This window comes from Hordeum vulgare, chromosome 4H (genome assembly GCF_904849725.1).
Source record: "Hordeum vulgare subsp. vulgare chromosome 4H, MorexV3_pseudomolecules_assembly, whole genome shotgun sequence".
NCBI classification, from domain to species: domain Eukaryota; kingdom Viridiplantae; phylum Streptophyta; class Magnoliopsida; order Poales; family Poaceae; genus Hordeum; species Hordeum vulgare.
In genome coordinates, this window is record NC_058521.1 from 12,928,166 (window position 1) to 13,000,254 (window position 72,089).

The 72,089-nt window shown below is 45.5% G+C and overlaps 2 protein-coding genes and 1 long non-coding RNA gene across 3 annotated transcripts; all 3 read left to right on the forward strand.

Annotated features, from left to right (window-relative positions):
• The first annotated feature begins 14,790 nt into the window (after nt 1-14,790).
• Nucleotides 14,791-19,214, forward strand: LOC123447308 (linoleate 9S-lipoxygenase 1). The gene is made up of 7 exons (XM_045123899.1): nt 14,791-15,099; nt 15,642-15,937; nt 16,572-17,216; nt 17,323-17,430; nt 17,563-17,873; nt 17,953-18,216; nt 18,300-19,214. The coding sequence occupies exons 1-7, from the start codon at nt 14,907-14,909 to the stop codon at nt 19,069-19,071; spliced, it is 2,589 nt and encodes an 862-aa protein (XP_044979834.1). The 5' UTR covers nt 14,791-14,906; the 3' UTR covers nt 19,072-19,214.
• A 2,555-nt stretch (nt 19,215-21,769) lies between these two features.
• Nucleotides 21,770-22,316, forward strand: LOC123446228. The gene is made up of 2 exons (XR_006631274.1): nt 21,770-21,874; nt 21,975-22,316. It is a non-coding gene; the product is annotated as an uncharacterized LOC123446228 (long non-coding RNA).
• An 8,728-nt stretch (nt 22,317-31,044) lies between these two features.
• LOC123447311 (probable linoleate 9S-lipoxygenase 4) lies at nt 31,045-37,125 on the forward strand. Its single transcript, XM_045123902.1, has 9 exons — nt 31,045-31,552; nt 32,280-32,557; nt 34,122-34,359; nt 34,454-34,807; nt 34,898-34,980; nt 35,083-35,193; nt 35,308-35,621; nt 35,747-36,010; nt 36,112-37,125. Exons 1-9 carry the CDS (start codon nt 31,342-31,344, stop codon nt 36,893-36,895), a joined length of 2,637 nt encoding a protein of 878 aa, XP_044979837.1. The 5' UTR covers nt 31,045-31,341; the 3' UTR covers nt 36,896-37,125.
• Nucleotides 37,126-72,089: the final 34,964 nt, after the last annotated feature.

Genomic DNA, 72,089 nt, shown 5'->3' on the forward strand with positions numbered 1-72,089 from the left:
GATGCAAGAAACAAATAACGTGGTGAGTCTATGTGGAGCTTTCACTAGCTACCACAAACTTACGGGTTGTTTTTACAGGAACTTACACACAAACTCTTGTCCCCTCACTAATCTCTCCCTGATTCTCATGATGGGGCCGGCCTCATCCTCTAATCACCAATTAAAACAATCCATCTCAGCCTCATCCGCAGCAATTATGTAAAACATCCGTAGTTGTAGCAAAGCTCTTTTGTTCCTTCTTCTTTTGTCGGTATGTCTGTCTGTCTGTGTGGTGTCAAATTTGCACATCCGAAATTTTGACATTTTGGCTATTGGTTGGTTGGCTGTCCAAATTTTGGTTGCATATATGGAATCTTGCAGGCTCTCCTCACATACTTTTTATGTTCATTTGACAAGATTTTGGCACTTAGATCAACTATTCCCCGTGGGGAACTAGCTGATTAACACTACAGCTGTCTAAAGTTCTTTTTGTTGATATAATGATATGTGCGGAATAACACCAAGGGCTAGATTTTTGGGCGTTTTGTGGGGGCTTCTAGAATAGAATAAAGTGTCCTCTATCAAGCTTATTCTAAAAATCCAACAAAAAATTTATATTTTAAAAAGCTAAAGGTCAACTTATTCCAGAAGCCAGCAGAAGGACTGACGCTAACCATTCATGAAAGCCAAAAGATAATAAGCATTTGGTGCACGAGTATAACGAGTAATACAAATCACTGAGGAAAGTAGATGACGAGGATAACGAGTAAAAAATAATTGCAGCACAAACAAGTGATCAAGCAAAGCAAACGAGATGAGACGGTCCTTGGAGAATGAACGCAGTTAAGCTGGTTCGTTTGCTTGTTTAACTCACATGCATCCACATATTCACATTTTCCCTAGAAAAACACAGAAAGTTCTCGTGACTTTCCTCCGTCGTCTGCAAGGCGCAAGTCCTGCAATATCTGATTACGCGCACACCTTGCTGCTTAGTTGGAAGATTCAAGGTGGACTGGATGAGAATGTTCATTAAATGAGATCAATTTGAGGCTCGGGGTCCTATAGAAATCTTAAGACCATGAAGATATGAAAATGCCAATGATATAGAGATGTGAGTCCTCTATGAATGAAGAACCGGCAAAAACTCCAACATCGAAAACATCATAGTAGATGCATATGGACTCCGTTTTCGATGAACTCGAGCTTGTCACGAAGATGACCATAAGCTCTAAAACTCACAAAGAGAAACACCAAACAAGAACCAAGAAGTATGATGCAAGGATGCAAATGGTTTGAGCTCTCAACGAACGATACGATCAAGCTACTCACTTGAAAGCCCCCCTTGATAGTACAACAATCTATCCTAAACAGAAAACCTATCAAGGGCAAACCTATACCTTGCACCTCGTCCTCTTGAGCTAGATGATGATGATCTTGGCTTCCTCAAGATGGACCACCTTTCTTGATTGCGTTGGCTTGATGAAGACTAGTTGATTGCTCTCCCCCATACTCACTATGGGTGATCCACTCTTCAGCATATCTTCACAAGTCCATTGCCACCACAATGGACGGCAAGCTTCAAGCATGATATCTTCGTGTTGATCCACTTGAACTTGCACATCGCAATCTTGATGACGATCACAACTTGACGTCATACTTCATGGGTTGTATGAGATCTTCCCTTTGATGCAAGCCCATGGAAACACACCTAACCCCCACATAGAACTCTCACGAAGACCATGGGTTAGTACACAAACACGTAATGGACAATGCTTACCATACCATGGGATCACTTGATCCCTCTCGGTACGTCTTGTACGCTTTGTGTGTTGATCATCTTGATTTACTCTTTGTCTGGGATCTTGATTAACCATGTGCCTCTGTGACCATTCTTTCGATAATACCTTGAATACTATCTTGGTCATGATATAAACTCCTTGAGCCCAACAGATGGACTTCAAGAAGTGCCTATGGACAACTCCTATAAATGTAACTTAAGGCAACCATTAGTCCATAGGAATTGTCATCAATCTCCAAAACCACATGTGGAGATATATGCTCTAACACCGTGGATACCTAGCAGCCCGAACAAAAAACTTATGACTCCACGGAGCAACATTGTGCTAACCAAAGTTTCTGAACTTATAGATGTGGATAGCAGATCACGGGATGAGGAGCTCATCACGGATATCTTCTGGCCAATTGATGCACAACGCATTCTAAATATCCCTCTTGCGGTGGGGATGATGGACGACTTCGTTTCCTCGCACCCAGACAAGCAGGGTATGTTCTCTGTGAAATCGGCATATCACCAAGAATGGGATAACCAACATGGGCGAAAGTTGAGGAGGACGAACACAAATCATTCCTCAGGTAATAACCCTATTTGGAGAACCATTTGGAAGCTAAGGCTACCCGCAAAGATCAAAATTCATCTATGGAAATCATTACTGGGAGCTATACCATGCTATGGGGTTTTGGCAAATAGACACATCATGACCAACTCTCAATGCCCGCTCTGCTCAATGGATTGTGAAAGTATAAAGCACGATTTTTTCCAGTGCCCTAGAGTACAGGAAATCTGGAGGGTTTTAGGTCTTTCGAACCTGGTTAATCAAGTCTGTGATCTGGAGCAAGACGGGAATGGGGTCTTATCTGAATTGATACTTTCTACGAGCACCATCAAATCAAATATCTCGGATGTTGACCGTGCTGAACTCATCACTACGACGGTCTGGTATGTCTGGTGGGAAAGGAGGAGTTACACTCATGGTGAGCATATCGCCGAAGCACCCAGATCGGCGCATGCAATATCGACACTTGAGAAAAACTTTGTCAGGGCAAGGAAGAGGCGCCCAGGTGCTGTTCAACATGGATGACAACGGCCACGGCCGGCTGATGGTCTTTACAAGCTTAACGTGGATGTCGGCTTCTCTGAAGACTCGGGGACGGGTAGCACTGGGGCGGTGTTGCAATCAGACAAAGGAGTGTTCATTGCTGGTTCATGTAGTGCTATATCATTCGCCGAAGATGTCAGTTCAGCGGAAGCGAGAACTCTGCGAGATGGACTTATCCTGGCTAGCGAGGTGGGTGTGCAAAAGATCATTGTGGAGTCTGACTGTCAGGACGTGATTGACACCATGTTACTCGACGGCAATTCACTCGGTCCAGCGGTGGCAGTATACGAAGAGTGCTCCTTCCTCGCAAAGAACTTTAGTTCGATCCAATTTGCCTTCTGCCCAAGGGAAGCAAATATGGTAGCTCATACCCTAGCTAGGTTTGCTGAACCCACTAGAACTATAAAGTGGATGGAGGAGCCTCCGGGCTTCCTCATAGATACATTAGCTAATGATCTAACTGTTTTTTCACATGAAATATAAAGCCGTCCAAGCTTTCCCCGTTCAAAAAAAAAGTTGGTCAAAGTTTACAAATTTTGACTCCATAAAATGGTAATATGCAAAGTAAAGAAAAACAGAGAGAATAATATCTTGGCCTAATTTTTATTTTTATTTTTTGCAACAACTCGAAATAGATCATCGCACCATCTTCGCGTGGTGGTGTAGGTGAGACACTTCAGTTGCTCTCCCCCGCTCATTGTATGCTCTGTCTGCCCATCCATGGTCACCGAGCCGTGTTAGCAGTTTGGCATCGTGATGATTTAGTCCTTTTAGCAAGGCATGGGTGGTGTAGGTGTTGTGCAATGTGTATTCCTTATATGGTCAGGATGTCTCTTGTTGAAGATAGCTATCGATTTTAATTCAGTTTGGTCGCTATTATGATTGCCTAAGCATGTGTGAGTGGCACCACATGTAGTGTTCTGGAGTAGCTTGTATTACCAAGTGAATGTGTGATTACTAGTTTGTATGAGTAAGCCTATTGAGGTTTTGCTCCTGTTTAGAGTCATGTTTGTCTTATTCCTACATGTCCTTTGGTTTGGAGCCATGTGTTAGTGATTTATAAACTGGGGATATTTTGTCCCATCAACAGTGGATATTTTGTTTAGAGTTTCCATGATTCTTTAAATGTACTGCTAGGTTAAATTCCCTGAAGTATTGAACTGCTTGAGTTAATTCAACATGTATGTATGTATGCTTCTTGGCAAGGGTAGGATTGATTTTTCTTGGTCTTTTTTGAACTACTATGGGAGAAGAAGAGATAGCCCTGCTTAATCTTTTACCGAGTGTGAGCTATTTGTTTGTGCTGAATAAGACAGCTTGTGGCATGCTTGACCTATTCCAGTGTGTTATTGGTTTTAGCAGAGTCGTCTTTTTATTTCTACCTTGGCAATGGTTTATTAGGTCTTGTCTACTTGAGAGCAAATTGGAAGTGCTTCAACTGCAGTAGCAACTTATTGATCCAGTCTGATCCTTGTTAGACTGATGTTGTACAATCTTAAGAGCCATGAACCTGCTGTCATTTGTTTTCGTTAAGTATCTTTGCCTTGTCTTGTTAGAGAAACCTGACTTGGTTCTTTGGATACTATTATTACAGCAGAGGAGAGCATACCTAAAGAAAAGCTAAGCGAAAGGGAAGTTTGATATGCTCAAGCGCCACCTGGAGCTGAAGATGGTGCGATGATCTATCTTATCTTACCTAGGTTGTCGAGGAAAATCCCTATTTAATTGGTCACCCCAACTGAGTGAAGAGTGGATCTTCTTTGTTGCAAGCTTATTTGAAACACAGCCTACATAGTGTGGTGTAATGATTGTCGCCTCCTTGAAGATTTGTTGTTCCTTCCTTCCTAGGATCTTTAAGTGCGACATATGTTTCTGGAGAGTTGTTGCTTTCCACTTATATCTTGTTGTGGACATGACGATATATGTAATCATCAGCCGATGAATGTATCGACCGTACGTATACGTTATTGAAAATTAATTATTGTCTGCCATGTTACTGAAAGATGTAACTAAACTGAATATGTCTACTTCTTTAACCATCTATATAAAGGATTTGTTTGAGGATACATGCCTATGTTACCATGTCCATCCACATGCTTTGCTTGTAAATGCTACCAGATCCATTTGCTTTGCTTGTAATTTCCAGGTAGCACAAACTCGTTATTCTTGTGAATAAGAGAAAAGAGACTCCCCATGCGAACGAACGTCAACCAAGGACGGCTTGAACATAAGAAAAATAAACTACAAACTCTGGAACAATTGATTTTTGACATCCTCAAAAAAGCAGAATAGAATTTCTTGAATGACTTGGAAAAGTTAATCTGCTAAATAAATAAATAGAGAGACCATCGTAAAGGCAAGGAATTTTCTTTAGAAAAGGTCTCTTTCAAGGAAAAAAAAGCAAGGAAACGCTTGCCATCAGCATCATCACCCGGTCTGATTTCTGCCACCTCAGGCGCGATCTTCATTCATCATGCGGTCTAGCTCTCGCCACCTTATTGATCTGTGGGACAACATTTCCTCTGGCCATGGACCAAACCATCTTCATCTCTATATATACTAGAGATAGAGGTACATCCGCGTGCGACTTAGGACTTGGGACGTCGGGCGAGGGGGAGGGCTGAGGCGAGAGGAGGATGCTCTGCTACCTGAGGCAACACCAACCCGTGTGTTGTAGTCTATTGCTAGCTTGCCAAATAACAGGGCAAAAGGATTACTTACTTGAAGACTGTTGAGAACATAAGTATACTTGCCCCAAACTTCTGGCCTACTTTCTTTTGGTACATCCCAACGGCGAGGTGACCAAGAAATTAATTAAAGAAGAAGAATGATGTTACGGACGAACCCATTTCTTTTGGTACATCCCGATGGCGAGGTGCACCGGCGTGGTGCGGCCGTGTTCGACGGAGTAGCCGTGTATCTTGGGCATCTGTGGGAGCCTGTCGACGTACATTTCCCGCGAGTCGGCGATCTTCTCGAGCATGTCCTCCGACACCGGCGGCGGCGGCTGCGGCCTGGTCCTGGCCGCAAGGCCGGCGAACAGCAAAAGAACGGCGAGCGCCGCCTTGCTGTTGTCGAGCATTGCGTCCTCTGCAAGTAGCCGATTTTCTCAAGGCAGAAACATTCACTATGCTAGTGCACACGTGCAATATATTCCGCATGTGAACTGCCAAGTGATGTCCGTGTCAAGAGAGCAATGCTACATCTACGTAAATGTTTACGTAAGTTTATGGGATAGTTTGAATTGACAATCATTGATTGGATTAAGAGGAGGATGAGGCCCACCCATCCCTGAAAATCAGGGGGGCATATTTAGATTACTTGAAAGGTTTAATAAACGTAAGTAGGAATTAGTAGGTCTAGCATTTTCGATGTCAAGATGCAAGAAACAAATAACGTGGTGAGTCTATGTGGAGCTTTAACTAGCTACCACAAACTTACGGGTTGTTTTTACAGGAACTTACACACAAACTCTTGTCCCCTCACTAATCTCTCCCTGATTCTCATGATGGGGCCGGCCTCATCCTCTAATCACCAATTAAAACAATCCATCTCAGCCTCATCCGCAGCAATTATGTAAAACATCCGTAGTTGTAGCAAAGCTCTTTTGTTCCTTCTTCTTTTGTCGGTATGTCTGTCTGTCTGTGTGGTGTCAAATTTGCACATCCGAAATTTTGACATTTTGGCTATTGGTTGGTTGGCTGTCCAAATTTTGGTTGCATATATGGAATCTTGCAGGCTCTCCTCACATACTTTTTATGTTCATTTGACAAGATTTTGGCACTTAGATCAACTATTCCCCGTGGGGAACTAGCTGATTAACACTACAGCTGTCTAAAGTTCTTTTTGTTGATATAATGATATGTGCGGAATAACACCAAGGGCTAGATTTTTGGGCGTTTTGTGGGGGCTTCTAGAATAGAATAAAGTGTCCTCTATCAAGCTTATTCTAAAAATCCAACAAAAAATTTATATTTTAAAAAGCTAAAGGTCAACTTATTCCAGAAGCCAGCAGAAGGACTGACGCTAACCATTCATGAAAGCCAAAAGATAATAAGCATTTGGTGCACGAGTATAACGAGTAATACAAATCACTGAGGAAAGTAGATGACGAGGATAACGAGTAAAAAATAATTGCAGCACAAACAAGTGATCAAGCAAAGCAAACGAGATGAGACGGTCCTTGGAGAATGAACGCAGTTAAGCTGGTTCGTTTGCTTGTTTAACTCACATGCATCCACATATTCACATTTTCCCTAGAAAAACACAGAAAGTTCTCGTGACTTTCCTCCGTCATCTGCAAGGCGCAAGTCCCGCAATATCTGATTACGCGCACACCTTGCTGCTTAGTTGGAAGATTCAAGGTGGACTGGATGAGAATGTTCATTACATGAGATCAAATTGAGGCTCGGGGTCCTATAGAAATCTTAAGACCATGAAGATATGAAAATGCCAATGATATAGAGATGTGAGTCCTCTATGAATGAAGAACCGGCAAAAACTCCAACATCGAAAACATCATAGTAGATGCATATGGACTCCGTTTTCGATGAACTCGAGCTTGTCACGAAGATGACCATAAGCTCTAAAACTCACAAAGAGAAACACCAAACAAGAACCAAGAAGTATGATGCAAGGATGCAAATGGTTTGAGCTCTCAACGAATGATACGATCAAGCTACTCACTTGAAAGCCCCCCTTGATAGTACAACAATCTATCCTAAACAGAAAACCTATCAAGGGCAAACCTATACCTTGCACCTCGTCCTCTTGAGCTAGATGATGATGATCTTGGCTTCCTCAAGATGGACCACCTTTCTTGATTGCGTTGGCTTGATGAAGACTAGTTGATTGCTCTCCCCCATACTCACTATGGGTGAGCCACTCTTCAGCATATCTTCACAAGTCCATTGCCACCACAATGGACGGCAAGCTTCAAGCATGATATCTTCGTGTTGATCCACTTGAACTTGCACATCGCAATCTTGATGACGATCACAACTTGACGTCATACTTCATGGGTTGTATGAGATCTTCCCTTTGATGCAAGCCCATGGAAACACACCGAACCCCCACATAGAACTCTCATGAAGACCATGGGTTAGTACACAAACACGTAATGGACAATGCTTACCATACCATGGGATCACTTGATCCCTCTCGGTACGTCTTGTACGCTTTGTGTGTTGATCATCTTGATTTACTCTTTGTCTGGGATCTTGATTAACCATGTGCCTCTGTGACCATTCTTTCGATAATACCTTGAATACTATCTTGGTCATGATATAAACTCCTTGAGCCCAACAGATGGACTTCAAGAAGTGCCTATGGACAACTCCTATAAATGTAACTTAAGGCAACCATTAGTCCATAGGAATTGTCATCAATCTCCAAAACCACATGTGGAGATATATGCTCTAACACCGTGGATACCTAGCAGCCCGAACAAAAAACTTATGACTCCACGGAGCAACATTGTGCTAACCAAAGTTTCTGAACTTATAGATGTGGATAGCAGATCACGGGATGAGGAGCTCATCACGGATATCTTCTGGCCAATTGATGCACAACGCATTCTAAATATCCCTCTTGCGGTGGGGATGATGGACGACTTCGTTTCCTCGCACCCAGACAAGCAGGGTATGTTCTCTGTGAAATCGGCATATCACCAAGAATGGGATAACCAACATGGGCGAAAGTTGAGGAGGACGAACACAAATCATTCCTCAGGTAATAACCCTATTTGGAGAACCATTTGGAAGCTAAGGCTACCCGCAAAGATCAAAATTCATCTATGGAAATCATTACTGGGAGCTATACCATGCTATGGGGTTTTGGCAAATAGACACATCATGACCAACTCTCAATGCCCGCTCTGCTCAATGGATTGTGAAAGTATAAAGCACGATTTTTTCCAGTGCCCTAGAGTACAGGAAATCTGGAGGGTTTTAGGTCTTTCGAACCTGGTTAATCAAGTCTGTGATCTGGAGCAAGACGGGAATGGGGTCTTATCTGAATTGATACTTTCTACGAGCACCATCAAATCAAATATCTCGGATGTTGACCGTGCTGAACTCATCACTACGACGGTCTGGTATGTCTGGTGGGAAAGGAGGAGTTACACTCATGGTGAGCATATCGCCGAAGCACCCAGATCGGCGCATGCAATATCGGCACTTGAGAAAAACTTTGTCAGGGCAAGGAAGAGGCGCCCAGGTGCTGTTCAACATGGATGACAACGGCCACGGCCGGCTGATGGTCTTTACAAGCTTAACGTGGATGTCGGCTTCTCTGAAGACTCGGGGACGGGTAGCACTGGGGCGGTGTTGCAATCAGACAAAGGAGTGTTCATTGCTGGTTCATGTAGTGCTATATCATTCGCCGAAGATGTCAGTTCAGCGGAAGCGAGAACTCTGCGAGATGGACTTATCCTGGCTAGCGAGGTGGGTGTGCAAAAGATCATTGTGGAGTCTGACTGTCAGGACGTGATTGACACCATGTTACTCGACGGCAATTCACTCGGTCCAGCGGCGGCAGTATACGAAGAGTGCTCCTTCCTCGCAAAGAACTTTAGTTCGATCCAATTTGCCTTCTGCCCAAGGGAAGCAAATATGGTAGCTCATACCCTAGCTAGGTTTGCTGAACCCACTAGAACTATAAAGTGGATGGAGGAGCCTCCGGGCTTCCTCATAGATACATTAGCTAATGATCTAACTGTTTTTTCACATGAAATATAAAGCCGTCCAAGCTTTCCCCGTTCAAAAAAAAAGTTGGTCAAAGTTTACAAATTTTGACTCCATAAAATGGTAATATGCAAAGTAAAGAAAAACAGAGAGAATAATATCTTGGCCTAATTTTTATTTTTATTTTTTGCAACAACTCGAAATAGATCATCGCACCATCTTCGCGTGGTGGTGTAGGTGAGACACTTCAGTTGCTCTCCCCCGCTTCATTGTATGCTTTGTCTGCCCATCCATGGTCACCGAGCCATGTAAGCAGTTTGGCATCGTGATGATTTAGTCCTTTTAGCAAGGCATGGGTGGTGTAGGTGTTGTGCAATGTGTATTCCTTATATGGTCAGGATGTCTCTTGTTGAAGATAGCTATCGATTTTAATTCAGTTTGGTCGCTATTATGATTGCCTAAGCATGTGTGAGTGGCACCACATGTAGTGTTCTGGAGTAGCTTGTATTACCAAGTGAATGTGTGATTACTAGTTTGTATGAGTAAGCCTATTGAGGTTTTGCTCCTGTTTAGAGTCATGTTTGTCTTATTCCTACATGTCCTTTGGTTTGGAGCCATGTGTTAGTGATTTATAAACTGGGGATATTTTGTCCCATCAACAGTGGATATTTTGTTTAGAGTTTCCATGATTCTTTAAATGTACTGCTAGGTTAAATTCCCTGAAGTATTGAACTGCTTGAGTTAATTCAACATGTATGTATGTATGCTTCTTGGCAAGGGTAGGATTGATTTTTCTTGGTCTTTTTTGAACTACTATGGGAGAAGAAGAGATAGCCCGTGCTTAATCTTTTACCGAGTGTGAGCTATTTGTTTGTGCTGAATAAGACAGCTTGTGGCATGCTTGACCTATTCCAGTGTGTTATTGGTTTTAGCAGAGTCGTCTTTTTATTTCTACCTTGGCAATGGTTTATTAGGTCTTGTCTACTTGAGAGCAAATTGGAAGTGCTTCAACTGCAGTAGCAACTTATTGATCCAGTCTGATCCTTGTTAGACTGATGTTGTACAATCTTAAGAGCCATGAACCTGTTGTCATTTGTTTTCGTTAAGTATCTTTGCCTTGTCTTGTTAGAGAAACCTGACTTGGTTCTTTGGATACTATTATTACAGCAGAGGAGAGCATACCTAAAGAAAAGCTAAGCGAAAGGGAAAGGGAAGTTTGATATGCTCAAGCGCCACCTGGAGCTGAAGATGGTGCGATGATCTATCTTATCTTACCTGGGTTGTCGAGGAAAATCCCTATTTAATTGGTCACCCCAACTGAGTGAAGAGTGGATCTTCTTTGTCGCAAGCTTATTTGAAACACAGCCTACATAGTGTGGTGTAATGATTGTCGCCTCCTTGAAGATTTGTTGTTCCTTCCTTCCTAGGATCTTTAAGTGCGACATATGTTTCTGGAGAGTTGTTGCTTTCCACTTATATCTTGTTGTGGACATGACGATATATGTAATCATCAGCCGATGAATGTATCGACCGTACGTATACGTTGTTGAAAATTAATTATTGTCTGCCATGTTGCTGAAAGATGCAATTAAACTGAATATGTCTACTTCTTTGACCATCTATATAAAGGATTTGTTTGAGGATACATGCCTATGTTACCATGTCCATCCACATGCTTTGCTTGTAAACGCTATCAGATCCATTTGCTTTGCTTGTAATTTCCAGGTAGCACAAACTCGTTATTCTTGTGAATAAGAGAAAAGAGACTCCCCATGCGAACGAACGTCAACCAAGGACGGCTTGAACATAAGAAAAATAAACTACAAACTCTGGAACAATTGATTTTTGACATCCTCAAAAAAAGCAAAATAGAATTTCTTGAATGACTTGGAAAAGTTAATCTGCTAAATAAATAAATAGAGAGACCATCGTAAAGGCAAGGAATTTTCTTTAGAAAAGGTCTCTTTCAAGGAAAAAAAAAGCAAGGAAACGCTTGCCATCAGCATCATCACCCGGTCTGATTTAGGAATTTTCTTTAGAAAAGGTCTCTTTCAAGGAAAAAAAAGCAAGGAAACGCTTGCCATCAGCATCATCACCCGGTCTGATTTGTGCCACCTCAGGCGCGATCTTCATTCATCATGCGGTCTAGCTCTCGCCACCTCATTGATCTGTGGGACAACATTTCCTCTAGCCATGGACCAAACCATCTTCATCTCTATATATACTAGAGATAGAGGTACATCCGCGTGCGACGTAGGACTTGGGACGTCGGGCGAGGGGGAGGGCTGAGGCGAGAGGAGGACGCTCTGCTACCTCAGGCAACACCAACCAAATATACTGACGTGTGTTGTAGTCTATTGCTAGCTTGCCAAATAACAGGGCAAAAGGATTACTTACTTGAAGACGGTTGAGAACATAAGTATACTTGCCCCAAACTTCTGGCCTACTTTCTTTTGGTACATCCCGACGGCGAGGTGACCAAGAAATTAATTAAAGAAGAAGAATGATGTTACGGACGAACCCATTTCTTTTGGTACATCCCGATGGCGAGGTGCACCGGCGTGGTGCGGCCGTGTTCGACGGAGTAGCCGTATATCTTGGGCATCGGTGGGAGCCTGTCGACGTACATTTCCAGCGAGTCGGTGACCTTCTCGAGCGTGTCCTCCGACACCGGCTGCGGTGGCTGCGGCCTGGTCCTGGCCGCAAGGCCGGCGAGCGCCGCCTTGCTGTTGCCGAGCATTGCGTCCTCTGCAAGTAGCCGATTTTCTCAAGGCAGAAACATTCACTATGCTAGCGCACGCGTGCAATATATTCGGCATGTGAACTGCCAAGTGATGTTCGTGTCAAGAGAGCAATGCTACATCTACGTAAATGTTTACGTAAGTTTATGGGATAGTTTGACTTGGCAATCATTGATTGGATTAAGAGGAGGATGAGGCCCACCCATCCCTAAAAATCAGTGGGGGCATATTTAGATTACTTGAAAGGTTTAGTAAACGTAAGTAGGAATTAGTAGGTCTAGCATTTTCCGTGTCAAGATGCAAGAAACAAATAACGTGGTGAGTCTGTGTGGAGCTTTCACTAGCTACCACAAACTTACGGGTTGTTTTTACAGGAAGTTACACACAAACTCTTGTCCCCTCACTAATCTTTCCCTGATTCTCATGATGGGGCCGGCCTCATCCTCTAATCACCAATTAAAACAATCCATCTCAGCCTCATCCGCAGGAATTATGTAAAACATCCGTAGTTGTAGCAAAGCTCTTTTGTTCCTTCTTCTTTTGTCGGTATGTCTGTCTGTGTGGTGCCAAATTTGCACACCCGAAATTTTGACATTTTGGCTATTGGTTGGTTGGCTGTCCAAATTTTGGTTGCATATATGGAATCTTGCAGGCTCTCCTCACATACTTTTTATGTTCATTTGACAAGATTTTGGCACTTAGATCAACTATTCCCCGTGGGGAACTAGCTGATTAACACTACAGCTGTCTAAAGTTCTTTTTGTTGATATAATGATATGTGCGGAATAACACCAAGGGCTAGGTTTTTGGGCGTTTGTGGGGGCTTCTAGAATAGAATAAAGTGTCCTCTATCAAGCTTATTATAAAAATTCAACAAAAAATATATATTTTAAAAAGCTAAAGGTCAACTTATTTCAGAAGCCAGTAGAAGGACTGACGCTAACCATTTATGAAAGCCAAAAGATAATAAGCATTTGGTGCACGAGTATAACGAGTAATACAAATCACTGAGGAAAGTAGATGACGAGGATAACGAGTAAAAAATAATTGCAGCACAAACAAGTGATCAAGCAAAGCAAACGAGATGAGACGGTCCTTGGAGAATGAACGCAGTTAAGCTGGTTCGTTTGCTTGTTTAACTCACATGCATCCACATATTCACATTTTCCCTAGAAAACCACAGAAAGTTCTCGTGACTTTCCTCCGTCGTCTGCAAGGCGCAAGTCCCGCAATATCTGATTACGCGCACACCTTGCTGCTTAGTTGGAAGATTCAAGGTGGACTGGATGAGAATGTTCATTACATGAGATCAATTTGAGGCTGGGGGTCCTACCCCAACGCTCCGTTTGGATGTTTGCATTGAGAGTCTTGGCATTGCATTGGATTGAATACAAATATCACCTTGTATTGGTATTGAGATTGAATGCCAATATTCCTGTTTGGATGTTTTGGTATCCGGAAGACGATTTCATATTGAGGTTGAATGCTAAATTCTATTTGGATGGTCAAAGTGAGGAATTAGGTTGAATGAGACTTTTCCAAGACATCAAGCAAAGAGGAGACCGAACAGGGAAGAGGGGAGCAGGCCGGTCGCTGGATCTCGCGGTGGAGGCTGGGCGAAAGGGTGCCGCCGACCGCTGGATCTCAGGAGGGAGACGGTGTGGGAGGGTGGTGCGGGCCGTCGAAGCTTGGGGTGGTGGGTCGTCGGCCGCCGGATCTCGGGTTGGAGGCAGAGCGGGAGGAAGGGCCATCGACCACCGGATCTCGAGCTGGATGCTGGGCAGGAGGGAGTTCCTTCGACCGTCGGATCTCGCGCCGAAGCTCGGGGTTGAGGGACGCCGGCCACCGGAGCCTGGGTGGAGGTGGGGGGATGGGCTACCTATGCCGCTGCCGTCGTTCCTTAGCCACACGCAGGTGAGAGATCTTTTGTCTTGAGCGGGGATGAAAGGCAGGACGCTGATTTTCAATACCTAACGATGTCGAGCGCACGCCCTTCGAATTGCGGGTCGCTCGATATCGAGCCTGAATGCCACGGTTGAATTTTAAAGTCATCCAAACGGTGGTAGTCAAGAAGATGAATGCCAATACTCAATATCAGGCGTGAATGTAAACATCTAATTAAACGGAGCGCAAGTGTTCTTAAAAGAAAAGAAGAAGAAAAGATTGGAGGTAGACGCTGCCTGCCATGCATGGAGTAGCAATCCTCATGAATGAAGTCATGTGACGGCTACACACTACAAAACGCTCATTCAGCCCCATGCATGCACATGCACATGCACATGCACATGCAGTGCAGCCAAGCACCGCTCGATGGGCGATCACCCGTCACGGGACCGGAGCGCGCCATGCGAAGCACGAGGAGGGCACGTCACCGTCCGCGCGCAGCACGTGGAGAGCACGTCGCCGTCCGATCCATCTCTCCAAAGCCGAGCGCCACACCACCGGGACCGGACCCGGACCGGCCTATAAATTGCCCGGACCGAGCTGCAAGCAGCTCCTCACACACACTCACGCAACACACATCCATCTTCACTGAAAAGTGAAAAACAGTGTGCTGGTGCCATTGGTTGGAGCAGTGAAAGCGAGGAGAGGAGGCCAAGAACAAGATGCTGCTGGGAGGGCTGATCGACACCCTCACGGGGGCGAACAAGAGCGCCCGGCTCAAGGGCACGGTGGTGCTCATGCGCAAGAACGTGCTGGACCTCAACGACTTCGGCGCCACCATCATCGACGGCATCGGCGAGTTCCTCGGCAAGGGCGTCACCTGCCAGCTTATCAGCTCCACCGCCGTCGACCAAGGTAATCACTACCCTCCTCCGGCCTTCTCCTCTGTTTACAAGATATAGTATTTCTTTCGTGTGGGCCGGCGGCCATGGATGGATGGATGTGTCTGGATCGGCTAAAGAAGATAGGATAGCTAGCCCTGGCCGGTCGTCTTTACCTGAGCATGGGCATATGCCATCGAAAAAAGAGACAACAGCATGCATGCATGGTGCGCGCACCAGACCACGCAGAGCACCGGATGCTCGAGACAAAGCAACACAACAAGCAAGGACGACACGTCAAAAGCAACACAACAAGCAAGGACGGCACGTCAAAAGCAACACAAACCTAAACTAAAGCACAAAGACGTAAGAGCAAGCACACAATCAGCAGGCTATAAACAGTTGTCATCAAAAACAACGCTGGAAGAGAGAGAGAAGGAAGGAAGTAGTAGCCATGAAAAATTAAATCACCGGGCGTTGCTCTTTGCCCAACAATTAATCAAGCAGGGTACGTGGCATGTATAGTTCTTGTAAGTAAACTAAGCATGTGATATGAGAAGGTACGTGGTGGTGCAGACAACGGCGGTCGCGGGAAGGTGGGCGCGGAGGCGGAGCTGGAGCAGTGGGTGACGAGCCTGCCGTCGCTGACGACGGGGGAGTCCAAGTTCGGCCTCACCTTCGACTGGGAGGTGGAGAAGCTCGGGGTGCCGGGCGCCATCGTCGTCAACAACTACCACAGCTCCGAGTTCCTGCTTAAAACCATCACCCTCCACGACGTCCCCGGCCGCAGCGGCAACCTCACCTTCGTCGCCAACTCATGGATCTACCCCGCCGCCAACTACCGATACAGCCGCGTCTTCTTCGCCAACGACGTGCGTGGATTTTCCTCTACTTTCCTCTCCTTTCATTTTCACCGCCTTCGTCATTCATGGTCGATCATTAAGTCTTGCCAGGACAATAGATGATGAGCTAGGAGTGGTTACCACTTAGCAGTACGTACATTATTTATTCCGTGTTGGTAGAAAAGGATATGGTTTGGTGCAGATCGACACAAGATTGAATGAAAGTTGCACCGTGGCACCGTGGCAGCGTGGTAGGTGAAAATAACTGTTGCACGGATCCACCCACATGATTGTTTTCATGAATAAACTTTTTAAGGATGTGTCTAGCCACATCTAGATGCATGTCACATAATTATTGCATACCAAAACGATTAAATTAAGCATAAAAAGAAAAGGAAAAAAATACTCACATATCTCGACGTAAGATCAATGATATAGTATTTAGATATGCAATATTTATCTTACATCTAAACCTTTCTTCATTCCTAAATATAAGACATTTGTAAGATTTCACTATGGACAACATACGAAACAAAATCAGTGGATCTCTCTATGCATTCATTATGTAGTCTATAATAAAATCTTTAAAAGATCGTATATTTTGCAACGGAGGGAGTAAAACATAACTTTTTAATAGTAATGTTGCACGGCTCCACACTCGCAGACGTACCTGCCGAGCCAGATGCCGGCGGCGCTGAAGCCGTACCGCGACGACGAGCTCCGGAACCTGCGTGGCGACGACCAGCAGGGCCCGTACCAGGAGCACGACCGCATCTACCGCTACGACGTCTACAACGACCTCGGCGAGGGCCGCCCCATCCTCGGCGGCAACTCCGACCACCCTTACCCGCGCCGCGGCCGCACGGAGCGCAAGCCCAACGCCAGCGACCCGAGCCTGGAGAGCCGGCTGTCGCTGCTGGAGCAGATCTACGTGCCGCGGGACGAGAAGTTCGGCCACCTCAAGACGTCCGACTTCCTGGGCTACTCCATCAAGGCCATCACGCAGGGCATCCTGCCGGCCGTGCGCACCTACGTGGACACCACCCCCGGCGAGTTCGACTCCTTCCAGGACATCATCAACCTCTATGAGGGCGGCATCAAGCTGCCCAAGGTGGCCGCCCTGGAGGAGCTCCGTAAGCAGTTCCCGCTCCAGCTCATCAAGGACCTCCTCCCCGTCGGCGGCGACTCCCTGCTTAAGCTCCCCGTGCCCCACATCATCCAGGAGAACAAGCAGGCGTGGAGGACCGACGAGGAGTTCGCACGGGAGGTGCTCGCCGGCGTCAACCCGGTCATGATCACGCGTCTCACGGTGAGTCAGCGATTATTTGTTCATTGTGTGTGTATGGTGTCCATGGTGAGAAAGTGCAGATCTTGATTTGCGTTGGGTCGCATGCACGCATGCTGCATGCATGCAGGAGTTCCCGCCAAAAAGTAGTCTGGACCCTAGCAAGTTTGGTGACCACACCAGCACCATCACGGCGGAGCACATAGAGAAGAACCTCGAGGGCCTCACGGTGCAGCAGGTAATTGGTCCAAGCCATCGACATCAACTATGATTTACCTAGGAGTAATTGGTAGCTGTAGATAATTTGGCTTCGTTGCAATTAATTTGATGCTGGCCGATCAAGTGATCGTATTGGGTTTGAAATTTGCAGGCGCTGGAAAGCAACAGGCTGTACATCCTTGATCACCATGACCGGTTCATGCCGTTCCTGATCGACGTCAACAACCTGCCCGGCAACTTCATCTACGCCACGAGGACCCTCTTCTTCCTGCGCGGCGACGGCAGGCTCACGCCGCTCGCCATCGAGCTGAGCGAGCCCATCATCCAGGGCGGCCTTACCACGGCCAAGAGCAAGGTTTACACGCCGGTGCCCAGCGGCTCCGTCGAAGGCTGGGTGTGGGAGCTCGCCAAGGCCTACGTCGCCGTCAATGACTCCGGGTGGCACCAGCTCGTCAGCCACTGGTACGTTCTCCACGGTCGATGTGATTCAGTCAGTCGATGCACAACAACTGATCGAAATATGATTGATTGAAACGCGCAGGCTGAACACTCACGCGGTGATGGAGCCGTTCGTGATCTCGACGAACCGGCACCTTAGCGTGACGCACCCGGTGCACAAGCTGCTGAGCCCGCACTACCGCGACACCATGACCATCAACGCGCTGGCGCGGCAGACGCTCATCAACGCCGGCGGCATCTTCGAGATGACGGTGTTCCCGGGCAAGTTCGCGTTGGGGATGTCGGCCGTGGTGTACAAGGACTGGAAGTTCACCGAGCAGGGACTGCCGGACGATCTCATCAAGAGGTACGTACCTGGTAAATGTTATGAATGTGTAAAACAAATTGGGCGTCTCGCTCACTGACAGGAACGTGGTAAAAAAAATGCAGGGGCATGGCGGTGGAGGACCCGTCGAGCCCGTACAAGGTGCGGTTGCTGGTGTCGGACTACCCGTACGCGGCGGACGGGCTGGCGATCTGGCACGCCATTGAGCAGTACGTGAGCGAGTACCTGGCCATCTACTACCCGAACGACGGCGTGCTGCAGGGCGATACGGAGGTGCAGGCGTGGTGGAAGGAGACGCGCGAGGTCGGGCACGGCGACCTCAAGGACGCCCCATGGTGGCCCAAGATGCAAAGTGTGCCGGAGCTGGCCAAGGCGTGCACCACCATCATCTGGATCGGGTCGGCGCTGCATGCGGCAGTCAACTTCGGGCAGTACCCCTACGCGGGGTTCCTCCCGAACCGGCCGACGGTGAGCCGGCGCCGCATGCCGGAGCCCGGCACGGAGGAGTACGCGGAGCTGGAGCGCGACCCGGAGCGGGCCTTCATCCACACCATCACGAGCCAGATCCAGACCATCATCGGCGTGTCGCTGCTGGAGGTGCTGTCGAAGCACTCCTCCGACGAGCTGTACCTCGGGCAGCGGGACACGCCGGAGTGGACCTCGGACCCAAAGGCCCTGGAGGTGTTCAAGCGGTTCAGCGACCGGCTGGTGGAGATCGAGAGCAAGGTGGTGGGCATGAACCATGACCCGGAGCTCAAGAACCGCAACGGCCCGGCTAAGTTTCCCTACATGCTGCTCTACCCCAACACCTCCGACCACAAGGGCGCCGCTGCCGGGCTTACCGCCAAGGGCATCCCCAACAGCATCTCCATCTAATCTAAGCCATCGGCAACCATGGATGAATAAAGGGCGTTCGCCACGTACGAAACTTGTCGAGAGATTGGTGTAGTGTGTGTCTGTGACAGTACTATGTCAGCAGTTGCTCTTTAAGCCGAATAAATAAAGCAGATTTGCTTCCACTGGAATTGTGTCAGTCATGGCATTTACTATTGTTTGAAATGGATGAAAAGAAATGCCCCATCCGTTTTTAAGCGGAACGAATTGCTCACTTAATTAACAGAAACTACCACAATCGCAGCAGCACATATGAAACACTCTTCACGGAGACCCCCATCGATATAGCTCACGGGCGCCGGGCGCCGGCATCACTTCTCCTGTTGCCATCTTGAATCCGGAGCAAGTGACTCCGACCCTATCACAGACGATCGTCGAACCAACACCTCACCGTATACGACATGCAGAGTCACGTGAATATGATTGCACATTGTGATAGCGAGACTTTTTGAACCCCTAATGATTTAGTTACATGCATCAATTGGCGTGTCCATGTTCACTGATCAGTGGAGAAGCTGCATGAGCTAAGGGACTGAGCATGTCCTACATCTGTAACATACACTTCATTGCCATGTGGAAACCGAGCCGGGAACATATGCCAACTTGTCAGGGGGAAATCAAATCAAACGCACAACATGGAGTAACTTTTGCAGGAGTATTGTGAGAGGAATCTGGATCTGGATGGTACAAAGGGGTTGTTGGCCAGTCAGTTCAGCGAGAGGCAACACTGTTTAGCAGCAACAAGAAGGACGTGCGAGAGGTGAAGAAGCTGTAGTTGGTCACCGCATCTCAAACACTCGATCGAGCAACATGCCCATGCTGAATTTAATTAACAAAAGGAGGCGCGTCGTGTTTGTCCCTTGTGCTCCTAATTATCTCCGTCTTGGCAGCCCAACGGATCCTGTGCTGACAGTGCGGGATCAATAATTCACCAAATCAGTGTTTGCTAAAATGAATTATTGCAATTTATAATGCGTCGGGATGCCGATGCCGATGATGATGATGACAACGATGACAATAACGATGCCGATGTGAGGAGATGGCTAATAATGCCGACACATTTTGGAGAGGATGGATGGGCTTGACGGCTGATAGGAGATGAACCGCAATGATTAAGGACGGACTGTAATAGTTGTGTTATGTCAGTCATTTTTATGTCCCCACGTGTTCTCTGAAACAATCTCCATCCAGCCTTTTAGCTTTAATTAACACCAGCCCCCAAATTCCGGTGGGCAAAGGTAGGCGAGTTTTTCATTCTTGTTTTTCTTGACAAAGCCGTGTACAAAAAAGATGGGTTTTACATAGGAGTGATGACTTGACACTTGCTCGAGGCTTCTAACCAAGGTCAAGACGGGCACTGCTTGCACGAAACCAACTCCATGGCCCGCCCAAAAGGGGAAGAGTGGCATTTTTAAAAAAGAGAGGGCCATTATCCTTCTCATCGGCTGTCTCTGTTGATTTAGTAGATGCTCAGCCTGAGCTTGAATTAACAGTAGTGGACACACAATTAGCCATGCGCGTCGCAATCTGAACATCTTGTAGTGCGGCTTGTGTTTTCTGTCCCATCCACCTGAGGCTCGGCTGCTAGTCTTTTTGAGATCATTCATACTACTTTAGTTTAGTAGTGTGGATCAGCGAGCGTTTTCTGTGCGGTGCTAATCAACAAACATGGCCGTGTGCGCTTGCAAAACAAGTGCTAGTGGAGTATCTTTTAGGCAGGCGTAGATAAAGTAGGAATAGTACTGGGTAAATTGTCAAAAACTAGCATAATTACGTCGCTCAGTGCTGAAAAATACATTTTTTTATAAAAGGTTTGCTAAAAACACCGATTCTGAATAATTGTTTGCAGAAAGCACTAAAAACGACGTTTGACCATGTTTTGACACAAAAAAACTGACAGCAGAACCCATTAGTCAGAGCCACGTGGAATGGGATAACGTTTAAGTGAAATGGTCAATGTTGCTGTTATGGGGGTCCATCTATCACAGGAAGAAAGAACAGAAAAAAAATCCTACTTTGTCTACGCCTGCCTAAAAGATACTCCACTAGTACTTGGTTTGCATGGGTTACGTTCTTTTTCTACGCCTCTTTGTCTACGCCTGCCTAAAAGATCCTCCACCGTTGGACGTAAGAAACTCTTTAACTAATGGTCAATGTTGATGTCATGGGGGTCCATCTATCACAGAAAGAAAGAACAGAAAATCCTTCATAAACTCTAGTTAGCTATCGTAGCATGGACTGTGTGATCTTGCTCAGCTGACCGACACCCTCTAGTTAGCTATCGTAGCATGGAACATGTCCATATGTGGGCTGGTGCGCTACCACAAGCAGCCCAAGGCGCAACAAGGGGTGGAGGGGGGCAAACCCTAGGCGTTGGAGGCCACTTTGGGCCTCAAAGCCCAACCCTAGGGCGCCTCCACCACCTTGCCCGCCGCCTAAGGGCCATCTAGAGTTGTCGCACCCTCCTCCCTCTCCTTCTATATATAGTGATGGTTTTGGACAGATTTGGAACGAGAATTCTCTCTCTCTCGACGCAGCCCTACTCCTCCTCGTCCTCGTCCTCCGCGTAGCTTGACGAAGCCCTGCCGGAGTGCCACGTAACTCCATCGCCACCACGCCGTCGTGCTGCGGAGCTCTCCCTCAACCTCTCCCTCCTCCTTGATGGATCAAGGCGTGGGAGACATCACCGGACTAAACGTGTGTTGAACACGGAGGTGCCGTGGTTCGGCACATAGATGAAATCCACCGCGTTCATTGTAACGCTTCCGTTTAGCGATCTTTAAAGGTATGAAGATGCTCTACCCCTTTGCTCGTTGCTGGTTTCTTCATAGATAGATCCTTGCATGGCGTAGATTTTTAAAAAAAAATTACTACGTTCCCAACAGGAGCTGGGGTGGAAGAGGAGGAGGAGCAGGAGCCAATGGAGGAGGCACCGTCACTAGGTGTGGGGAGGACCAGCAGGAGCCGACGGAGAAGGCGTCGCCGCTGGATGTGGGAAAGGAGGATGTGGATCTATGGCCGGAGTAGCAGGCCATCCTAAACTCCATCCGTTTGAAGTCGGCCGTGGAGGCCACTAGTCTTGGTCGGCAGCAGATGGAGGCGGCGCTGACGGCTCGGGCCATCTTCGACGATGACGAAGAGTAGTATAGTACGTAGTATGTAGATTATTCATTTTTTAATGATTTTATATGAATCTAATGAATGAAATATGAAAGAGATGGACATGGACAAGTAGATTAAAGACGTGACCGATCAGTACCCTCGACGTGTCCGAACGCATCCCTGAAGATTTGTGTGGCCGAATTTAATTTGGAAGTTACGGATGCTCTTATTTAATAGTAGTGGGGATCTGCGAGCGTTTCACATGGTAACACGTGCGGCGCTGATCAGCAAACACGGTCCATCGTGTGCGCTTGCAAACCAAGTATTTATTTCTATGCAGAGCACAAGTTGTAAACATAGTCGTAGTAGTACGTACTTAGCGTGCAGTTTTAACCTGCAGCTGCTGCATGGACTTGCTTACCCAACTCCCACGTGAACTTGGCTACGGTAGCATGCATGGGTTCGCATGTGGATCCAAAGTCGGTAGCATGCATGGGTTCGCTTGCAAACCTCGGGTCAGCTGGCTAACTTGTGTTGCTCCAAAGTCCAGGCGCGCTACCCAACAATCAGGTGTCCATGTGCTCCACTGGAAACTCGGAAAGGCCTTAAATTACAACTGTGATAATACAGTGCATTATTGGCTCGTTGTGTATATGCTACTCCTGTGATAATACTGTACTGCCCGCCCACAGTTTGGGGGCAGAGGCGACATGATCAGATCGCCGAGATGGAGACGGTCCAACCATTGTATGATCTTACGACGAGAGCAGCGAGGATCCGAGGAGATTTCCAAGTGAGGAAGCAGCTTCGTACCCTCCGCTCACTCGTATCGCGGCCATCTGCCCGTGAACCACGCATATAATAGGCGGCCACGATTAGCACGCGGCCTCGTGGCATCGAATCGCGATCTTGGTCTTCGTCGCAGATGACGATCGTAATCCATCCACATCCATGGTGGCGCCGCTGGCAAGAAGCGTGCAAATTAGATTCTCCATCGGCCCCCCATTTTCTTTTGCATTCTTTGTAGTACGACCCTGCATCGCGGGTCAATGCGGCCATGGATTGCATGCTCTTTTTAATTTGGATATTTCCGAGCAGCAAGGATCGCATGCGGTACACCTACGGTCACGGCTGCTACGTAGGCCCGAGCCGATGATTAAACTCCTCCGTCGCCAAACACGCGATCCATTAGTTTATGAGATGGCTGCTTTGCTTTGTCAGGGACATGAATAATACAACTTGATAATCATGCTGTTCTGTTCGTGATGATTACTACTAGAAGAAACGGGAAAATGACTCGGGAACCCCTCGCCCCGAACCGTTGCGGCTTCAAATAATCCACAATGGAACTTCCATCTACGAGACTACCATGAACGCATCTCCAGCCTACGGTGATGATAGGTTAAGGCCATCTTCAAGGCCGACTCACAAACCGCCGTCGCTATATGTATACCTTGATTACAATAGTCCTTTAACGCGGACATGTATCGGTTTGAACGACGGTACCGACATATTTTCTTTTCATAAATCAAAGACAAACGCGAGGTGGATTTACGGACGTCCAGATCGCTTCCAAATTTGCGTCTCACTGCTCCACCAAAACCCGTCATACGCCCTTCCATGTTTTCTATCCCATGCGTCGCACCACTTTTCGTGCCGCATTTATGTCGGCCCAAAGCATGCGGCAGTCCGCATTGATGCCCACAACTTAACCGTATAGAAAGACGGTACAAACGAACACGACCTCCCAGGCGTCGTCATTTCAATGCGGGCCCACATCTCGAGGAGCCAACTTATGCCGTTGCGCCGCATTGAAGCAGGCTAACCACACCTTCTCCTGGCTTGGGCGCAGCTATTTAAGCCCTGCGCCGACAACGAACGGATCCGCACTCCCCCTTATTGAGACCTTCCTCCTCTCCAATCCTAGCGGCGATGTCAAGTCCTAGTTCTTCACACCAACAGGCGGCGCCGATGGAAGTTCCTTGTCACGTGGATCGCGGCATCGCCGCCCTTGCTCATCGGATCCATCTGCATCCACAACGGCAAGCTCTCCGACAACGAGGAGAACCAACATTGGCCCCATCTCCTCTCGGAGGTGGCTCAGACGAACGAAGAATTCGTCCGTCGGATGGAGATAATGGGAGTGTTCGCTACGTCTGATAGGACTGACACCATCATCGTCGGCGCGCGTGCATGAAGAGCCACCATTCCCACCACGGGCCCAACATCTTCGATAGGCGAAGGACGAGCCACCGTCCTAACCGTGTAATCGCGACGTCCTCATCGGCATCCGCGTGAAGCACGAGTCGACGTCCCCCCGACGCCTTTACCGCATGAAGGACGAACCGACGTCACCCCCGTCACACAACCGATACACGTGAATCGACGACCCGTCATTTCCACCACGACGACACCGCCTCTCGGTAAAGGAGGAGGTGTCACCCGGCACCCCCAACGCGTGAGGCCACACTCGAAGGCGGTGATTTTGACGGTGCCTCCAGTTCTCACGCTGTGGTATCCGAGAGCGAGCCCATGACACGACAGCAGGTGAGGTATAGGACCAACGTGATGCCGGTCACCGCTTCATGTTCGCGAAGACGGACGTGGCACCAGAATGGGTCCGCCACGACCCGGACCTCGCCGCCTCCGCTTTGACGACGAGATGACCAATGCCGGCGATGAGTGGTCTCTTAGCGACTGCTCCGCTAACGTTGACAAGGGAAAGGCCGCCGAAGGCGCCTTTGATAGTGGACAAGGCGGCCCTTCGCACGACGCAACCGGAGGCGGAGCGGCTCCTCCTCGAGTGTCATGTAGCTGTCGGACAAGGCTGCCGCGACCCTCCAACATCATTGAGCCGCTGGAGGGACGATGATGACGACAGCGACACGAACGCCGACGGCGATGCGACACGACAAAGAGGCCACGCTTACGAGGTGGTCGTCCTATATAGGTTTTTGCTGTTCTTAATAGTTTTTAATAAAAACGGTCAAAATACCGAATGTTTATGTAAATTATGTAATCCGCTAGATTTGAACAAATTTCGTTTGATTAATTTGAATTGTTGGCCAAATATATGTAGACAACGTTGAATATCGACCTTTTATATCTATGTCCATGGACTGATCCTTCTATAGAGACAGGTACGAAACAAAATATACGTATTGTCATTGAAGATGCCCTAAAAGTTAAGTTAATAAGTTTACGCGTACCAAACAACTTATCCATCCGTTTGAGCAGAAAAGCCGTGCTTAACTTCTTTATCTAGTACAGTATGCTCGTCATTTTCTGCTCAGTGCCTTGCGGTGGCACTCCATGTTCGATTGAATACCGTTCCGCTCATCGGTTGTGTCGATCGTTGGAACGGAATTTGAGGTGATTCTAGTGCGATTAACTTGTTCTTTTTCAAGAAATATAAGGCGTACATACGCATACAGTATGTCATCTAACTAGGCCCCGTATTTGTCCACGGACACTCCGTATGTTCGAATTCCTATAACCTGGAAACAAACTTAAGAAAGGTTTGCAAGAGCCGGACATCAATATTTCCAATTAAAACCACCACGTACCGCTTTCTCCTCTCCGCGTGATAAAAAGCCGATGATGCGCGGGGCTTTTCCCTCTAAATTTGAAATCTAAAATTTATATTTTTTCAGTTTATTTTTTTGAAAAATATTACAGATATATATCAAGGTATAACGCAAGTGTGTAAATTTACAGATCAAAATATGTTGAAATGAGGGTTATGAAAAAAAAACAAATCTGAGGTTTTTAACATATGATACAATTCATCATTTCAGACCTTAAATTTGTCGTATTTGTACAGATCGCAATTCAATGTATTTCATCTTGAATTTTTACACACGTGTACATTACATCCTTACATACACACATTTTTTTTTTCAAAATCCGGCTTTCATGGAGCTCGGGAGCCAAAAGGCCCTACTCCATGATGCACTCCTATTTGGATTTGACGGACATTTCACGGATAGCATGTTTGAAATTAGATGGAACCCACTTGTCGCTTTGTTTCACTTTTTTTCTTCTTAAAATGCTTCATTTCGTGGCTTCATTTTTCCTTTTTCTTTTTGATTAAGCTGATTTTCATTAACCGAAAGCACAATATTTTTTCTGCTGAACTACTCCATTATATAACACTAAGCTTTCTAGATTTAAAGAACTCACGTTTAATTGAGGTCTTCAATTGAAATTGTGTCATTCGATTTTGATCGGGTCAATAATTTGTTAAAACTCTCTCATTCAATTCTTTTATACTATACTATGCTTTCTAATTTTTAAAACCTCACAATTAGTTGAGGTCTTTAATTTAGATTTGTGTCACCCAAGTTTAACTGGGCTAATAATTTCTCAACGAGTTTATTCATTCAACTGTTTTAATTATGTATCTTCTTTAATTTTGAATCTCTTTCATTTAGTTGAGATATTTGATTTTGGATTTGGTTTACAACTTTGACTGGGACAAATGATTTTCAAACAAATCAACAACTTTGACCGTGCGGTCAAGGAGGAGTTTCCGCCCGCGATCACAAAGGTGGCGGTGGCGGTGGCCACTCGGGCTCCAAGGTTGTTGTGTCCGATGAGGAGCGCGAGACGAGGCCGCAGGCGCGGTACGATCGCCAAAAATGATGTAGCATCGAATTGGCCCTCAACGATCTCGACGTGGCCGCCATGTTGGCCCTCAAGCACTCCTTCACTACCACGGAGACACCCGACGGGCGCCGCGGTCGCCTTTACAACAAGCTCAACAAGATCGACGATGAGTGGTCACTTAGCGAGTGAAACATAAAGCCGGCCGCGACAAGGCCGCCACTAAGGCTTCGAAGACTAAATCGGTAGTGGCTGCGGCGGCCCTGTGCACCGCAGCAGGAGGTAGAGTGGCACCTTCGCGAGCAGCTCGCAGCCATCAGACAAGGATGTCACAGCCGTCCGACGTTGTTCTGCTGCTCGAGGGACGACCGGTGGTGCGGCAGGGGCTGGGCGGCCACGCGTAGAGGGGAGTTGTCCGTTATAGGGTTTAGTTCTTTGTATAGTTTTTTAGTTTTTACGTAATTATGACCGAACTTGAATGGATTTCGTCGTGTTTGCATTAATTTCGTCTGTTTAGTTTAAACAATGATTGAAATATATGCATGTAATGTTGATTGACCGGTTTTTGCAATTATATCCGCGAGCTGGTTTACTGTCCACGGACGGACACGGAAACAAATTTACAGATGAGAGATACCCTAACAAGATAAAAAAAACCGTCCTTTTAAATTTGTCTTTTTTATATAGATCGCAATTCAATGTATTTTATCATGAATTTTTACACACGTGTATATTACATCATTACATACACGCATATTTTTTTCATAATTTTTTGAAACCAAAAAAATTGAATTTCGATTTTTTTTAAAAATCCGGCTTTCACGGAGCTCGGGAGACAAAAGGCCGTACTCGATGATGCGCTGCTATTTGGATTTGACGAACGTTTCATAGGTAGCATGTTTGAAATTTGGTGGAACCCACTTATCACTTTGTTTCACTTTTTTCTTCAAATGCTTCATTTCGTGGCTTCATTTTTCCTTTTTGTTTTTGATTAAGCTGATTTTCATTAACAAAAAGCACAATATTTTTCCTTAGTGTTATAATTGCGATCCATAAAGCCGGCCACGACAAGGCCGCCACTAAGGCTTCGAAGACTACATCGACAGTGGCTGCGGCGGCCATGTACACCGTAGCAGGACGCGGAGTGGCTCCTCCGCGAGCAGCTGGCAGCCGTCTGACAAGGCTGTCACGGCCCTCCGACGTCATTCTACCGCTGGAGGGACGCCGACGATGGTGCGGGAGGGGCTGGACGGCCACGCATAGAGGGGGTCGTTTGTTATAGGGTTTAGTTCTTTGTTTAGTTTTTTAGTTTTTACGTAATTATGACCGAACTTGAATGGATTCTGTCGTATTTGCATAAATACCGTTTGTTTAGTTCAAACACTGGTTGACATATATGCATGGAGTGTTGGTTGACCGGTTTTCATAACCACTCTCTTCATTTTTATAAGTCTTTTTAGAGATTTCACGAAAGGTCTATATACGAAGCAAAATAAATGAATCTATATTCTATAGTATGTCCATATACATTCGTATGTAATCTCTATAGAGAATTTATTAAAAGACTTATATTTAGAAACGGAGGGAGTATATCCGCGAGCTGGCCTCCTGTCCACGGACGGACGCCGAAGCAAATTTACATATGAGAGATACCCTAACAAGATAAAAAATAAACGTAGCTTAGCCCATACGTGCAGCTTCTTAACTCGGGCCACCGTCCAATTAATCGTTCTAGCCACGCCCAACCCAATTAATACGGCGCTGGCCAGATGAACGGCAAGCAAAGCTATGCTGTACTATTACTTCTCATCTCTGAGCGACGACCTGTCCTTTACCAAGTTTCTACGCCATGAAACTTTAATTGATACAGGTATCATGTTGAACACTACTACCATCGTGTCGATCCTGGTTTCCACACACACCAATTTGCGTGTCCTGTTCATCACCGGAAGCAGCTCCGTGTATGGATCAACAACGCGTGCCAAATTATGGGCAATGCTTCATACAAACATCACCATAAAACCCAGCAAGTAATGTTTGCCGAATTTGTAGCAGTAGCAAATTTTGATTAGAGCATGGTTAATAGTATAGCCAACTGTTGTTGGTTATAAGCCATCTTATAGCCCACTTTATAGCTAGCTTGTACAATAATTAGTTAAAAAAATACTACTTTTATTATATATGGTCCACCTTTCATTCTCACAAAGCATCTAGGAGTACGTGCTAGAGCTGACTCTTCACGAAAAGTCCGCTTCCCTTCTCTCTCATCCAACTTAACAAAAATATAGTATTTTAATCCTTACAGCCTGCTAACTGTACCTTATTGTACTTGCTCTTAGAGCATTTACAACCGGACCAGTCATATTCGTTTTAAATGTCACGGCGGGTTGCTTGGTCACTCGCCCCTCACGAAATTTTGACCCAGCGGGACGCCTCAAACAGCCGAGCTAACTGACATTCTTTATATCCAGCTTAAATATGGGATAAATATAGAGGCGTCGAGATGTGTCCATGCACGTTCGCTATGTCGGCCTGACGATGGTGTCCCACGCGGGCTCGTATGGAAATTCGGTTGTCCCACGGATGCCTCGCGTGTCACAGCGGTGTGAACATCGCGTGACGACGCTTCGGTTTGCCGCCCGAGGCAAAATTCAGCTATTTAAGATGGTCGGCGTTTTTCAACCGTAGCACATCCACCTCCTTCCTCTCTACGTGGCCACCCGAGCCCATCCGCCTCCTCTCCCATGCTCTTCGGCAATGTCATGCACCCCCTGCCACCGCCACTTTCTAACGTCGGAGCGTCGGCTGCAGGTCCGGGCAAGATGCGAAGCCCGGATCACCGCAGGGCTACCTCTCGATGTAGTGGATCTAGAGGAGGAGGAGGAATCGGAGCTTGAGGAGGGGGAGTCAAAGCTTGAGGAAGAGGAGGAGGAGGAGGAGGAGTTAGAGCTTGAGGAAGAGGTGGAGGAGGAGCAGGAGCTTGAGGAGGACGAGGGGAAGGAGCCGGAGCTTGAGAAGGAGGAGGAGGAGACCGAACCAGAGGGAGACGAGAGGGACACTAGTGTCGCGGACCCATGCACTGAGCAACATGCCACCTTAACTTCACTCGTTTGGAGTCGAATGCGAAGGCGAGTCATCAGCGATGATAGGAGATGGAGGCGGCGCAGGGCGCGACGGAGGCGCATATGCTTGCGGACCAGAATGAGCTTGAGAAGGAGGATGAGGAGCCGGAGCCCTCCCACACGCCAAGCATCGACGTCGTTTACATTTTCAACAACGAAAGCCAGGATAATACGTAGTAGTATGTAGGTTTTCTGTTTTGTATGCTTTGTATTGATCTAGAAAATCAAATATGAAAGGCTCACACATGAACGGCCGACCGGTATTGCGTCCGCGCGGGTTTGCGAACCGTGGCGAGCACACAAGAGCATACCTGGTCAAACGGGCCGGGCTAAACAGACCGGCCCGCGATCCTGGCGACATGGCCCGTCATGGGCAAGGCACGATACGATTTAAACGGGCCGTGTCAGGCACGAGGCACGCCTCAGGCCGTGCCTGGGCACGCGGGCCGACACGACACAATCCGTTTATTTTTTTACATATTTTTAATATACATATATACATAATATATGATCCAATAGACCTAAAAATAAGCTCATAAGGCTAAAATTATACAGCCGAGCGTGCTAATCAGACCAAGTGACCGACCCGTTTAATAAGCGGGCCGTGCGTGGGCCTAGAGGCGCAGCCCACGACCCAATTACTAAATGTGCCTCAGGCATGCTTGAAGGCGCAGCCGACGGACTAACACGGTACGGCCCGATTACTAAACGTGCCTCGATGGGCCGTGCCAGACACGTTTGTTTGGCCACGTATGCACAAGAGTCGACAGACCCGAAACACCGCGCAGCGTGTATCCCGCATGAAGAGCAATATGTCTCGTTAATAATCAGACATATTGCATAATCGGTCCGGAAAAAAGGAAAGCCTGGTGTGGACAGGGAGGGCGACGACCTCCACCTTTCTCTTTTCAATGGCGTCCTGTTTTTTGGCAGCCAGTCGCCCAGTCCAGTCCATGGCGTTTTTGGCAGCCAGGCAGGGCAGGCCAGCTGGGCTCCTCCTCCGTGCCGCCTCATGCTCAGCGCCGCGCTGCAGAGAGAGAGAAAAAAATGCATTTTTTAAAAGATAACCGGCGGGATCTCGTCGAGAAATACCAGTAGTAATACTGTAGTAGGCAGTAAACAAAATTGTTACCGCTACTATAATAAAGTGCACCGGAAGGCACCACCTCGCCCTCCCTCCGGCGATCTCTCTCCATCTCTGACATCGCTGCGGCTGGGTTGGTGGCCGCGGTAAATTGGTAGTATCGGCGAGGCGCCCTATAAATCCCGCCGCAGCGGCCCTGCATCTAGGCCACCCTACCACCACCACTGCCCTCCTTGTGCCAAGTGCATCAGCAAGGGGACAGGCACCCACCGGTTGTGTTCCTCGTGCTCTGCTCTGCCCTGCCTCCGCTGCAGAACCAGAGAGCAGAGGAGAGGAGAGATGCTGCTGCACGGGCTGGTGGACCGGCTGACGGGGAAGAACAAGGAGGCGTGGAAGGAGGGCAAGATCCGGGGCACGGCGGTGCTGGTCAAGAGCGACGTGCTCGACCTCGGCGACTTCCACGCCTCCCTCCTCGACGGCGTCCACAAGATCCTCGGCAAGGACGACGGCGTCTCCTTCCGCCTCGTCAGCGCCACCGCCCCTGACCCACGTAACCTTTCTTCCCCCTTCCCCTTCGCTTCTCCCCTCTCTCCCTCCCTGCGTCGGTCGCACGCCGCCGCCGCGTAACCGCCGGCTCTCGCCTCGTACGCGCGTGCGTTTCAGTTTCCCAACTCATGGGTCATGGCGTTTTCGAAACAGAAACAATCCGTGGTGATTCCACTCTTTTTTTTTTTTTGCCTGCGAATCCCGTATCGATTCGGTTCAAAAACAATCTGTATCGAACTATCGATTCCAGTTTCTTTCTTGTTTTAAGAATCACACATCATGTGCTCCTACTTAGATTCAGTTCAGAAACAATCTGTGTTGATTTCAGTTCAAAAATAAAGGGACAAAGGAGGGCAGTTTTCAACTTTTGATCATGTTCATCTTGTCGTGGACCCATCCCGTGGATCGATGCTCCTAGTCCTAGATTGGCGTGGCCGCCTGGGTTTAGCATCAATGCCGGCCATGACCTCCGGCTCCGGGGACCGACCCCATGACAACACAGCAGAGGAGTAAAAAAAATTAAAAATTTGCGAGAATGACAGCAGAGGAGTGCAATCAGCAGGGCACACGTGTCCGACGCCGCTCCCAAACCAAAGCGATCGATCCAAACTAAAGTGACAGCCATGATTAAGTTAATTTAATCAGTACTGTATCTCGTTCCATTTGCATCTGTGTTGTATGTTGTCGATATATCTTGCTGATGTTGTGACGATGGTTCCGGCGGGTTGCAGAGAATGGGAGCCGGGGCAAGGTGGGGAAGCCGGCGCACCTGGAGGAGATGGTGGTGACGATGAAGTCGACGGCGGCGGGGGAGTCGGTGTTCAAGGTCACCTTCGAGTGGGACGAGTCGCAGGGCGTCCCCGGCGCCGTCATCGTCCGCAACACCTACCGCTCCGAGTACCTGCTCAAGACGCTCACCCTCCACGGCGTCCCCGGCAAGGGCACCGTCGTCTTCGTCGCCAACTCCTGGATCTACCCCAACGTCGACCGCCTCTTCTTCGCCAACGACGTGAGCTCCTCCTTCCTCCTCCTCTTCCTTCCTTCCCCTCGCCGCCGCCGCCGACGACGACACCGCAATCAATCAATCAATCAATAAATAAATACTACTCCGTATGAACTCTCGTTTTGCACGCATTTCATCTTCTTTTAAGAATGATTGCGTCCTTTTCTGAGTATGGCCACGGGCTTCGGACCGGAATTGGATCTTAGCCGACTTTTCTTTTCTCTTGCATTATTAAGATAATCTGCTGCTGCATGGATTAGGTAGCATGTATATCATGTTGGTTGTACCTAGTACTTAGATGCCAATAATACAACACACTCGCAATTGTCCATCCAGTGTGACGGGCTGCAAATGGATACTGCTAGTAGTAGAACAGATCCAAATCAACAAGTTTTTTTCTTTTCCGTTTGGCAAAAATAAAAAAGTCAGACAGTCTGAGCTGTACAGGCAGGCAATTTACTATATGCATGCTGTCATTCGGTGAGATCACCTTAGCTGTCAAATAGCTGTTGCTGGGTCTTTGGTCTTTCAGTCAAGTCAACGGCTGCCATTTCCTGCTGTCAAATAATTCCTTGTCAGAATTTCCTACACCACATACTGTAATAAGGATCTGTAATAAGGACCCCAAAAATAATGTCTTGTGTGCATGAATGTACTACTCCCTCTGTTCCAACAAGTATTATGGTACAGAGGAAGTATTATTTACCCTAAATGATCCTTTCACAAACTTAATTTGTTCGCTAACCCCTTCGAAAACTTGTTTCCGAATCTGCCCCCTACCCAGGGAGTCACTCCGGCGGACCGTTTGGGGCGACTTGTATCATATCTACGGAATTTGGAAATGAGTTTCGAAAGGGATCAGTGAACGGATTAAATTCGACAAGGGGTCGTTTTTAGTAAAAAAATAATACATTATCATATCCCAACTAGCTTCCTTTGAAAATAAGCTCTGATTTTTGGGGAATTGCGTCCTTTGATTGCCTTGAGATGTCAAAGCATTTTGCTTGGGCATCCGTTCAAAATGACGGAACGAATCTTATGACAGCAAGTTGTGCTTTGAATAGTATGACAGCAAGTTGCGCGCCCATGCATGCATGCGCACCAGCTCCCTACTGACTAACTCAATCTTAGGAGATTTTTTTGTACAAAGATAATGAACGGGTCGTACAAGTTACCAGTATAATAACGGTTATGAAACAACAAGTTGCAAGTGTCATCAGTTTGCTGCTCTATTTTAGTAGGCTTCCGGACAAGAATCGCCCATCCCCGTGCATATCCGAATCTCTTGATCCAAAACTAGTTGTTAGATCTCAAGAGCAAGTTGACAACTTTTCTGTTTTTAACTCATCCCTGATGATCAGAGGATTAGGAGACAGAAATATCAACTTGTTTTCAGAAATGATACAAGATCACAAGTGACAACATGAATTATCTACTTCTCACGGGTTAATTGGCACTAGTCCGGTTTTAAACCCTTGAGAGCACCTGCCTGGGTTCTGGGGACTGAGAAATAAAAACTACTGTATCCCGTCTTGTTTATCTGTCGCCTCATTTTCTCGCTATTTTTCAGACCTATCTGCCCAGCAAAATGCCTGCACTTTTGGTGCAATACCGGCAAGATGAACTCAACAATCTCCGAGGCGACGACACGACCGGAGAGTACAAGGAGGCTGACCGCGTGTACCGCTATGACTACTACAATGACCTCGGTGAGCCAGACAACGACAATCCCCGCCCAGTTCTCGGCGGCACCCAAGAACTCCCCTATCCCCGTCGTTGCAGAACTGGCCGACCACCAACAGAAACGGGTGAGTCCAGTGCAGTGTATATTTTTTTTCCAACATGTTCATAACCATGTCACCTTCAATTGGATTCATATTGGGGATTTGATCTTTCCACCAGACCCTAGATCGGAGAGCAGAATTCCTAAGTACAAGATTAAGGAGGCCCTGAACATCTATGTCCCCCGCGATGAGCGCTTTGGGCACCTCAAGTTGTCTGACTTCCTTGGGTACTCTCTCAAGGCCATCACGGAGGCCATTCTTCCGATAATCAGGACCTATGTTGACAGTACACCCAAGGAGTTTGATTCGTTTCAAGACATCTATAATCTCTATGATGGTCTTCTGAAAGTGCCAGATAACCAACACCTAAAGGAGCTCAAGAATAAAATCCCCCTTCAGTTTATTAAAAGTCTTTTACCAGTTGCTGGCGATGACCTCCTAAACTTGCCCCTTCCACATGTTATCAAATCAGGTAATCAGCCGTGTGCATGGCTTACTTATTACGGTCATCCCTTGTTTTACTTTTTATGTCTGTTATATGACTTATTTTCTTAAATTCCAGATAAGTATGCTTGGAGGTCAGATGAGGAGTTTGCACGGGAGATGCTCGCAGGCGTGAACCCGGTTTGCATCAGACGTCTGACGGTTAGCGCCACTATGCCGTTTAAAGAAGAATACAAGAACAAACCATTTCCTCATAATCGATTGAGAATTCATCATCGTTTGTTTTCTATTTGATGACCATAGGAGTTCCCTGTAAAAAGTACCCTGGATCCCAGTGTGTACGGGGACCAGTCAAGCACTATCACTGAAGATCAAATTCAGCTGAACCTGGAAGATGGCCTCACAGTGAGACAGGTGTGTTGAATGAATCATGTGATTTCAATGATCTATTTGTGCTGCAAATTGCAAATGGACAAGTACTGAATAATCTAGTGAGATTGATTGTCCTAACAACCATGTATTGTGCAGGCAATGGACAAGAAGAGGCTCTTCATTCTAGATCACCACGATAACTTCATGCCATTCCTTGACCGCATCAACAAGCTGGAAGGCAACTACATCTATGCTTCAAGGACCTTGCTGTTCCTGAAGGCCGATGGCACGCTGAAGCCCTTGGCCATCGAGCTGAGCCAGCCGCACCCCGATGGGATCCAGCATGGCGCAAAGAGCACGGTGTACCTTCCAGCTGACATTAACTCTGGCGTTGATGGCCAGATCTGGCAGCTTGCCAAGGCTTACGCCTCCGTCGACGACTCTGCGTGGCATCAGCTTATCAGCCACTGGTAAATATGCATTGCAACATCAGTTTATATACCCCTGCTTCAGGTTGTAGGTTCTAGGCTAAAGAACAAGTGCCACCCTTGGTACCAACAAAGCGCTGAGCTGAGCTTTTTGATTGCTTTCTTAGGCTGAACACACATGCGGTGATCGAACCGTTCGTGATTGCGACGAACCGGCAACTCAGTGTGGTGCACCCGGTGCACAAGCTGCTGAGCCCGCACTACCGCGACACGTTGAACATCAATGCCCTGGCGCGGACCACCCTCATCAACGCCGGTGGCGTGTTCGAGCTGACCGTCTTCCCTGGGCAATACGCGCTTGAGATGTCTGCTGTTGTCTACAAGAACTGGAAGCTCACTGAGCAGGGCCTCCCTGACGATCTCGTCAAGAGGTAATAAACTAATAATAGAAAAAAGGTTGAAGCAAGATCGGAGCTAGTGTGGAAGAAATGGTTTGTTGATTAAACAGATGGCATTTTGCTTGTTTGTGCAGGGGCATGGCTGTGCCGGACGAATCGAGCCCATACGGCATCCGTCTGCTGATAAAGGACTACCCATACGCGGTGGACGGACTGGTGATCTGGTGGGCGATCGAGCGGTGGGTGAACGAGTACCTGGCCATCTACTACCCAAATGACGGCGTGCTCCGGGCCGACAAGGAGCTGGAGGAGTGGTGGAAGGAGGTGCGCGAGGTCGGGCACGGCGACCTCAAGGACGCCGACTGGTGGCCCAAGATGGTGACCGTCCAGGAGCTGGCCAAGACGTGCACCACCATCATCTGGGTGGCGTCGGCGCTGCACGCGGCGGTCAACTTTGGGCAGTACCCGTACGCGGGGTACCTCCCGAACCGGCCGACGGTGAGCCGTCGCCCAATGCCGAAGGAGGGCGACGAAGAGTACGAGCAGCTGAAGGAGGGCGGGGAGGCGGCCGACATGGTGTTCATCCACACCATCACCAGCCAGTTCCAGACCATCCTCGGCATCACGCTCATCGAGATCCTGTCCAAGCACTCCTCCGACGAGGTGTACCTGGGGCAGCGCGACACGCCGGAGTGGACGTCGGACGCCAAGGCGCTCGAGGCGTTCAAGAGGTTCGGCAGCCGGCTGGTGGAGATCGAGAAGCGGATCCTCGACATGAACAAGGACCCGGCGCTCAAGAACCGGAACGGGCCCGTGAAGATGCCCTACATGCTGCTGTACCCCAACACGTCGGACGCCAACGGGGAGAAGGCGCTGGGGCTCACCGCCATGGGCATCCCCAACAGCGTCTCCATCTGAGCTGAGCATGGTCTTTGTTTCCTTCCTTCGGTAGTCGTCCGTCCGCTGGTCATGGATCGGTTCGTGTCTCGCAAGGTGTATTGTGTTACTTTTCATTGGCTTCTGGGTGGTTGCGGTAATTAGTTGCCAGGGATTAGTGGATGATGGAAAATGATGATTGTGTCGTAGATGATGTTGATAGGGTGAGGACAATGAGGCATGAATAAGCACTCGTGTGCGCATTCTTTTCATCTCCAGAAATTTCCCTTCTCTCTATTATCTCCATTTTCTTTACGGTTTTGCTAATTTTCATCCGATTGAAAACAGTTCGGTACAAGTGCAAGAGATATAGAAAATGTTCATGTTTCAACAATATTTACGGACGTGGAGTATATGAGCTCATATACTCCCGCATGAACAGTAAAATAGGTAAATATAGTTAAAAAAATCGAAAAAATCTGAAATTTATGGGCATGAAACATTGATGTTTTTTCTATATGTGTGCAAAATTTCATGGTAAAATCACATTTTTGGAGGTGTGGGCAAAATAAAAACAAAATCAATGCTTCAAAAATAGTGTTTTTGGAAGCATTTTGGAGCATCAATTTGTTTTTTTTTTCTACGCCTTCAAGAATGTGATTCTGTTATGAATTTTTGCATGCATGTAGAAAAAACATCAATGTTTCTTATCACAAAAATTTATAATTTTTGAGTTGTTTTACTATTTTTTTGGATTTTACCGTTCATCCGAGAGCATATGAGTTCGAGCTTAGAATAGCACTTTCAAATCTTTACTCGCTATTCTGGGAAGTATTTCTCCAATATGGTGAAAAATGTAGTAATTCCCAAGCAAGGCTACTGCAATTTGCAATGCCCCTTCAAGGCAGTATAACTTTTTTTAACAATGCATTTCTGTGCCAACTACAGTGTCAAAAAAATGTAATTCCCAAAGTAGTCTAGAGTAATTTTTTAACCATAGCTCTTTGAGCCCCCCTTGAATTTTGTTTGTTGCCGCTAGTTGATACTAAATAACTATTTATATTTTGCAGTCCATTTTGTGTATTATTTGTAATGTTACAAGAAATGTAGTTCTCAGTTATAGTAACTGTGAACCATAGTCTTCAATGGTTTAGTGGTTTATTTCCTAGTGTTTTTACCCACTAGTGGTAACAACTTGTGCTCTGCCCAGAAATACTTGGTTTGCAAGCGCACACGATCGACCATGTTTGCTGATCAGCACCGCATGCGTTAGCACGTGAAACACTTGCAGTTCCACGCTATTAAATTAAACGCAACTCTAAAGATTGGTAGCTCGACGAAGGCAAAGAGTAAGGTATAAAATCCAAGTTTGATCGTGTTAAATCTTTTATGAATATCGATGCTTTCAATGATTTTAGCATTAAGTATGGACTTGACTCTGATATAGTAGCCTCATTTTATGAAACATTTGCTCCTCATGTTGATCTCCCTAGAGAGAAGTGGTTTAAATATCATCCACCTATTAAGGAAAAAATTGAAGAAGCAATCAAAGTTGAAGTTGAAACTATTATTTACAATGTTGACCCGTGTGTGCCTACTGCTTACATTGAGAAACCACATTTCTCTTTTAGGATAAAGGAACATGCTAAAACTTCAACTCAGGTTAATAGAAGTTATGTTAGAACAACCAAACCCTCTGAGCAAATCAAGGTAGAACCTAGTACCACTATGGTTAAAGATCTCTTGGTAGACAACATTGATGGTCATGTTATTTACTTCTGTAATGAAGCTACTAGAATTGCCAAGACAAGAATAGACTGGTCGTTGGCATGTGTTAGAGCATATTTCTCCATATGTGGTTTTGGTAATTGATGACAATTCCTATGGACTAATGGTTTCCTTAAGTTATATTTATAGGATTTGTCTATAGGCACTTCTTGAAGTCCATCTGTTGGGTTCAAGGAGTTTATATGATGACCAAGGTGGTATTCAAGGTATTATCCAAAGAATGGTCATAGAGACACAAGGTTGATCAAGATCGTCACACAAAGAGTAAATCAAGATGATCAACACACAAAGCGTACAAGATGTACTGAGAGGGATCAAGTGATCCCATGGTATGGTAAGCATTGTCTATTACGTGTTTGTGTACTAACCCATGGTCTTCGTGAGAGTTCTATGTGGGGTTAGGTGTGTTTCCATGGGCTTGCGTCTAGAGTAAGATCTCATACAACCCATGAAGTATGACTTTAAGTGGTGATCGTCATCAAGGTGCAAGTTCAAGTGGATCAACACGAAGATATCTTGCTTGAAGCTTGCCGTCCATTGTGGTGGCAATGGACTTATGAAGATATGCTGAAGAGCGGCTCACCCATGTTGTGTATGGGGGAGCAATCAACTAGTCTTCATCAAGCCAACGCAATCAAGAAGGTGGTCCATCTTGAGGAAGCCAAGATCATCGTCATCTAGCTCAAGAGGACGAGGTGCAAGGTATAGGTTTGCCCTTGATAGGTTTTCTGTTTTAGGATAGATTGCCGTACTATCAAGGGGGGCTCTCAAGTGAGTAGCTCGATCGTATCGTTCGTTGAGAGCTCAAACCATTTGCATCCTTGCATCATACTTCTTGATTTTTGTTTGGTGTTTCTCTTTGTGAGTTTTAGAGCTTATGGTCATCTTCATGACAAGCTCGAGTTCATCGAAAACGGAGTCCATATGCATCTACTATGATGTTTTCGATGTTGGAGTTTTTGCCGGTTCTTCATTCATAGAGGTCTCACATCTCTATATCATTGGACTTTTCATATCTGCATGGTCTTAAGATTTGAGAGAGGTTTCACATGTCTATATCATCGTTGTTTGGATAGCTCTTGTCGCCCTGAATCCAACAAGCTTGGGTTTGCTCGATTCGGAGCTCGTATGCGAAAGTTATGGCTGTTTCAGTGGCGAGCGGTAGTACCGCTTGTGCCAAGCGGTAGTAGCGCTCCCTAGCGGTAGTACCGCTCCGGGTGGGAAGTAGTACCGCTTCGGGACGGTAGTACCTCTCTCTGAGAGATTGTACTTCGTCGAACTTTTTACGAATACTTTTCCAAGCGGTGGTAGGCCCGACAATATTATCTTTACTACCATGGCCTAGCGGTAGTACCGCTCCTCGCCAGCGGTAGAACCGCTAGGGGCAGCGGTAGCACCGCTCTTCGCCAGCGGTAGTACCGCTAGAGGCAGCGGTAGTACCGCGCCTCGTCAGCGGTAGTACCGATGTGCGCGGGCTGTAAGTAGGGGTAACGGCCTGATTCCTTCCTCCACTATATAAAGGGGGTCTTCTTCCCTCTTGGACTGATCGATCCGTTGAGCTCGTGTTCTTCCCCCATTGTTGACCTTCTTAGAGCTTTCTAACTCTCAATCCCTCCAATGGTTCTTGCTAGTTCTTGAGGGAAAAGAGAGAGGAGATCTAGATCCACATCTCCACCAATCACATTCTCCTCTATGTGAGGGGAACCGCTTGGATCTAGATCTTGGAGTTCTTTGTGAGCTCCTTGTTCTTCCTCTCATATTTCTCCATAGCTTTTGTTGTTGTGGAGGGATTTGGGTGTGAGGGACTTGACCACTTCGTGTGTTCTTGCCATTGCATTAGTTGCATCGGTTTGAGTTCTCCACGGTGATACGTGGAAGTGAGAAGATTACGGTGGCCTTAGTGGCATCTTGGGGAGCATTGTGCCTCCACACCGCTCCAACGGAGATTAGCATCCCCAAGGGTGTGAACTTTGGGATACATCATCGTCTCCGCGTGCCTCGGTTATCTCTTACCCGAACCCTTTACTTATGCACTTTACTTTGTGATAGCCATATTGTTTATTGTCATATATCTTGCTATCACTTAGTTGTTTATCTTGCTTAGCATAAGGAGTTGGTGCACATAGGTGAACCTGGTTGTTTTAGGTTTTGTGCTTGACAAATTAAACGTTAGTTTTATTTCGCATTTGTTCAAGCCTAAACCATAATTATTTTAAAGCGCCTATTCACCCCCCCTCTAGACGACATCCACGTCCTTTCAGCATGCACGTCGTTTCAGTCAAAATAGGAGATCATTGCTATCATGGCTTATGTGATATGGGTGCTAGTGTTAGTGCTATCTCTTTTTCCTAATATCAAGAAATTATGTATGAAATAGCACCTGCTGAGATAGAAGACACAGATGTTATTATTAAACTTGCTAATAGAGACACCATCACACCACTTGAGATTATTAGAGGGAAGTCTTGTGTGGGAAAGTAAAATACCCTATTGATTTTCTAGTACTTGGCTCACCACAAGATAATTTTGGTCCCATAATATTTGGTAGACCCTTATTAGACACTAACAATGCTTAAGTAAATTGCAAAAAAGGAAATTGTCAGTGCTAATTTTGGTGGTACGTCTCATGAGTTTCATTTCTCCAAGTTTAGTAAGCAACCCCATGATAAAGATTTGCCTAGTAAAGATGAAGTAATTGGTCTTGCTTCTATTGTCATTCCTCCCACGGATCCATTAGAAAAATACTTGCTAGACCATAAAAATGATATGCATATGCATGAAAGAAATGAAATAGATAATATGTTCTTTGAACAAAAACCTATCCTTCAACACAACTTGCGTGTTGAAACTCTAGGAGGTCCTCCTCCACCCAAGGGTGATCCTGTGTTTGAATTAAAGTAATTACCTGCCACTTTGAAATATGCTTATCTTGATGAAAATAAGATATATTGTGTTATTATCAGTGCTAACCTTACGAGCATGAAGAGGAAAGATTAATAAAAAAATTAAGGAAGCACCGATCTGCTATTAGGTATACTCTTGATGATTTTAAGGGCATTAGTCCCACTCTCTGTGAGCGCAAGATTAATATGGCGCCAGATGCTAAACCCGTTGTTGATCACCGACGAAGACTGAATCCCAAAATGAAATAATTGGTGAGAAATGAAATATTAAAGCTTCTCGAAGCAGGTATAATTTATCCCATAGCTCATAGTAGATGGGTAAGTCTCGTTCATTGTGTCCCTAAGAAAGGAGGTATCACTGTTGTTCCTAATGATAAAAATGAACTCATTCCACAAAGATTTGTGACTGGCTATAGAATGATAATTGATTTTAGAAAGTTAAACAAAGCTACTAGAAAAGATCATTATCCTTTACCGTTCATAGACCAAAAGCTAGAAAGATTATCGAAGCACACACATTTTTACTTTCTAGATGGCTATTCTGGTTTGACTCAATTAAACCACAGGTGTCTAAACTTGGTAAGAAAAATCAGTTCGGTGCTAAAACTTGCGGCGTACATTGAATTGGTGACAAAACTTGGCATGGCGTGCATCTACGATGTTAATCATGTTTTGTATACATATAACATGCTGACGAGGCGCGTCAACGTGGTGTGGGACCCAATGTCAGTGAGATCGGAAGGCGAGGACGACATGTGGTCTAATTTTTTGCGAAAACACCATGATATTTTATTTTTCCTCACAAAAATCCTCTCATTGTTTTCCTTAAAATAACCCTAAAAAGCGACTATGACAATTGGGCCCCGCCGGCAAGGACACAATGCAACAAAGGAAAATTAGGAGAAAAAATTAAGCACTTTCCACGTTCACACACACGACCTTCAACGACAGCTCAAACAGGATAGCCATCACACCACATATCACTTCTTGCATAAATATGATTTCTATGCGTAATGACATATGAACAAGCACGCACATAGGCCTTAAATGGCATGTAGTCACCGAGGAGCATTTTCACATGTTAGTTTTTCTTAATTTTTTACATACAAATAAATGTTGTACGTACAAATAAAATAACTTATTTAAGATAATGTTCTTATAACTATAAGAAAAATATTTTAGATAATGTTCACGTAATTCTAAAAATATATTCTTATTTAACAAAATGTTCATGTAATTCTAAAATTTATTATTATTTAAAATAATGTTCACGTAATTCTAAAAATATTATTCACATAATTCTAAAAAAGGTTCTTATTTAGAAGAACGACAATCTCATCCTATCAAATGTTAAATTATTTTTAAGAAATATTCCTATAGTTAAAATAATATTTACGAATTATAATAATTTTTGCAAATTATAATAAAAATCATGCATTACTATTGTATTCAGAAAAATATTTATGTATTTTTAGGCTATATTCATGCATTAAGGTAAATATTCATGTACCTACTTTACGAGAAATATTGTTACTTAAAATACTGTTAATCTAATTATAAAATAATAATATTAGTATCATTTATAATAGATTATGTAATTTCAATAGTAATATGAATTATAGTGGTATATATGAATTAAAAACATGATCATGGTAAATATGAGTCGCGGTCATTGCAGTCCATTTAAGGCCCATCTTGGTCATTAGGGTGTTTTTCACAAAAAGCTAGGTCGCACGTCCATCCCCGCCTTTCCTCTCACTGATATTGGGTTTCATGCCATGTCTGCATGCCTCATCAACATGTTATATGTATACAAAAAGTGATTAGCACTGTAGATGCACGTCCAAGCCAAGTTCTATCACTAGTTCAATGTATGTCACATGTTTTAGCACTAAATTGACTTTTTTTTACCAAGTTCAAGCACTTATGGTGTAATTGACTCTTCTAGTTTCTCTCAAATACCTATGTCACAACCTGATCAAGAGAAAACCACATTTACTTGTTTTTTTGGAACCTATGCTTATAGATGTATGCCTTTTGGATTATGCAATGCACGTGCTACCTTTCAAAGATGTATGACTGCTATATTCTTTGATTTTTGTGAAAAGATTGTTGAGGTCTTCATGGATGATTTTTCCGTTTACGGAACTTCTTTTGATGATTGCTTAAGCAACCTTGATCGAGTTTTGCAGAAATGTGAGCAAACTAACCTTGTCTTGAGTTGGGAGAAGTGCCACTTTATGGTGAATGAAGGTATTGTCTTGGGCCATAAGATTTCCGAATGGGGTATTGAGGTGGATAAGGCTAAAGTTGATGCAAAGGAGAAGATGCCATGTCCTAAAGACATCAAAGGTATATGTAGTTTCCTTGGTCGTGTTGGTTTCTATAGGAGGTTTATTAAAGACTTTTCAAAAAATTCTAGGCCTCTTACTAATTTATTACAAAAGGATGTTCCTTTCGTTTTCGATGACGAATGTGTATAAGCCTTTGAAACACTTAATAAAGCCTTAACTTCTTCACCTCTTGTTCAACCACCTGATTGGAATTTGCCTTTTGAAATTATGTGTGATGCTAGTGTTTATGTTGTTGGTGTTGTTCTAGGACAAAGAGTTGATAAGAAACTAAATGTCATTCATTATGCTAGTAAAACTCTAAACAGTGCCGAGAGAAATTATGCTAGCACTAAAAAAGAATTCTTAGCGGTTGTATTTGCTTGTGATAAATTCAGATCTTACATTGTTGATTCTAAAGTAATTGTTCACACTGATCATGCTTCTATTAAATATCTTATGGAAAAGAAAGATGTTAATCCTAGACTTATTAGGTGGGTTCCCTTGCTACAAGAATTTGATTTACATATCATTGATAGGAAAGGAGCTGAGAACCCCGTAGTTGATAACTTGTCTAGGTTACAAAATGTTCTTGATGACCCACTACCTATTGATGATAGCCTTTGTGATGAACAACTAGCTGTGGTCAATGTTTCTCATAATACATTGTGGTTTGCTGATTATGCTAATTACATTATTTCTAAATACACCGTGACGAATAATCAATCCCTACGCTTGTTACCTTTGAGGATTGTGCATCCTCCAGACGGTTAGGCGTCATGATCTAGAGCATCCAACAGTTAATTGCGGATCGTCTGGTGACCGAGTTTGTGAGGGTTTGAAAGTCTGCCCTGAAGACTTACCACGAGTGTTGGGCGAGGACTGTGTCCTTAGCTCAAGGAGATTACGGTATGGACTGTGTGTCCCGATACTATGTGTCCTTTGGTTTGAATACCAAGCCGCTCCAAACCAGACATACAACTGTCACATCAGTTGGAAACTAGGTCATCAAACCATTGTCTTCATCGAGCTACGAGTTCTATTTCTTCAACTCTTTCCTTTCCTCAATTGCATGTTGATGACTTTGATATGTATTATTTGAAGAATTTGAGTGAAGACTTTCTCTGAATTCCTCACCTCAAATTCTTCACTTAAGTTATTCATCACGTGCTTATCCCGTTCATGCGACCTCTGCAAACCGAACACTTCAACTCACTCTCAGGACTAAGCTATAGTCGCTTTTGCATACCTGTTTGAGTACTTATTCCACTGCACTCACTTCATGACCGAGGACTTTCCTCACTAGGAATTTCTTCAGTGATGAATTTATAAAAAATGCCTATTCACCCCCCTCTAGTCGATATAAAGCACTTTCAGGTAGAAGAAATATTAGCGCTGCAAGACAAGAAATTAGAGGCATATACCAGTCAGCGAGCTTCTCAGCAGCAGAGAGATCCTTCATTCAATACTGCCCACGAAGCTGCCCCACCATCTCAGCGTAAAAGCAGTGTGTCTTCCATGGAGCTACCCCACCATATCACGGCTCCTCGCTACCCCGTGGATGATATCACGGAGAAGGAACATTGTGAGATAATTGCGAAATGCATGAACATAACCTTGAAGGTGGTGGTCGGTTATGCCTTACCTCGTGGACCTGATGGAAGTTGCCATTGCCCTCCGATTCCACAGGGCTATGCTGTTGTCCGGATGGATGAAATTATCAAGGAATTTGAGCGGTTGGACCTTAATCACCCATTTACCCTACACGTGAAGGGCAGACTCATTTGGGAGCTGCCTTAAGGACTACCATTCTATGAAGAAAGGAAAACATCGTGCTTCCAGAATGGATGTCGCGTGAGCAGACTCAGTCGGAGGAGGCCGCCCCTCAGCACACTCCTCACAGTCCACCTCTATCTCCGCAGCCTCACCTTATCCGTCGCGTGAGCACACTCCGCCGCCTGAGCAGACTCCGGCGGAGGAGGCCCCTCGGCAGAATCCTCCACCGCCTCAGTTTTCTTCTCCTCCTCCGTCGCGTCAGCGTACTCCGCCTCCTCCAGCGCATCAGCAGAATCCGCCTCCTCAGCACCGATGAAAGAGAGTCGCCGCCGCTCCGGTGGCCAGCAGTACAACAACGAAGAAATCCAGAGATGGTCCAAGAGTCAAGAAGGATCCTCACAAGAGACCCTATGATATGATTGTGGAGGAAAACAATGAAATCATGGCTGCCGAAGTGAAACAACATTTTGCACTAAAACGTCCACCTCCAAAGGAGAAAACAGATCTGGTAAAAGCGGAGCGTTGTCTGGATGCCCTTAAGTGACCACCACCGCCTCCACTACTATCACACTATGACCATTGTGTTCTAAAGACATTTAATCAAGTGAAGCGGTCGGGAAGTACTAGCAGTGGTGCAAGAAGTGGGTAAACAATTCCCGAGCTTGGCGAACAGGAAAAACAATCATTCCCCCCGGTGAAGGTGTTTGTCGATGTTGCTAATATTTATCTCGAGGTAGTGGCCTCTAATCCCCGTTTCACTATTGGTGATTTCTTAAGGGTGTGTTTGGTTGAAGAACGAGGTGGAACGTCATGGAATGATTCCGTGACATTCCATTCCACGAGGTTACGTTCCTATGTTTGGTTGAAACAATAGATGGAACGGGCCTGCCGCCGCCGCACCTGCTCGGGCCGCCACCGCCGCCGCCGCACCTGCTCGGCCCGCCACCGCCGCACGTGCTCAGGCCGCCTTGCACCTGCTCCTCGAGCCACCGCAAAGGGAGAGGGAGAGGGCAGCGTCGGAGAGGGAGAGGGAGAGGGTGGCGCCGGAGAGGCGGTGCCGGAGAGGGAGAGGGAGATGGAGGCGCCAGAGAGGCGGTGTAGGAGAGGGAGAGGGAGAGGGCGGCGCACCTGCTCGGGCCGCCGCCACACCTGCTCGGGCCACCGCACACCTGCTCCTCGAGCCGCCCCAAAGGGAGAGGGCGGCGCCGGAGAGGGAGAGGGAGAGGGTGGTGCCAGAGAGGGAGACAGGGAGGGAGGCGCCGGAGAGGGAGAGCCATGGAGAGGGAGAGGGAGAGCGACGGTTCCGCGTGGTTCCTCCGATTTGGAGGTACCAGCGCATTCGGGATCTTGGGGGAATATGTCGTCCCGGAGAACCAGTTGGTTCCGGTTCCTCTACTCAACTAAACACGAGAATGACCCCTCGGAACGGAATGGACCCGTTACATTTCACTTGATGACATTAACCAGACACACCCCAAGCGATGATGTATAGTTCAAAACTGCTAAGGTAGTAGCCTTTAGATACAAGCACGGAAAGCCTCTCGTCAAACCTGAGCAGTTCACGAAACTATCAACGATAATGCGAAGACTCCATGACTGGTACTTGAAAACCTGCAAGCATGGGACCAACAATATCTACATGGGAATTAAAGATGATCACTACTTCAATGCAGTTGAGGCATTATACATTGAATTTGAAGAATTCTTTCAGTTATACAATCAATACGCCCTCGACAAAATGCTCGTTAGTTGCTATTGTCTGTAAGTATTATTTCTGTAATTAAGTCTCTAGCTCAGCTCGTTCATTGCATGTATAATTATCCTCACTATATTATGGAGATTGAAGATCTTCGAATGCAAAAGAGGACAAATATATGACATTACGTTCATTAACCCACATATCGTAAATGAATATACGGTACATCACATGCCCGCGGATACATAGAAATGCTTGCTAAATGTGTTAATTCGACAACATGACAGAAGGGAAATACTATTTCCTTACAACTTTCGGTGAGTGTTACTAACTGTCTTATGCAGATTATGTTTCGCTTACTCGAGGTTAAGTGTAATTGATGAGTTATGCGTGCACAGGTGTGATTGTTGGGTAACGTAGCATAAATTCAAAATTTTCCTACGCATATTCAGATCTTCCTATGGAGATACCAACAACGAGAGAGGGGGTAAGAGAATCTTCATACCTTTGAAGATCGCTAAGCGGAAGCGTTGCTAGAATGCGGTTGACGGAGTCGTACTCGCAGCGATTCCGATCTAGTGCCGAACTACGACACCTCCGCGTTCAACACACGTGCAGCACGGTGACGTCTCCCGCACCTTGATCCAGCAAGGAGGAGGGAGAGGTTGGGGAAGAACTCCAGCAGCACGACGGCGTGGTGTCGATGGAGAGACGAGGTCTCCCAGCAGGGCTTCGCCAAGCACCGGCAAAGAGGAGGAGGAAGAAGGGCAGGGCTGCGCCGAGAGAGAGAGAAAACCGTGTGCAAAACAGCCCCGAAACCTCAACTATATATAGGGGGAGGGGAAGGGGGCGCAGCCCTTAGGGTTCCCACCCCCAAGGGGTGCGGCAGCCCCCATCTGTGCCAGGAGGTGGCGGCCAGGAGGGGAGGAGGGGTGTGGCGCACCCCTGGTGGGCCTTAGGCCCACCTGGCTTAGGGTTTGCCCCCCTTTCCTCTCCCCTGCGCATTGGGCTGAGTGGGGAGGTGCACCAGCCCACCTAGGGGCTAGTTACCTCCCCCACTTGGCCCATCTTACCTCCCGGGGTCGTTGCCCCCCTTCGGTGGACCCCCGAGGCCACCTCCGGTGGTCCCGATGGTCCCGGTACGTTACCGGTGATGCCCGAAACACTTCCGGTGTCCGAAACCATCCGTCCTATATATCAATCTTTACCTCCGGACCATTCCGGAGCTCCTTGTGATGTTCGGGATATCATCTGGGACTTTGAACAACTTTCGGTAACCTCGTATAACAATTCCCCATAACCCTAGCGTCATCGAACCTTAAGTGTGTAGACCCTATGGGTTCGGGAGACAGACAGACATGACCAAGACACCTCTCCGGCCAATAACCATCAGCGGGGTCTGGATACCCATGGTGGCTCCCACTTGCTCCACGATATCATCGGATGAACCACGATGTCAAGGATTCAATCAATCCCGTATACGATTCCCTTTGTCTGTCGGTATATAACTTGCCCGAGATTCGATCATCGGTATACCCATACCTTGTTCAATCTCGTTACCGGCAAGTATCTTTACTCGTTTCATAGCACGTCATCGTGTGACTAACTCCTTAGTCACATTGAGCTCATGATGATGTTCTACCGAGTGGGCCCAGAGATACCTCTCTGTCACACGGAGTGACAAATCCCGATCTCGATTCGTGCCAACCCAACAGATACTTTCGGAGGTACCCGTAATGCACCTTTATAGTCACCCAGTTACGTTGTGACGTTTGATACACCCAAAGCACTCCTACGATATCCGGGAGTTGCACAATCTCACGGTCGAAGGAAAAGACACTTGACATTAGAAAAGCTTTAGCATACGAACAATACGATCTAGTGCTATGCTTAGGATTGGGTCTTGTCCATCACATCATTTTCCCAATGATGTGATCCCGTTATCAATGACATCTAATGCCCATGACCAGGAAACCATGATCATCTATTGACTACCGACCTAGCCAACTATAGGGTTGCTAGGGACACATTGTGATCTATTTATTCACACATGTATTACTGTTTCCTGTTAATACAATTATAGCATGAACAATAGACGATTATCATGAACAAGGAAATATGATAATGACCATTTTATTATTGCCTCTAGGGCATATTTCCAACAGTCTCCCACTTGCACTAGAGTCAATAATCTAGTTACATTGTGATGTATCGAACACCCATAGCATTATGGTGTTGATCATGTTTTGCTCGTGGAAGAGGTTTAGTCAACGGGTCTGCAATATTCAGATCCGTGTGTACTCTACAAATATCTATTACTCCACTCTGGACATAGTCCTGGATGGAGTTGTAGCGGCGTTTGATGTGCTTCGTCTTCTGGTGAAACCTGGGCTCCTTGGCTATGGAAATGGCCCCAGTGTTATCACAGAAGAGTGTCATTGGACCTGACGCGCTTGGAACCACTCGAAGGTCGGTGATGAGCTCCTTCATCCAAATTCCTTCATGAGCCGCTTCTGAAGCAGCTATGTACTCCGCTTCACATGTAGATGCTGCCACGACTTCTTGCTTGCTGCTGCACCAGCTCACTGCCCCACCATTCAAAACATATACATATCCGGTCTGTGACTTAGAGTCATCCAGATCTGTGTCGAAGCTAGCGTCGGCGTAACCCTTTACGACGAGCTCTTCGTCACCTCCATAAACGAGAAACATTTCCTTAGTCCTTTTCAGGTACTTAAGGATATTCTTGACCACTGTCCAGTGTTCCATACCGGGATCACTTTGGTACCTCCCTACCAAACTTATGGCAAGGTTTATATCAGGTCTGGTACACAGCATGGCATACATAAGAGAGCCTACGGCTGAAGCGCAGGGGACATAACTCATCTTCTCTCGATCTGCTGCCGTGGTCGGCGAGTGAGTCTTACTCAATCTCATACCTTGCAAAACTGGCAAGAACCCTTTCTTTGAGTTTTCCATATTGAACTTCTTCAATATCTTGTCAAGGTATGTGTTTTGCGAAAGACCTATGAGGCGTCTTGATCTATCTCTATAGATCTTGATGCCTAATATGTATGCAGCTTCTCCAAGGTCCTTCATTGAAAAACTCTTGTTCAAATAGGCCTTTATGCTCTCCAAGATATCTATATTATTCCCCATCAATAATATGTCATCCACATACAGTATGAGGAAAGCTACAGAGCTCCCACTCACTTTCTTGTACAGACAGGCTTCTCCGTAAACCTGTATGAACCCAAACGCTTTAATCTCCTCATTAAAGCGAATGTTCCAACTCCGAGATGCTTGCACCAGCCCATAGATGGAGCGCTGGAGCTTGCACACTTTGTTAGCACCCTTAGGGTCGACAAAACCTTCTGGTTGCATCATATACAACTCTTCCTTAAGGTTCTCGTTAAGGAACACTGTTTTGACGTCCATTTGCCAAATTTCATAATCATAAAAGGCGGCAATCGCTGACATGATTTGGACTGATTTCAGCTTCGCTACGGGAGAGAAAGTCTCTGCGTAGTCAACTCCTTGAATTTGTCGAAAACTGTTTGCGACAAGTCGAGCTTCATAAACGGTTACATTACCGTTTGCATCAGTCTTCTTCTTGAAGATCCATTTGTTTTCTATGGCTCGCTGGTCATCGGGCAAGTCCACCAAAGTCCATACTTTGTTCTCATACATGGATCCTATCTCGGATTTCATAGCTTCAAGCCATTTGTTGGAATCCGGGCCCGCCATCGCTTCTTCATAGTTCGAAGGTTCACCGTTGTCTAACAACATGATTTCCATCACAGGGTTGCCGTACCACTCTGGTGCGGAGCGTGTCCTTGTGGACCTTCGCGGTTCAGTAGTAACTTGATCCGAAGCTTCATGATCATCATCATTAACGTCCTCTTCAGTTGGTGTAGGCGCCACAGGAACAACTTCCCGCGCTGCGCTACTATCCTGTTCGAGAGGGGGTGTAATTACCTCATCAAGTTCTACCTTCCTCCCACTTACTTCTTTCGAGAGAAACTCTTTCTCTAGAAAGGATCCATTCTTGGCAACAAAGGTTTTACCTTCAGATCTAAGATAGAAGGTATACCCAATAGTTTCCTTAGGGTATCCTATGAATACGCATTTCTCCACTTTGTGTTCGAGCTTTTCTGGTTGAAGTTTCTTCACATAAGCATCGCAGCCCCAAACTTTAAGAAACGACAACTTAGGTTTCTTGCCAAACCATAGTTCATACGGTGTCGTCTCAACGGATTTAGACGGTGCCCTATTTAAAGTGAATGCTGCAGTTTCTAATGCGTATCCCCAAAATGATAGCGGTAAGTCGGTAAGAGACATCATAGATCATACCATATCTAATAAATTGCGATTACGATGTTCACACACACCGTTGCGTTGCGGTGTGCCAGGCGGCGTCAGTTCTGAAACGATTCCACACTTCCTTAGGTGTGTGCCAAACTCGTGACTCAAATATTCTCCTCCACGATCAGATCATAGACACTTGATTTTTCTGTCACGTTGATTCTCGACCTCACTCTGAAATTCCTTGAACTTTTCAAATGTCTCAGATTTGTGCTTCATCAAGTAGATTTACCCATACCTACTCAAATCATCGGCGAGAGTGAGAACATAACGATAACCACCGCGAGCTTCAACGTTCATTGGACCACACACATCAGTATGTATTATTTCCAATAAGTCGGTTGCTCTCTCCATTATTCCTGAGAATGGAGTCTTAGTCATCTTGCCCATGAGGCACGGTTCGCATGTGTCAAATGATTCAAAGTCAAGAGACTCTAATAGTCCATCAGTATGGAGCTTCTTCATGCGCTTAACGCCGATATGACCAAGGCGGCAGTGCCACAAGTATGTGGGACTATCATTATCAACTTTGCATCTTTTGGTACTCACACTATGAATATGTGTAACATCACGATCGAGGTTCATCAAGAATAAACCATTCACCAACGGAGCATGACCATAAAACATATCACTCATATAAATAGAACAACCATTATTCTCTGACTTAAATGAGTACCCGTCTCGCATTAAGCAAGACCCTGATACAATGTTCATGCTTAAAGCTGGTACTAAATAACAATTATTAAGGTTTAAGACTAATCCCGATGGTAGATGTAGAGGTAGCGTGCCGACGGCGATCACATCGACCTTTGAACCATTCCCGACGCGCATCGTCACCTCGTCCTTGGCCAGTCTCCGCTTATTCCGCAGTTCCTGCTTTGAGTTGCAAATGTGAGCAACATCACCGGTATCAAATACACAGGAGCTACTACGAGCGCTGGTAAGGTACACATCAATAACATGTATATCACATATACCTTTAACGTTGCCGGCCTTCTTGTCCGCTAAGTATTTGGGACAGTTCCGCTTCCAGTGACCCTTTCCCTTGCAATAGAAGCACTCAGTCTCAGGCTTGGGTCCATTCTTTTTCTTCTTCCCGGCATCTGGCTTACCGGGCGCGGCAACAGCTTTGTCGTCTTTCTTGAAGTTCTTCTTACCCTTGCCCTTCTTGAAACTAGTGGTCTTGTTGACCATCAACACTTGATGCTCTTTCTTGATTTCTACTTCTGCATACTTGATCATCGAGTACAACTCAGGAATGGTCTTCTCCATCCCTTGCATGTTGTAGTTAAGCACAAAGCCTTTGTAGCTTGGTGGGAGAGACTGGAGGATTCTGTCAATTATAGCATCTTCCAGAAGTTCGACTCCAAGTGAAGTGAGACGACCGTGTAACCCAGATATTTTGAGTATGTGCTCACTGACAGAACTGTTCTCCTTCATCTTACAGCTAAAGAACTTGTCGGAGACTTCATATCTATCGACGCGGGCATGAGCTTGAAAAACTAGCTTCAGCTCTTGGAACATCTCATATGCTCCGTGTTGCTCAAAACGCCTTTGGAGCCCCGTTTCTAAACTGTATAACATGCCACACCTAACCAGAGAGTAGTCATCACTCCGCGTTTGCCTGACGTTCAGAATGTCCTGGGCTGCTGGGGGAGCGGGAGGGTCACCTAGCGGTGCATCAAGGACATAAGCCTTTTTAGCTGCTTCAAGGATGAGCTTCAAGTTGCGAACCCAGTCCGCATAGTTGCTACCATCATCTTTCAGCTTGTTTTTCTCTAGGAATGCGTTGAAATTGAGGTTGACGTTAGCATCTACAATATTTATAAAGACAAACCTTTTAGACTAAGTTCATGACAATTAAGTTTATTTAATCATATTAAGTATGAACTTCCACTTAAATCGACATCCCTCTAGTCATCTAAGTGATACATGATCCATGTTGACTAACCCGTGTCCGATCATCACGTGAGACGGACTAGTCACCATGGTGAGCAACTTCATGCTGATAGTATTCAACCATACGACTCAAGTTCGACCTTTCGGTCTCTTGTATTCGAGGTCATGTCTGTACATGCTAAGCTCGTCGAGTCAACCTAGGTGTTTCACGTGTGTAAATCTGGCTTACACCCATTGTATGCGAACGTTAGAATCTATCACACCCGATCATCACGTGGTGCTTCGAGACAACGAACCTTCGCAACGGTGCACACTTAGGGGAATACGTTCTCAAAATTTTAAGAGGGATCATCTTATTATGCTACCGTCGTTCTAAGCAATAAGATGAAAAACATGATAAACATCACAATGCAATCATATAGTGACATGATATGGCCATTATCATCTTTGCCCTTTCGATCTCCATCTTCAGGCATCGCATGATCATCATCGTCACCGACGTGACACCATGATCTCCATCATCGTGTCTCCGTGAAGTCGTCACGCCAACTTCTACTATCACTACTACTATAGCTAACCGTTAGTAATGAAGTAAAAGTAGTAAGCACGTGGTGTTGCATCTCATACAATAAATTAAGACAACTCCTATGGCTCCCGCCGGTTGTCATACTCATCGACATGCAAGTCGTGAAACCTATTACAATAACACGATCATCTCATACATCATACATGCAACATCACAACTTTGGCCATATCACATCACATGTCAAACCCTGCAAAAACAAATTAGACGTCCTCTAATTGTTGTTGCAAGTTTTACGTGGCTGATTTGGGTTTCTAGCAAGAACGCTTTCTTACCTACGTGACAGCCACAACGATGATATGCCAAAGCTATTTACCCTTCATAAGGACCCTTTTCATCAAATCCAATCCGACTAGAGTAGGAGAGACAGACACCCGCTAGCCACCTTTATGCACGGTGTGCATGTCTGTCGGTGGAACCAGTCTCACGTAAGCGTACGTGTAAAGTCGGTCCGGGCCGCTTCATCCCACAATACCGCCGGAAAAGAATAAGACTAGTAACGGCAAGCAAATTGACAAATCATCGCCCACAACTTTTGTGTTCTACTCGTGCATAGAATCTACGCATAGAAAACCTGGCTCGGATGCCACTGTTGGGTAACGTAGCATAAATTCAAAATTTTCCTACGCATATTCAGATCTTCCTATGAAGAGACCAGCAACGAGAGAGGGGGTACGAGCATCTTCATACCTTTGAAGATCGCTAAGCGGAAGCGTTGCTAGAACGCGGTTGATGGAGTCGTACTCGCACCGATTCCGATCTAGTGCCGAACTACGACACCTCCGCGTTCAACACACGTGCAGCCCGGTGACGTCTCCCGCACCTTGATCCAGCAAGGAGGAGGGAGAGGTTGGGGAAGAACTTCAGCAGCACGACGGCGTGGTGTCGATAGAGAGACGAGGTCTCCCGGCAGGGCTTCGCCAAGCACCGGCAGAGAGGAGGAGGAAGAAGGGCAGGGCTGCGCCGGGAGAAAGAGAAAACCGTGTGCAAAACAGCCCCGAAACCTCAACTATATATAGGGGGAGGGGAAGGGGCGCAACCCTTAGGGTTCCCACCCCCAAGGGGTGCGGCAGCCCCCATCTGCGCCAAGAGGTGGCGGCCAGGAGGGGAGGAGGGGTGTGGCGCACCCCTGGTGGGCCTTAGGCCCACCTGGCTTAGGGTTTGCCCCCCCTTTCCTCTCCCCTGCGCATTGGGCTGAGTGGGGAGGCGCACCATCCCACCTAGGGGCTGGTTCCCTCCCCCACTTGGCCCATCTTACCTCCCGGGGTCGTTCCCCCCTTCGGTGGACCCCTGGGGCCACCTCCGGTGGTCCCGGTACGTTACCGGTGATGCCCGAAACACTTCCGGTGTCCGAAACCATCCGTCCTATATATCAATCTTTACCTCCGGACCATTCCGGAGCTCCTCGTGACGTCCGGGATCTCATCCGGGACTCCGAACAACTTTCGGTAACCTCGTATAATAATTCCCTATAACCCTAGCGTCATCGAACCTTAAGTGTGTAGACCCTACGGGTTCGGGAGACACGCAGACATGACCGAGACACCTCTCCGGCCAATAACCATCAGCGGGGTCTGGATACCCATGGTGGCTCCCACTTGCTCCACGATGATCTCATCGGATGAACCACGATGTCAAGGATTCAATCAATCCCGTATACGATTCCCTTTGTCTGTCGGTATAGAACTTGCCCGAGATTCGATCGTCGGTATACCCATACCTTGTTCAATCTCGTTACCGGCAAGTCTCTTTACTCGTTTCATAGCACGTCATCGTGTGACTAACTCCTTAGTCACATTGAGCTCATGATGATGTTCTACCGAGTGGGCCCAGAGATACCTCTCCGTCACACGGAGTGACAAATCCCGATCTCGATTCGTGCCAACCCAACAGATACTTTCAGAGGTACCCGTAATGCACCTTTATAGTCACTCAGTTACGTTGTGACGTTTGATACACCCAAAGCACTCCTACGGTATCCAGGAGTTGCACAATCTCACGGTCGAAGGAAAAGACACTTGATATTAGAAAAGCTTTAACATACGAACAATACGATCTAGTGCTATGCTTAGGATTGGGTCTTGTCCATCACATCATTCTCCCAATGATGTGATCCTGTTATCAATGACATCTAATGCCCATGACCAGGAAACCATGATCATCTATTGACTAACGAGCTAGCCAACTAGAGGCTTGCTAGGGACACATTGTGATCTATTTATTCACACATGTATTACTGTTTCCTGTTAATACATTTATAGCATGAACAATAGACGATTATCATGAACAAGGAAATATGATAATAACCATTTTATTATTGCCTCTAGGGCATATTTCCAACAGTGATAGCCTTGCTTATTAGGGATGATAGACTACTCATATCAATAAGGAATTCCTTCTTTTCCGGGAGCCCATTCGAACAGAACTCCCAGGTTAAGCGTGCTTGGCTTGGAGTAGTTCTAGGATGGGTGACCGACTGGGAAGTTGATCCCGGGTGTGAGTAGTTCTAGGATTGGTGACCGACCGGGAAGTTGATCCCGGGTGCGCATGAGTGAGGACAAAGTGCGCAGAAAAGACTAGTATTGATATAAGGGGCCAGTCTAGATCCCTTGGAGTAGTTCTAGGATGGGTGACCGACCGGGAAGTTGATCCCGGGTGCGCATGAGTGAGGACAAAGTGCGCAGAAAAGACTAGTATTGATATAAGGGGCCAGTCTAAATCCCGCCAGGAGTAACGACCGCCGGCGGGTGTGTCCGGGGCGTTACAACAGGTTTCACTTTGTTCTGCTAATCATTAGGCTTGACGAGGGACTAGTAATTGTCTTGGACTCGAGACGTAAAGACCCTACAGAATGGGCGACGATGAGTGAAATGCTCCACAAGTAAGTTCAATCATTATCGCACCATATCGGCAACTTTCGTTAAAGTAATCATTTTCTTTGTCGTGCAGGGTTTGGAAAAAGTTCACCGGCACCCTAAGGGTGTGCTAATCATTAGGCTTGACGAGGGACTAGGAATTGTCTTGGACTCGAGACGTAAAGACCCTACAGAATGGGAGACGATGAGTGAAATGCTCCACAAGTAAGTTCAATCATTATCGCACATATATCGACAACTTTCGTTCAAGTAATCATTTTCTTTGCCGTGCAGGGTTTGGAAAAAGTTCACCGGCACCCTAAGGGTGAATGGAAAAGGGAGCTGCGTTTTTCACACTCCAAAGTAAGTAGTACTAGCTAGTTCCACGCATATCTCATTCATTCTAGTTTCAATACCATTATCATGCTTGATTATTATTTTGACTGAACTCTATTCTCGTAAAGTACTGATTGAGGGAGGAAGGCGGGAATAATTTATATGGATACTACATTTGCGAGTGGATTCCCTAGACGAGCTGTGAGAGGGGCAGATATTTTAAACAACTTAAACTACGTGAACAATATTTACATTTTTATTTTATTACCATCACTTGTGTTGAGTTTCATTCATATATATATATATATTGACCTGTGAGAGGGGTCTCCCTGGATGATGGGCTCACTCAACTAGATGGCGAGCGGCGTGAGCCTGCCATCACCATGTCTTGATAACCCACAAGTATAGGGGATCGCAACAGTTTTCGAGGGTAGAGTATTCAACCCAAATTTATTGATTCGACTCAAAGGGAAGCGAAAGAATATTCTCAAGTATTAGCAGTTGAGTTGTCAATTCAACCACACCTGAAAGATTTAGTATCTGCAGCAAAGTATCAGTAGCAAGGTAGTGTGATAGCAACAGTACCAACAGTAACCAGTAGCAGCAAAGTAACAACAGTAGCAACAGTGTAACAGTCGCAGCAGTGATAGCAGTAGCGGCAAAGTAATGTAGCAAGGACCAGTAGGAAAGACTCGTAGGCATTGGATCAGTGATGGATGATTATGCCGGATGCTAGTCATCATGTAACAGTTATAACACGGAGAGATAAGTAGCTAGCTCTCGTTCGTCAATCTAATATAGCCATGTATTCCGTATGTAGTCATACGTGCTTAGGAAAAAGAACTTTCATGACATCTATTGTCCATCCCTCCCGTGGCAGCGGGGTCCTAATGGAAACTATGGGATATTAAGGTTCTCCTTTTAATAAAGAACCAGACCAATGCATTAACACTTGGTGAACACATGAACTCCTCATACTATGGTCATCTCCAGGAGTGGTTCCGAATATTGTCACTCCGGGGTTGCCGGGTCATAACACATAGTAGGTGACTACAACTTGCAAGATAGGATCAAGAACACACATATATTGGCGACAACATGATAATTTCAGATCTGAAATCATGGCACTCGGGCCCTAGTGACAAGCATTAAGCATGGCAAAGTAGTAGCAACATCAATCTCATAACATAGTGGATACTAGGGATCAATCCCCGTCAAAACTAACTCGATTACATCATAGATCTCATCCAACCCATCACCGTCCAGAAAGCCTACGATGAGATTACTCACGAACGGTGAAAAGCATCATGGAATTGGCGATGAAGGAAGGTTGGTGATGACGATGGCGACGATCTCCCCTCTCCGGAGCCCAGAACGGACTCCAGATGTGCCCTCCAGATGAAGAACAAGAGGTGGCGGCGCCTCCGTATCGTAAAACGTGATGAACTCTTCTCCTTGATTTTTTTTCGGACGGAACAGACTAAATAGAGCTGGATTTGGAGGCAGTGGAGCTTTGTGGGCCCCACAAGCCTGCTAGGCGCAGCCAAGGGGGCCGCGCCTGGTGGGCTTGTGGGCTCACGGCTCCACTTTCTCCGTTGATTCTCGCGCCAGTATTTTTCATAACTTCCAGAAAAATTCTCCGTAAATTTTCAGGTCATTCCGAGAACTTTTATTTCTGTGCAAAAACATCACCATGGCAATTCTGCTGAAAACAGCGTTAGTTCGGGTTAGCTCCGTTCAAATCATGCAAATTAGAGTCCAAAACAAGGGCAAAAGAGTTCAGAAAATTAGATACGACGGAGACGTATCAACTCCCCCAAGCTTAAAGCCTTGCTTGTCCTCAAGCAATTCAGTTGACAAATTGAAAGAGACAAAAGAAAAACTTTGACGAACTCTGTTTGATCTTGTTGTTGCAACTATGTCTAACTCATAACCAGAATTTCAGCAAGATCACAAGCTAACCACATAAACAAATAACATCTAGGTCTCACGGTAAACTCATATCAATGGCATAATCAACTAGCGAGCAAATAATAATAAGTCTCAAACGTCAACACTTCAATCAAAACAATCATGAAGCACTACGAATAGATGGTATCTCGCTAGCTCTTTCTGAGACCGCAAAACATAAATGCAGAGCACCTTCAAAGACCAAGGGTTGACTAAACATTGTAATTCATGGCAAAGAAGATCCAGTCACATTCATACTCAACACACTGAAAAGAAAAGCATAAAAATGATAGAGGTGCTCTCTAATTGGTGCTTTTATAAGAGGATGATGACTCAACAGGAACATAAATAGACAGGCCCTTCGCAGAGGGAAGCATTGATTTGCAGAGGTGCGAGAGCTCAAGCTTTGAAACAGAGATAATAATTTTGGGTGGCATGCTTTAATTGTCAATGCAATGACTAAGATTTCTCACCATCTTCCACGCTACACATGCTATAGGCGGTTCCCAAACAGAAAAGTAAAGTTTTGACTCCCCCATCACCAATCAATCACACTCCACGACTAGCCGAATACTCGGGTGCCGTCCATATCAACATCAATCCAGGGGGAGTTTTGTTTGCAATTATCTTTTTGATTTGAGCATGGAACTGGGCATTCCAATTACCGACCCCTTTCTCGTGAATGATAGTGAATAAACACTTATCGAGGATAACACGCCTAGCATGGAAGATACTGATAGCCTCCTGTCACCACATGAGCGGTTCGGGCATGCAAAATAGATTATTTCTTGAAGGTTTAGAGAGTGGCACATGCAAATTTACTTGGGATGGCAGGTAGATACCACATATAGGTAGGTATGGTGGACTCATATGAGACAACTTTGGGTTCATGGAAGTGGATGCACAAGCAGTATTCCCGCTCAGTACAAGTGAAGGCTAGCAAAAGACTGGGAAGCGACCAACTAGAGAGTGACAACAGTCATCAAAATGCATTGAGATTAACTAACATTGAGTGCAAGCATGAGTAGGACATAAATCACCATGAACATGAATATCATAGAGGCTATGTTGATTTTTTTTCAACTACATGCGTGAACATGCGCCAAGTCAAGCCACTTGAATCATTCAAAGGAGGATACCATCCTATCATACTACATCATAGTCATCTCAACATTCATGTGGGCATCCAAGACAAACCATTATAAGCTCCTAGCTAAGTAAGCATGGCATCAGCAACTATGATCTCTAAGTTGTCATTGCAAACATGTTTCTCTCATGACAAAGCTGAATCAGGAACGATGAGCTAGTCATATTTACAAAAACAAAATAGATCGAGTCCATACCAACTTTTCCAGGCTCAGTCACTTCATCATATATCGTCATTATTGCCTTTCAATTGCACGACTGAACGATGTGAACAATAATAAGAGTGCTCGTGCATTGGATTACGCTAGAATCTGCAGGCAAGAACAAAGGAGAAGACAAAGTAATATGGCTTTTTAACAAATAAACAGATATGCATGCGAGAGCCACTAAACATTGTAACCATGATCTTCTACCTTGACCCAAAGAAAAAGAAAACTATTTACACGGGAAAACTCCCAACAAGCAAAAGAAGAACAAGAAAATCTTTTTGGGTTTTCTCAAACTAGACACACACACGAAAAGAAAAGAGAAAAAGAAATAAACTAGCATGGATGATACAGTGGCAAAGTGTGAACACCGACTCACAAAGTGAAAGCATAAGCAAGAATATAAAATCGGTGAGAAACTAGTACTCCCCCAAGCTTAGGCTTTTGGCCTAAGTTGGTCTACTCCCAAGGATGGTTCGGGCGACACCCGAAATCATAATGGGGGTTATACGGGAGCACTGCAGCCACTGCCTGAATAGCTGCCTCACGGAGACGAGTAGCCTTTGCCTCCCTCTCATACTCCTCTGCCTCTCCTCTGGTTATGTAATATCTCCGTTTTACCTGAAAGTCAAAGAAGGCAGGAGCAGGAAGGGTAATATGGAAAACACGATGCCGGTTAAATATTAAACGGTATAGGAGGGATTCATCATCCCTCTCAAGGAACCGGTAGCGTGTCAAAGCAACGCGGTCAAGGAAAGCTGTATGGAGCGGGGGATCTCCTTCACGGATGGGTACTCCAAGAAAATTTGCTATGCGAGTGGCATAGATCCCACCAAAGAAATCCCCTTCATTAGCGTTAGTATTCAGCATCCTTGCTATTATAGCTCCCATGTTGAAACTTCTATCACCCGTTACTGCACTCTTAAGAATACTAAGGTCTGGTGCGCACAAGTGACAATGCTCAATCTTGCCATTAATGCATCTTCCTATGAAGAGGGCAAAGTAATGCAATGCAGGAAAATGAATGCTCCCCATGGTAGCCTGCGTAATATCTCTAGTTTCTCCAACAGTTATACCGGAGAAAAAATCTCTAACCGAAGACTTAGGAGGATCATTGAGACTACCCCAAATAGGTATCTTGCAGATTCTATTGAAATCCTCTAAATCCATGGTATACGATTTGTCATAGAGATCAAGCAGTACAGATGTATCACGACCAACTGAAAATTTGAATCTGCGAACAAAAGAGGCAGTGAGAGCAACATACTGTTCACATTTATCGGAGATGAATTCTTCGAGTCCGACGTTGTGAACAAGTGTATCAAACTCATCTTTGAAACCTGCCTCAATCATAAATTCATCAGAAGGCCATTCACATGGTTGTACCTGTGCGTTCCTTGGTTGGTAAGGTTCGGGCTCCCGAATCGCAAGACGGGGACCTCTCTTACTTGAGGAACCACCATGATAGTTTCTCCTGAACATCTTCCTTTTCTGAAATTTTCAGTGACTCTAAGGAAAAGTGAACAAGGCTCAACTAAACTTGTAGCAACTACTCCAACAAGTGCCTAGAGGCCATATTACGCATCCAAACTACTCGGGACCAGCTAAAATTAGCATGCAAAGCTCAAGAACATGGTCACCAAGGCAGCAAAAATACGCGAAGTATAAGGCGCTAGAGCAAAAACTAATTGGAACAATGGAGGAGTCACTTACCAAGGAGCAATTTCCCCAAAACAGTTCGAAGAATGTTGATTTGAGCAAAGAGATCGAAAATTACACCAAGAAGAGCAAGAACACGGGTTTGAGCTGCGAAACGATTTTTTCTAGAGGTAGGAGGAGCAGATGAGAGCTAGAAGGAGTGGAGGGGGTGCACGTGGGCCCCACAAGCCTGGTAGGCGCGGCCAGGGGGTGCCCGCGCCTCCGGGGCTTGTGGCCCACTGGTGGAGCCCCCAGACTAGCTCTTCGTCTCAGTATTTTTCAAAAAATTCAGAAAAAGTCATACTTGATTTTGACGACGTTAGGAGAACTTTTATTTTCAGGGTACTTTTCTACGGGACACTAAATAGAAAACAGGGAAAACTAAACTAAACATATCATTTTTCTTCTAAGCAACCGAAGGTGAAAACTTGGAACAGAGGTTTGTGACTCCTCGATTCATCCATCTCATGGTCATCGAAAGAAATCCGTTAGTGAGGTTGATCAAGCCTCTTTGATAAACTTTTTCAAATCGCAAAAGAGAACGGAGAATTTTCGAATAGTCACTAAGTTACCTCAATGGGGATGTGTATCTCCCCAACAAGCAAATCATACTTCATCTTAACAGGAGGTATAGGGCATTTAAAGCTCCCAATAAGAATCGATGAAGTCTTTTCGATAGCATTGATGCAATGTACTCGATATTGTTTCTTCGGAAAGTGCACCGTATGCTCATTACCGTTGACATGGAAAGTGACATTGCCTTTGTTGCAATCTATAACAGCCCATGCAGTGTTTAGAAAGGGTCTTCCGAGGATGACCGCCATGGCATCGTCCTCAGGAATATCCAGAATAACAAAGTCTGTTAAGATAGTGACGTTCGCAACCACAACAGGCACATCCTCTAAAATGCCGATAGGGAAAGCAGTTGATTTTTCGGCCATTTGCAGAGATATTTCAGTGGGTGTCAACTTATCGAGTTCAAGTCTACGATAAAGAGAGAGAGAGAGGCATAACACTAACACCGGCTCCAAGGTCGCATAAAGCAGTTCTAACCTAGTTGCCTTTAATGGAGCAAGGTATTGTGGGCACTCCGGGATCACCTAGTTTCTTGGGAGTTCCACCCTTGAAGGTATAGTTAGCAAGCATGGTGGAAATCTCAACCTTAGGTATCCTCCTCTTATTAGTCACAATACCTTTCATGTACTTAGCATACAGAGATATTTTGAGAATATTTGTCAAACGCATTTGCAGAAAGACATGTCTAATCATTTCAACAAATCGCTCAAAATCCTCATCATCCTTTTTCTTGGATGGTTTGGAAGGAAAGGGCATGGGTTTCTGAACCCATGGTTCCCTTTCTTTACCATGCTTCCTAGCAGTGAAGTCATTCTTATCGTATCTTCTATTCTTAGGCTGTGGGTTGTCAAGATCAACAGGTTCAATCTCCATATCCTTATCGTTGCTAGGTTGAGCATCTTCATGAACATCACTATTGATATTATCATTAGGCTCATGTTCATCACCAGATTGTGTTTCAACATTAGAGACATAGACATTGTTTGGACTCTCAGGGGTAACAACATCTGGGTTGCTAGCGTGAAAGTTCCTATCATCTTTCTTCTTCTTTCTAGGATGACTAGGTGCATCGGTGCTAACTCCTTGAGAATCTTGTTCAATTCTCTTAGGATGACCCTCAAGATACAAAGGTTCCTGGGTCATTCTACCGCCTCTAGTGACAACTCTGACAGAATTGTCATTCAACTCATTGAGCAAGTCATTTTGAGCCTTAAGTACTTGTTCTACCTGAGTAGTAACCATAGAGGCATGTTTACTCAAGAGCTTAAGATCATTGACGTTTCTGTCCACACAAGCACTTAAATGACTAAGCATACCAGCATTCTGTTCCAATTGTCTGCTAACATAATCATTGAAACTCTGTTGTTTGGCAACAAAGTTATCAAATTCATCCAGGCATAAGCTAGCAGGTTTGTCAAAACGAATATCACTCTCATCAAACTTGCACATAGAATTTACTTCTACTACCTGTATCGGGTTATCAAGACCATGGATCTCTTCGATAGGTGGTAGACTTTTGACATCTTCAGATTTAATGCCTTTCTCTCGCATAGATTTCTTGGCTTCTTGCATATCTTCAGGACTGAGGAATAGAATACCTCTTTTCTTCGGAGTTGGCTTAGGAGGTGGTTCGGGAATAGTCCAAGCATTCTCATTGCACAAGATATTATTCAGTAGAATCTCAGCTTGTTCTACGGTTCGTTCCCTAAAAACACAACCAGCACAACTATCTAGGTGGTCTCTAGAAGCATCGGTAAGTCCATTATAGAAGATATCAAGTATTTCATTCTTCTCAAGAGGGTGATCAGGCAAAGAATTCAGTAGCTGGACGAGCCTCCCCAAGCTTGTGGGAGACTCTCTTCCTCAGCTTGAGCAAAGTTGTATATTTCCTGCAAGGCAGCTTGCTTCTTATGGGCACGGAAATATTTTTCACAGAAGTAGTAGACCATATCCTGGGGGTTGCTATCCCACAGACAACAGCGCCAGAAATTGACACGTTGACAGAGGCTGGGCTTGCGTTGGTTTTTCCCTTGAAGAGGAAAGGGTGATGCAGCACAGGAGCAGTAAGTATTTCCCTCAGTTTGAGAACCAAGGTATCGATCCAGAAGGAGGGTCTCGTCAAGTCCAGAGTACCCGCGCAAACACAAACAAGCTTGCACCCAACGCTTCAAAGGGGTTGTCAATCCCTTCAAGATTGTTTGCAAAGTAAGATCTGAAGGCGGAAAGTGCAACGAAGTAAAAAGTGTAAGGCTGAAAATATGGTGTGGAGTAGACCCTGGGGGCCATAGTGTTCACTAGAGGCTTCTCTTAAAATAGCAAGTATCACGGTGGATGAACAAATTACTCTCGACCAATTGATAGAACCGCGCAACGTCATGACAATATCTAAGGCAATGATCATACATATAGGCATCATGTCCGAGACAAGTAGACCGATACTTTCTGCATCTACTACTATTACTCCACACATCGACCGCTATCCAGCATGCATCTAGTGTATTGAGTTCATGACGAACAGAGTAATGTTTTAAGCAAGATGACATGATGTAGAGGGATAATCTCAAACCAATGATGAAAACCCCATCTTTTTACCCTTGATGGCAACAACACGATGCGTGCCTTGCTACCCCTTCTGTCACTGGGTGAGGTCACCGCACAGTATGAACCCAAAACCAAGCACTTCTCCCATTGCAAGAATCATAGATCTAGTTGGCTAGACAAAACCCACAACTCGAAGAGAATTACAAGGATATGAAATCATGCATAAGAGAGATCAGAAGAAACTCAAATAAGATTCATAAATAATCTGATCATAAATCCACAATTCATCGGATTTCGACAAACACACCGCAAAAGAAGATTACATCGGATAGATCTCCATGAAGATCATGGAGAACTTTGTATTGAATATCCAAGAGAGAGAAGAAGCCACCTAGTTACTAGCTATGGACCCGTAGGTCTATGGTGAACTACTCACGCATCATCGGAGAGGTCATGGTGTTGATGAAGAAGCCCTCCGTGTCCGAATCCCCCCTCCGACAGGGCACCAGGACGTGCCCTAGATGGGATCTTGCGGAGACAGAAGCTTGCGCCGACGGAAAAGTGATTGTGATGATCTCCTTATTTTTTCTAGTATTTTTGGGAATATATAGGTGAAAGACCTAGGGCAAAGGGCGTCCAGGGGGCCCACAAGCCTGGATGGCGCGCCCCCCTGGCCGCGGGGTGGAGGCTTGTGGGGTACCTGGGGTTCCCCTTCCTTGGATCCCAAGCTCCCCGATATTCTTCTGTTCCAAAAAAAATCTTTTCGGGGATTTTCTTCCGTTTGGACTTCGTTTCAAAATCTCCTCTGAAAGGAGTGAAAAACATGGAAAAAACAGGAACTGGCACTTGGCACTGAGTTAATAAGTTAGTCCCAAAAAGTATATAAAAGGCATGCAAGACATCCAAAGTTTGACAAGATAATAGCATGAAACCATCAAAAATTATAGATAAGTTGGAGACGTATCAAGCATCCCCAAGCTTAACTTATGCTCGTCCTCGAGTAGGGAAGTGATAAAGAATGAATTTTTGATGTGGAATGCTACCTAGTATAGTTGTCCTTTGCAACTTCTTTCACGTGACATGAATGTTCAGATCCGTAAGATTCAAAACAATAGTTATCTATTGACATGAAAACAGTAATACTTCAAGCAAACTAGCAAAGTAATCATGAACTTTCAAAATAACAAGGCCAAAGAAAGTTATCCCTACAAAATCATATAGTCTGGCTATGCTCCATAATCCTCACACAACTAATGTAAATCATGCACAACCCCGGAATTGGCCAAGTAATTGTTTTCACACTCTTACTTTCTCAAACTTTTTATAACTATCACCCAATACATGAGCGCGAGCCATGGATATAGCACTATAGGTGGAATAGAGTGTGGTGGTGGTTGTGAGACAAAAAGGAGGAGATGGTCACACTGACTCGGCGTATCAATAGGCTATGGAGATGCCCATTAATAGATGTCAATGTGAATGAGTAGGGATTGCATACAAGAGATGCACTAGAGCTATAAGTATGTGAAGATCCATCTCCTGTAAAAGGATTAGCCAGCAGTTTCTCAAGCATACCCGAAGGAATTTCATAAAAGATATTTTCCGTAGGTACCTTCAGTTGAGGAGAAACTCCTCGTGCTTCCGTTCGTGGTGAAGATACCCCGAACAAGTTCCTCAAAGGAACAGTTTCCATAGTGACAAGTGACAATAAATTTCAGCACATTATATAAATGTTTCCTTACCAAATTCCACTTACCAAAGGCGATTCACTCCCCAGCAACGGCGCCAGAAAAGAGTCTTGATGACCCACAAGTATAGGGGATCAATCGTAGTCCTTTCGATAAGTAAGAGTGTTGAACCCAACAAGGAGCCGAAGGCTCTGATAAACGGTTTTCAGCAAGGTAATAACTGCAAGCACTGAAAGTAGCGGTAACAAGTGATGGTGTAGTGAGGTGAAATGTAGGAGGTGAAAAGTAACAAGTAACAAGTAGTAGCAACGGTGCAGCAAAGTGGCCCAATCCCTTTTGTAGCAAGGGACAAGCCTGAACAAAGCCTTATAGGAGGAAAAATGCTCCCGAGGACACACGGGAATTTCTGTCATGCTAGTTTCATCATGTTCATATGATTCGCGTTCGTTACTTTGATAGTTTGATATGTGGGTGGACTGGCGCTTGGGTACTACCCTTACTTGGACAAGCATCCCACTTATGATTAACCCCTCTCACAAGCATCCGCAACTACGAAAGAAGAATTAAGACAACGTCTAACCATAGCATTAAACTAGTGGATCCAAATCAGCCCCTTACGAAGCAACGCATAGACTAGGGTTTAAGCTTCTCTCACTCTAGCAACCCATCATCTACTTACTACTCCCCAATGCCTTCCTCTAGGCCCAAATAATGGTGAAGTGTTATGTAGTCGACGTTCACATAACACCACTAGAGGAAAAACAACATACAACATATCAAAATACCGAACGAATACCAAATTCACATGACTATTATTAGCATGACTTATCCCATGTCCTCAGGAACAAAAGTAACTACTGACAAAGCATAATCATAATCATGATCAGAGGTGTAATGAGTAGCATCAAGGATCTGAACATAAACTCTTCCACCAAGTAATCCAACTAGCATCAACTACAAAGAGTAATCAACACTACTAGCAACCTTACAAGTACCAATCGGAGTCGCGAGACGGAGATTGGTTACAAGAGATGAACTAGGGTTTGGAGATGAGATGGTGCTGATGAAGATGTTGATGGTGACGAGTCCCCTCCGATGAGAGGAGTGTTGGTGATGACGATGGCGACGATCGGAGGAGTGTTGGTGATGACGATGGCGACGATTTCCCCCTCCGGGAGGGAAGTTTCTCCGACACAATCGTCCTGCCGGAGCTCTAGATTGGTTCTGCTCAAGTTCCGCCTCGTGGCGGCGGAGAATCCACGAAAAAGCTCCACCCTAATTTTTTTTCCGGACGAAACCCTTCATATAGCAGAAGAGGGGGGCCAGTGGGCCACCAGGGTGCCCACAAGCCCTGTTGCCGCGGCCAGGGGGGCAGGCCGCAGCCACCAGGCTTGTGGGCCCCTGGCAGCTTCCCTCTGGCACTTCTTTCACCCAATATTTTTTATATATTCCCAAAATATTCCACGTTGATTTTCAGGGCATTTCCAGTTGACTCAGACTTGCTCATTTTCCTGTCCAGAATTCCAGCTGCCGGTATTCTTCCTCTTCAAATAAACCTTGCAAAATAAGAGAGAAAAGGCATAAGTATGGTACCACAAAGTATAATAACAGTCCATAAAGCGATAAATATCAACATGAAAACATGATGCAAAATGGACGTATCAACTCCCCCAAGCTTAGACCTTGCTTGTCCTCAAGTGAAAACCAAGATCCATAAACATGTCCACATGTTTAGGGATGAAGGTGTCGATAAAACATAATACAGACATGAGGGCATCATGATCACACATAGAACAACAATACATCATAAAGATTCTTATGGGAAAGTAACAATTCCTTCACAAAGCAAAGTATGAAACAAAAACCTTACCGAGAAGTAGCCAACAAGAGTCCATAATCATTGAAGCAATTGCAATTTATCATATCATCAGAAAGAGTCAAATAAGAGCTTGTAAAGCAAATCCACATACTCAATCATCTCTTTTGTTTTCCACAATTGTTATAACTCACGTGGTACTCATGGTATCAAAGTTTCAGTTGGACACAAAGAAAGATAGGGGCTTATAATTTTGCCTCCCAACCATTTAACTCAAGGGTAAAGTCAACAATAATAAAGCATAAGTACTCATCTCCAAGTTGATATATGAATATAGATCTTTCCCAAGCATATGACGGTAGCCAAGATAAAGGCAAATAAGGAATTGGTGAAGATCACCATGACTCTTTCAAGGGCAAAAAGTAAAGGTACAAGATAGGCCCTTCGCAGAGGGAAGTAGAGGTTGTCATGCACTTTTGAGGTTTGCATGCGTGTCCTCTTAGTGCGGAGGAACGTCACTTTATATTGCCTCCTGTGATAAAGAACTTTATTATGCAGTCTGTCGCTTTTATGTCTTCCTCATCACAGGTTCGTATAAAGCTTATTTTCCACACACTAATGGATCATACATAGTAGAGAGCAATTTTTATTGCTTGCACCGATGACAACTTACTTGAGGGATCTTATTCAATCCATAGGTAGGTATGGTGGACACTCATGGCAAAACTGGGTTGAAGGTTTATGGATGCACAAGTAGTATTTCTACTTAGTACAGAAGTTTTGGCTAATATGAGGTGGGAGCAATCGTCACATGCTAAGGGGTCTCTAGACATATAACATTGTTTGGAATCGAGCAAACACAATTCATTATGTTGTCTTCCTTGTCCAACATCTACTTCTAAGCATGTGATAGTTTCGTGAGTGCTCACAATTGTAAAAAGTGTCTAAGATGATATATTTATATGTAAACCTCTCTTTCCTTATTACTTCTTATTAATTGCAACAATGACTGGGGTCTATGTTGGTCTATTCTCAACAAGTTTCAATCATCATACTTGTTATATGTGAAGCTATCACTTTCCATAAGGTCATCTCATGATCTTTCATGCTATCGTTCTTTTCATACTTTTGATCACAGCATAAAACAAAGCCCTTGACTAAGATACTCTTTATTATACAGCTCGCAAGCTCGAATACATCGGGGGAGACACAAAGCAAAAGACTCAAACTAAACACTAAAGACTTATTCCACTAAGAGAAGGAAGTAAGAACTGAAAAGGAAAGAACTAAAACAAAGGTTAAAGCAAAAGATATAAAGGTGATACGATACCAGGGCAATGATGTCTACTACGCAACCTTCTCCTTGTAGATGTTGTTGGGCCTCCAAGTGCAGAGGTTTGTAGGACACTAGGAATTTTCCCTCAACTGGGTGACCTAAGGTTTATCAATCCGCGGGAGGCGTAGGATGAAGATGGTCTCTCTCAAGCAACCCTGCAATCAAATAACAAAGAGTCTCTTGTGTCCCCAACATACCCAATACAATGGTAAGTTGTATAGGTGCACTAGTTCGGCGAAGAGAAGGTGAAACAAGTGCAATATGGATGGTAGATATAGGTTTTTGTAATCTGAAATTACAAAAACAGCAAGGTAACAAGTAACAAAAGTGAGCACGAACGGTATTGCAATGCATCGATCTATCATAGAGTTCGTACTAGATTAACACCTTAAGATACATATCAACCAAGACCCTAATGTCACCTAGATACTCCATTGTCAGCTCAAGTATCCGTGGGCATGATTATACGATATGCATCACACAATCTCAGAATCATCTATTCAACCAACACATAGAACTTCAAAGAGTGCCCCAAAGTTTCTACCAGAGAGTCAAAACGTGCGCCAACCCCTGTGCATAGGTTCCCAATGTCACGAACCCGCAAGTTGATCACCAAAACATACATCGAGTACTCACATGAATCCAACGTGTGCCAACCCATATGCATAGGTTCCCAATGTCACAAACCCGCAAGTTGATCACAGCAGATAGACACGTGCAAGACATACATCAAGTGTTCTCAAAGACTCAATCCGATAAGATAACTCCACAGGGAAACTCAATTCATTACAAGAGGGAGAGGGGGAAGAACATCATAAGATCCAACTATAGTAGCAAAGCCCATGGTACATCGAGATCAAGACATCTCAAGAACACGAGAGAGAGAGAGATCAAACACATAGCTACTGGTACATACCCTCAGCCCCGAGGGAGAACTACTCCCTCCTCGTCATGGACATCGCCGGGATGATGAAGATGGCCACCGGAGATGGATTCCCCCTCCGGAAGAGTGCCGGAATGGGCTCCAAATTGGTTTTGGGTGGCTATAGAGGCTTGCGCCGGCAGAACTCCCGATCTAGGTTTCTTTTTGGGGGTTTCTGAATTTATAGGAATTTATGGCGGTGGAATTACGCCAGTTGGGCCAACGAGGAGGTCACAAGCCTGCTCGCCACCACCGGGGGGGGGGGTGGTGGTGGCTGTTGGAATTATGCCCTAGAGGCAATAATAAATATAGTTATTATTATAATTCCTGTATCAAGATAATCGTTTATTATCCATGCTATAATTGTACTAAATGAAGACTCATTTACATGTGTGGATACATAGACAAAACACTGTCCCTAGCAAGCCTCTAGTTGGCTAGCCAGTTGATCAAAGATAGTCAGTGTCTTCTGATTATGAACAAGGTGTTGTTGCTTGATAACTGGATCACGTCATTAGGAGAATCACGTGATGGACTAGACCCAATTAACAGACGCTGTTGATCGTGTCATTTTGTTGCTACTGTTTTCTGCGTGTCAAGTATTTGTTCCTATGACCATGAGATCATATAACTCACTGACACCAGAGGAATACTTTGTGTGTATCAAACGTCGCAACGTAACTGGGTGACTATAAAGATGCTCTACAGGTATCTCCGAAGGTGTTAGTTGAGTTAGTATGGATCGAGACTGGGATTTATCACTCTGTGTGACGGAGAGGTATCTCGGGGCCCACTCGGTAATGCAACATCACACACAAGCCTTGCA

Coding starts and splice junctions, on each gene's coding strand:
- LOC123447311 (XM_045123902.1), top strand. CDS start 31,342: ATGCTGCTGCACGGGCTGGTGGACCGGCTGACGGGGAAGAACAAGGAG. Junction 35,194..35,307: donor ATGGCCTCACAGTGAGACAG/GTGTGTTGAATG, acceptor TGTATTGTGCAG/GCAATGGACAAGAAGAGGCT. Junction 36,011..36,111: donor CCTGACGATCTCGTCAAGAG/GTAATAAACTAA, acceptor TTGTTTGTGCAG/GGGCATGGCTGTGCCGGACG.
- LOC123447308 (XM_045123899.1), top strand. CDS start 14,907: ATGCTGCTGGGAGGGCTGATCGACACCCTCACGGGGGCGAACAAGAGC. Junction 17,431..17,562: donor AGGGCCTCACGGTGCAGCAG/GTAATTGGTCCA, acceptor TGAAATTTGCAG/GCGCTGGAAAGCAACAGGCT. Junction 18,217..18,299: donor CCGGACGATCTCATCAAGAG/GTACGTACCTGG, acceptor AAAAAAATGCAG/GGGCATGGCGGTGGAGGACC.